The sequence below is a fragment of the Triticum aestivum genome, chromosome 3B (assembly GCF_018294505.1).
Source record: "Triticum aestivum cultivar Chinese Spring chromosome 3B, IWGSC CS RefSeq v2.1, whole genome shotgun sequence".
NCBI lineage: Eukaryota > Viridiplantae > Streptophyta > Magnoliopsida > Poales > Poaceae > Triticum > Triticum aestivum.
The window spans coordinates 355,699,558-355,771,646 of record NC_057801.1 but is presented as its reverse complement, the minus strand read 5'-3'; the positions used below and the strand labels follow the sequence as shown (position 1 = coordinate 355,771,646).

General features: G+C 46.7%; 2 protein-coding genes and 1 long non-coding RNA gene across 3 annotated transcripts; 2 read left to right on the top strand and 1 right to left on the bottom strand.

Annotated features, from left to right (window-relative positions):
* Nucleotides 1-13,322: 13,322 nt before the first annotated feature.
* Nucleotides 13,323-65,099, bottom strand: LOC123069887 (nicotinamide adenine dinucleotide transporter 2, mitochondrial). Its single transcript, XM_044492848.1, has 9 exons — nucleotides 64,460-65,099; nucleotides 64,262-64,363; nucleotides 53,617-53,723; nucleotides 45,636-45,684; nucleotides 38,210-38,322; nucleotides 14,681-14,775; nucleotides 14,514-14,602; nucleotides 14,341-14,435; nucleotides 13,323-13,717 (listed from the first exon to the last, which is right to left on the bottom strand). Exons 1-9 carry the CDS (start codon nucleotides 64,545-64,547, stop codon nucleotides 13,496-13,498), a joined length of 960 nt encoding a protein of 319 aa, XP_044348783.1. The 5' UTR covers nucleotides 64,548-65,099; the 3' UTR covers nucleotides 13,323-13,495.
* Nucleotides 39,968-41,478, top strand: LOC123069888 (uncharacterized). Its single transcript, XR_006433165.1, has 3 exons — nucleotides 39,968-40,099; nucleotides 40,984-41,073; nucleotides 41,344-41,478. It is a non-coding gene; the product is annotated as an uncharacterized lncRNA (long non-coding RNA).
* On the top strand, nucleotides 56,322-58,285 carry LOC123069886 (uncharacterized). Its single transcript, XM_044492847.1, has 2 exons — nucleotides 56,322-57,649; nucleotides 57,975-58,285. The coding sequence occupies exons 1-2, from the start codon at nucleotides 56,569-56,571 to the stop codon at nucleotides 58,016-58,018; spliced, it is 1,125 nt and encodes a 374-aa protein (XP_044348782.1). The 5' UTR covers nucleotides 56,322-56,568; the 3' UTR covers nucleotides 58,019-58,285.
* Nucleotides 65,100-72,089: the final 6,990 nt, after the last annotated feature.

The following is a 72,089-nucleotide window of genomic DNA, read 5'->3' as shown; positions in this document are numbered from 1 at the left end:
CTCATCACACGCCTCTCCTGATGGATTCAGAAGAAGCTGCTCATTTGATAAATAAGTCTATTTTTTCTTTCAATTTCACGGTTTCAGAAAGAAGGCTTTTTTGATTTAGTGGTTGTTGAGTGGGTTAAGGAAGATAAAGGACGCACCCATGTCAAAAAATGGTAGAATAAGATCCGCCACCTGAGACAATTCCTAAAAGGTTGGGCTAAACATGTGTTTGATGTTATATAAGCAAGAGAAAGAAAGGCTCGTCACTCTAATTGACGCCTTAGACGTGAAGGCTAAGAGCGTTCCTCTGCTGCTAAGAGAGAGGCGGGTGATCTTCTTGCTAAGCTTATGCGGGAGGAGGAGGCCAAATGGCTTCAACGTGCCAAGGTGCGAGATGTCCTAGAAGGGGAAAACAACACCAAATACCAACTGAAGACCTATATTACTAATTCTTATAAGCTTATTTTTAGTTCACCTGTCTCTGATTATGTCAAGCTTGACGAGGATGTCAAGCTTGAAGGCTATCGACAGAGGAGAATGCCATCTTAACCGCCCCTTTTACTAACAAAGAAGTGTGGGATGCTATCTCACACATGGAACACAATAAGGCCTCGAGGCCAGATGAGTTCCCAACGGAGTTCTATCAACGGTTCTGGCCGGTCACAAAAGGCGACTTTATGCCTATGTTTGTTGAATTATATAATGAGAATTTAGCTTTGTATAAGTTCAGTTTTGGTATTGTTACCCTTCTTCCTAAGAAGGCAGATGCTATTAATATTCAATAGATTTGTCCAATTTGTCTTATAAATGTAAGTTTCAAAATATTCAAGAAAGTGGCAACTAATCGTGCTACGGTGATCGCTCACAAAGTGGCGAGACCAACCCCTGGAGGGGGTTGTTGCCTTGCATGAAACAATTCACGAGTTACACTCGAAGAAACTTGATGGAGTTGTCTTCAAAGTGGATTTTGAAAAATCCTATGACAAAGTTAAATGGTCATTCTTGCAACAATGTATGCGCATGAAAGGCTTCTCGAGAAAATGGTGCCAATGGATTGACACAATTTGTGAAAGGAGCAAGCGTGGGTGTCAACATAAATAATGACACTAGTCACTATTTCCAAACACGAAAGGGTTTGCAATAGGGAGACCCTATGTCGCCTATTCTTTTCAACATTCTGGCAGATCTTCTACCGGTTCTCATTAGCCGAGCCAAGGAAGCGGGTCATGTTGCGGGCTTGATACCTCATCTTGTGGACGGTGGTGTATAGGTACTTCCGTATGACAATGACGCTGTCATCTTCATGGAACATGACATTGAAACGGCCAAAAATATGAAACTTATTCTTTCTTTATTCGAGCAATTATCTGGTCTTAAAATTAACTTCCACAAAAGTGAACCCTTCTGCTTTGGAAAAGCCAAAGAAGAAGAGGATTAGTACAAACAACTGTTTGGTTGTGAGTCAGGCTCTTTTCCCTTTAGATACCTTGGTATCCCAGCATTTCCATAAACTTCTTAGTAAGGAATGGAAAGGTACTGAGGATCGCTTTGAGAAAAAGTTGAGTTGTTGTATTGGTAAGCTTATGTCTTATGGGGCAAGGCTCACCCTAATCAAAGTTGTTCTCACAAGCTTGTCTATGTTCATGTTACCTTTCTTTGAAATACCTAAAGGGGTAAGAAAAAAATTGGATTACTACATATCCAGGTTTTTCTGGCAGTCTGATGAACATAAGCGTAAATACCACCTGACAAGGTGGGATGTGGTTTGTCGCCCTAAAGACCAAGGAGGTCTAGGGGTGGAAGACCTTGAGATTAAAAATAAGTTTCTGTTGAGCAAATGGCTTTACAAGATACTTACCAAGGACGGGTTTGGCAAGAATTACTTAGGAATAAGTACCTTCATTCAAAACCCCTATGTAAGGTTCATGAAAAACCCCTCTATAAGATTCATGCAAAACAAACAAACTCGCATTTCTGGAAAGGACTCATGGGAGTTAAAAATGATTTTTTTTCGGAGGGATGTTCACTACAGGAAATGGCCTAACTACTAGGTTCTGGGAAGATACATCGCTAGGGGACAAGCCACTAGCCATGCAAAGACCCTCATCTTTATCATATTGCGCAACAGAAAGATGTCTCTATTGCCTCTGTGATGGGCCACATAGCGTTGAATGTTGCCTTCAAAAGACCACTGATTGGGGACAGATGGACAGACTAGTTAAACCTTGTTAAAAGGTTGGTGACGGTCAACTTTTCACACGAATCAGACACATTCTGTTGGAAGTTGGACTGCTTACGATGCCTTCACAGTCAAATCCATGTCTACAGACCTCATCAATGATGGGCAACCTTTTCACCTCAAATATATATGGAAAATTAAAGTCCCATTTTGTGGGAGTCGACTTTGACAATCCGACTACGATTGTGCGAAGACGTCGCGCCTTAGCAATTACTGAACCAACTTCCGAGGGGTTATTGAACACGCAGGAGCACGATCAACCTGACCACGAGGTCCTGCGAGCAAATGAAGAACAAGCAAGAAACTGATATTGCAATCTGGATATTGCGAATATAAGATGAAAGATTTATTGATCAAGATGGGGTTTTGTGACGTCTTAGTCTGGTCGTTGAACACAAACGAAGTACGCGAAGTTGCAGCTATGGCGAACTTTTAATCTAAACAAAACCCAAAGTCTAAACGACGCCCTAAGGGCTGTATATATGGAGGAGTAGGGGGGAATTTCGTGACCCCTTGTAGGAGGGGTCCGAATCCAACCCTAACTTTGTTTCCCCACACAAACGGACTCTAAAAACAGCCTATACTTATGTATTTCAAAATTACATGGGCCTGGCCCAATAATAAGGTGACGCAGCACCTATAATAGCCTATGGGCGAAATTTGTGAAGTGGCATCTTGTATATTTCGTCCAAGCCTTCATGCACTCATTACAGTGGCTTCAAAGTCCTGAAATCATCACTTGAAACTCCGTTCTTGTTTCCCTTGCGCATGCCATCATCTCCATGCTTGTTCTTGCTCCAATGTTCATCCTTCTCCAAGCTAGGCCCTTCATTTGTAAGCAAAACAAATGTATCCAATTTAGGCAGCATCATATTCTCATGAACATTAGAATCATTATCAAGAAAACAAAAGTACCTGGTAATTTAATTGGCATGCGCGAGCTCTAGTAATTGGTCTAGTATGTATAGTAGCAGGGGTTGTGGGTGTAACAATGGTATTGATGTCCTCATCATCCTCTCCTTCTTGAAATGAAGTCGTCCTCGACGGGAGCTCATCTTCCTCACCCAAATAAGGCTTCAAATCTGCAATGTTAAAAGTGGGACTAACCCCAAAATCTGTAGGCAGCTCAAGTTTGTATGCATTATCATTTATTTTCTCTAACACCTTAAAAGGACCATCAACACGTGGCATTAGCTTTGATTTTCGCAAATCAGGAAATCTATCCTTACGCAAATGTAACCAAACAAGATCTCCAGGTGCAAACACAATATGTTTTCTACCCTTATCTCCAGCAATTTTATATTTAACATTCATACGCTCAATGTTTTCCTTAGTTAACTCATGCATTTTTCAGATCAAATCAGCACGTTGTTTAGCATCAAAATAACCTTCTCCGAAGATGGAAGAGGCAACAAATCAATAGGTGCACAAGGTAGGAAACCATACACAATTTCAAAAGGGCACATCTTAGTAGTAGAATGCAACGAACGATTATAAGCAAATTCAATATGAGGCAAGCATTCCTCCCACATTTTCTTATTATTCTTCAAAACAGCCCTAAGCATAGTAGACGATGTTCTATTGACTACTTCAGTTTCTCCATCAGTTTGGGGGTGACAAGTAGTATTAAAAAGAAGTTTTGTCCCCAACTTAGCCCATAAACATCTCCAAGAGTGTCTAAGAAATTTAGTATCACGATCTGAAACAATAGTATTTGGCACACCATGCAAGCGAATAATTTCATGAAAGAACAAATCAGCAACATTAACATCATCATCGCTTTTATGACATGGTATAAAGTGTGCAATTTTCGAGAATCTATCCACGACAACAAATATGCTATCCCTCCCCTTCTTTGTTCGAGGTAAACCTAAAACAAAGTCCACAGATATATCCTCCCAAGGAACACTAGGTACAGGCAAAGGCATATATAAACCATGAGGATTGAGTCGTGATTTAGCTTTTTGACATGTAGTGCAGCGAGCAACAAAGCGCTCAACATCCCGCCTCATCTTTGGCCAAAAGAAATGTGTAGCAAGTACGTCCTCCGTCTTCTTCACGCCAAAGTGTCCCATTAATCCTCCTCCATGCGCCTCCTGCAACAACAAAAGACGAGTGGAGCTAGCTGGAATGCATAGCTTGTTAGCACGGAACACAAATCCATCATTATATGACAAACTTGTTCCATGTTCTTCCTTCTTTACAATTCTGCAATACATCTTTAAAATCAGCATCATGCACATATTGATCTTTGATGGTCTTCAAACCAAATATTTTGAAATCAAGTTGTGAACGTATAGTATAGCGACGAGATAATGCATCAGCAATAACATTTTCTTTACCCTTCTTGTGTTTAATGACATAAGGGAAAGTCTCAATGAATTCAACCCATTTAGCATGTCTACGATTCAGATTAGCTTGACTTTTAATATATTTCAAAGATTCATGATCAGAATGTATAACAAATTCTTTGGGTCATAAATAATGTTGCCATGTTTCTAAAGTCCGAACAAGAGCATATAATTCTTTATCATAAGTAGAATAATTCAGACTAGGCCCACTCAATTTTTCAGAAAAGTATGCAACAGGTTTGCCATCTTGTAATAACACACCTCATAATCCAATTCCACTAGCATCACATTCAAGCTCAAAAGTCTTATTAAAATCAAGAAGTTGGAGTAAAGGAGCATGTGACAACTTATCTTTCAATACCGTGAAGGCTTCGTCCTGTGCAGTACCCCAAACAAAAGACGCATCCTTCTTTGTAAGCTCATTGAGAGGTGCAGCAATGGTGCTGAAATCTCTCACAAAACGCCGATAGAATTTAGCGAGGCCAAGAAAACTCCTCACTTGTGTGACCGTTTTGGGCTGCGGCCAACTCTCAATAGCTTCAATCTTAGCTTTATCAACTTCAATTCCATGTGGAGTAACAACATAGCCAAGAAAAGATACTTAGTCGGTTCAAAAAGTGCACTTACCAAGGTTACGAAACAAACGTGCATCACGTAGAGCAATAAAACAACACGTAGATGTTCCAAATGTTCTTCCAAAGATTTGCTATAAATCAGTATATCATCAAAATAGACTACCACAAATCGTCCAAGTAAGCACGTAAAACCTCGCTCATTAATCTCATCAAAGTACTAGGTGCATTAGTTAACCCAAAAGGCATGACTAACCACTCATATAAACCAAACTTAGTTTTAAATGTTGTTTTCCATTCATCTCCCAATTTCATACGAATTTGATGTATCCACTACGCAAATCAACTTTGGAAAATACTGTAGAGCCACTCAATTCATCAAGCATATCATCTAGCCTAGGAATAGGATGACGATAACGAATAGTAATATTATTAATGCCTCTACAATCAACACACATACGCGATGTACCATCCTTTTTTGGCACTAGTATAATAGGAATAGCACAAGGACTAAGAGATACGCGTATATAACCTTTGTCGAGCAGCTCATGTACTTCACGCATAATCTCCTTCGTCTCCTTTGGATTGCTACGGTATGGTGCACGGTTGGGTAGTGATGCACCGGGAATTAAGTCAATTTGATGCTCAATCCCTCGAATAGGTGGTAATCCCGGTGGCACGTCTTGTGGAAAGATGTCAGCAAACTCTTACAAAATGTTAGTGACAGCAGGAGGCAAAGAGGAAGGCACGTCCTCGAATGAAAATAATGCCTCTTTGCACACAAAAGCATAGCAAACAGATTTGCTGAAATCTAGCTCATCAATATCAGATTTGGTGGCAAGTAAACATGCACTTTTCAATTTAATTTCAGAAGCAACACTAGATGGTTTATTATTAGGCTTCATTTGTTGCTCAAATTCTTTTGCCACAATCTGATTTTCACTCTTTTTTTCTTCTGTTTTGCTTTATTAGCTCTATTAATATCATCTTTCAAAATGGAATCAGGAGACATAGGAAGCAAAGCAATAAGTTTATCCTTATGAACAAGAGTATACTGATTGTTTCTACCATGGTGTACACTTTTTTTATCAAATTGCCATGGTCTACCAAGTTATAAGAAACATGATTGCATAGGTACCACATCACAATCAACATAATCACCATATGTAGAGATACTAAAATGCACACGAACAATACGTGTTACCTTAACCTTACCGATGTTGTTGAACCATTGGATCTAATAAGGATATGGATGCGGTCTTGTGGTGAGAGATAGCTTCTCCACCATCTCAATGCTAGCCAAGTTGTTGCAACTCCCACCATCAATGATGACGCGGACAGAACGTTTCCTTCAAAACTCCCTTTGTATGGAACAAATTATGCCTCTCATTTTGCTCCACTTGTGTCACCTGCACACTCAAAACACGTTGAGCAACTAAACATTCATACATGTCAGCATCTTCAACAGCCATGTATTGTGTCTCATGATCAGAATCATATCCACTGTGTTCTTCACTTGTAATAAGAGCCAAAGTCTCCTCATCATAGTCACTAGCGGACTCATACCCACCATCCTCAGTAGCAATCATCACACGCTTAGATGGGCATTCTCTCGCATAATGACCTCCACCCTTGCAACGACGACAAATAAAATCATGTGTTTGCCATGTTGATGCCATGGATGAAGAAGAGCTCTTTGCGGGACCGGAAAGTGTACTCCTGGCAGATGGTGGTGGTGGTGCCTGTTTTCTTGTATCTCGGTTGGAATTGGCGGCTAAAGTCAGTGGTACTGTACTAGGACGTGTGAGAGTAGAGGATGTACGTGGTGTCCATGATGAAGATCGACCTGCAGAAAAATTAGTTCGCGCCAATGCATGTCGATCCTGCACTTCACGATCAGCTTTACAAGAAAGATGGAATAAACGAGTGATATTATTATACTCCTTATACTCTAGAATGGTTTGAATCTCTTTATTTAATGCACCCATAAAACATGCAAGCTTATCCTCAACAATACCACATCTAATCATGTCAGTTTGTAATTCCTTCTACAAAAATTTTTCCTTGTCTTGAACACTGCAACTTTGAAGCAATTCACGTTGATAATATAGTGGAACCCAACAAGTGCGCATAGTAGTTTTCAAAGCAGCCCGGGTAGCTGGAATAGGATATAATTTACAATGTTCAGACCACCAAACAGAAGCAAAGCTAGTGAATTCACAAACAGCAGCAGCAACACGTCTCTCCTCAGGATATTGTAAGCATGTGAAACGTTGTTTGGTTTCTAACTCCCAAGTACGATATACATCAGGAATGTATCTACCCTCAAACGGTGGAATATTCAATTTCAGTTTAGGAATATGGTCATAATCTCGTACCTGAGGTGGTGCTGCAGCCCTACTGTTGCGATTATATGGCTGAGGTCGACCTGCTTGTGGTGGTACTGGTGGTTGCACGTAGTTCAAATTTTGATCAACCTCATCCTCGTAAGTGTCCTCCACCTTTGCAGTAGTAGTAGGAGCTACAGAAGCATCAACGGCAATAGCAGCGGTACCGGAATTTTGTCCTGGCTCAAGGGGAACGCGCAGTGCTCGCCCCACTTGATTTGGAAGTCGTCGTCGTTGTCGTTGTCGTTGTTGTTGTTGTTGCTGTTGTTGTAGAGCTGCGACAGGTGCAGTCGGCGATGGTTGTGGAAGACGCACGAGCAATTCATTAAACTTGTTATCGAGCTTTGTTTCGAACGTCTTCTCAATGCCATCGATCTTCTCCATGGCCTCTTCAAATTTGTTTAGCATATCTCGCACCTGTCCACTCATCATTTGCTGAAATTTATCATGTAGCTGTTTGTTCGTCATGTTGTCCTAATCAGTCTCATCGGCTTGTGATCCTGCCATGGTTAGAAACAATAGAAACACACAAGAATATGATCCTACAGACTACTAGGAAGTGGTGGTGGTGGTGGTGTCACAAATCCGTCAAGCAAATCACAAATTCTTACCAGTTCTTACCCAGCAGCAGGTGGTGATCGGCAAGCGTTGTAGTCAAAACTCTGAAAACTTGGATAGAGCGATTACCAGGGGGAGTCAAACGCACGACATAGATGTATGTGGAGCTGGGAATGCTTAGCAAAAAGGGTCAGCAATAATCAATTCAGAGATGCAAAGTTGAATAAACGTTGAACGACGGTACTGTGCTGGTCCTAGGTTAGACCGTGCTAGAGACGCGAGCCTAGAACACTAACAAAATCACGGCGCTGCACGTAAACAAGGGAGGAGCACTCTCTGGAAAAAATTCTCTTTTTTTTGACTTTCTTTTCGCACTTTTTTTCCTTTGCTCCGCAACAATTTTTTTCAAAAAAGTCTACAAATGGTCTAAAAACTGCCTAGCCAGAATTTTCCAGACTTAGTTTTTTTAAACTAGAACTATTTTTCTTCTGCGAGTGGCGCAGAAGTTGGGAAGTCCTACTCTGTCATGACTTGTAGTATGGGGTGATCTGGAAATCTAAAATAGAGTAACAAATACTGGACTCGGACTAGGACTGGTGGCGAAGATGAATCTGGTGGAACTCGGACTGCTAGCCGCGATGAATCTAGTGGAACTCGGATTGGCGGAGTGATGGCGGCGGATATGTGATGGCGTATATGAACTCAGATTGGCGGCGAATATGTGCTGGTGGTATATGGCAGCGGCGATGATGATGATGCGGTGGTGATATATGGCAGTGGCGATGATGATGATGCAGTGGTGATATATGGCAGGGGCGATGATGATGAAACGTTGGTGATATATGGCAGCAGCGATGTGACATCCTATGAATAGAACTCGAAACTCTAAAGGACTAGACGCTAAGACCAGCAACTCGACACGATGATGCAACCGCAAATTCAACAAAACAAAACTCTAAAAAGAATATGCAAAGGCTCAGATTGGTTCGGATATGAGGAACTAACCCTAATTTTTTTTGGATTTTTTTCGTGGATTGTAGGTATGAAGAACAGACTCGATCTAAACTACGAAAAACTGTAAAATCTCACCGAGCAACCTGGAAATCTGATACCACTTGATAGAGGCGAAGGTGTCCCGATGTTTCGATGAGATAGCTATCGTTTTTTGTGGGAGTCGACTTTGACGATTCGACTACGATCGTGCGAAGACATCGCGCCTTAGCAATCACTAAATCAACTTCCGAGGGGTTATTGACCACGCTGGAGCACAATCAACCTGACCACGAGGGTCTATTTCCTGCGAGCAAATGAAGAACAAGCAAGAAACTGAGATTGCAATCTGGATATTGCGAATATAAGATGAAAGCTTTATTGATCAAGATGGGGTTCTGTGACGTCTTGGTTTGGTCATTGAAGTACGCGAAGTTGCAGCTATGGCGAACTTTTAATCTAAACAAAACCGAAAGTCTAAACGATGCCCTAAGGGTTGTATATATGGAGGAGTAGGGGGAATTTCGTGACCCCTTGTAGGAGGGGTCCGAATCCAACCCTAACTTTGTTTTCCCACACATACGGACTCTAAAAACAGCCTATACTTATGTATTTTGAAATTATATGGGCTTGGCCCAATAATAAGGTGACGCAGCACCTATAATAGCCTCTGGATGAAATTTATGAAATGGAATCTTGTATATTTCGTCCAAGCCTTCATGCACTCATTACGGTGGCTTCAAAGTCCTGAAATCATCACTTGAAACTCCTTTCTTGTTTTCCTTGCACATGCCATCATCTCCATGCTTGTTCTTGCTCCAATGTTCATCCTTCTCTAAGCTAGGCCCTTCATATGTGAGCAAAACAAATGTATTCAATTTAGGCAGCATCATATTCTCATGAACATTAGAATCATTACCAAGAAATGAAAGTACCTGGTAATTTAATTGGCGTGCGCGAGCTCTAGTGATTAGTCTAGCATGTATAGTAGCAGGGATTGTGGGTGTAACAATGGTATTGATGTCCTCATCATATTCCTTCAATGCTCACTTGCCAAGCTACTATGGCGAACAGTCCATATAGCTTTCAATCTACCTCCACCCACGAGTAGTACGAATATGTTTGAAAACTGGTTAGTGAGGGTGCACCCCGAGTTGAAGTCTCACATGTGTGTGGGAATTTGTGTTTTACTTTGGGTCATTTGGAACACTACTAATGATTGTATTTTTAACAGAACGAAAGTTTTGAACTTTTTGTAGGTTATGTTCAAGGCTACAAGCTGGATCCATACATGGTCATTACTACACAAGGAGGAGGATCGGGCGCCCATGGTCTTTGGGTGCAACCGATGAAAGATGGTCTATCGAGATTTATTCAGCTGATTTGGTTGGCAGACTACTAGTAGGATTTGGGATGCATGAGGCTCATTTCCCTATGATATTCTATTTTACAAAATTTGCCTTGGGGGCTGGGACAATTTATTGGTTGAACTTTATTATGGTCGGATGATTAACTTTGATATAATAAATAAAAGGATGTGTGCATCACTAGATTTAGAGGCCAAGGGATGTCCCCTCTTTTCGAACAAAATACGCAAACAAGACTGCCAGAAAAGCAGACAAACAAGACCGGCTAGAAAAGCACATATCAAACACCCACGCGGCAGGCAAGGCTGGCCATGCAGCGCTCACCCCCGAGTCGTGCGCACAAGCATATGCAGCGCATGCGTACGAGGCAACCCAGCGGCCAAATTTAGTGTTTTGACCCTTTTTAAAAGGTTAAGCCAGATATGACCTTGTTTTAGAAAAAATCAAGATCTAACCATTTTCCTACCGCCGGGGTCGCTCGCGGTAGGGTATAACTGCCTACCGCCGAGGCCCCTTGTAGGATTGACGGCAGAGGTGGACAGTCGTTGGTTGTTGCTGACGTGGTTAGAGTGTACCTACCGCCAGAGAAGGTTACGATAGGCTGAAGTACCCAACCACCAATGTATCTGGCGGTAGGCTTCAAACATCCTCCCCCCCCCTCCTCAAACACCGAGCTCCAAACAGTCCTGTTCCTGAAACTGGGGTTTATTTTGCAGTAGAGCGCCTGGCGGTAGCCTGTAGTACTCTACCGCCAACTACCTCGACGGTAGGTGTCGAAGAGGGGAAATCTGTGTTGTTCCTGAGAGTGGGTTACATTTTACGGTAGGGTATGCAACCCTACCGCCAGAAACCCTGGGGATAGGTATCTGTCCCCTTTCAATTTCAATTCCTTTCCTGCTCCTCTATTCTTCAGGGCGGTAGGGGAGGATGATGAGTGCTGGCTTGGTGGGTGGGCCCCGCCAGTTGGCTTATAACTGTTCAAAACCTAACTCCTGGCACGCTGGCGATAGGGTATAATAGCCTACCGCCAGGGGCCTCGGCGGTGGGGTTGACAACACGGGTGACAAGTCCTTTACTTAAGCTGACGTGGATAAGTGGCCTACCACCAAGGACCTCAGCGGTAGACAGTTATACCCTACCGCCATCGATCCCAACAATAAGGATAGAGACCAGATCCTGAAAAAAATTCGAACCAGGGTCAAATCCAGCTTAACAGGTCAAAACACTAAATTTGGCCCAACCCAGCAGGGGCGACGAATGCTGGCCGTCCAGACAAGCACGCACATAAAACCAACTAGCTAATCTAGAAAATCATAAAACCAACTGGCAAGCACGCAAATCAAACCGACTGGCGTACCAAGCACTGCCAGTTGGCCCTCTCCAAACAGCCATCTGTCCCATGCCGAATCAGCCACACATGCCTGTCTAGAACGATGCTGACAGCCAGCATGCTCCATGCGTGAACTGGTGTCGCGGGCGAAACGCACGCCCTGCCTGTCGCAACCGGACAGCCGACACGGGGCGTAAAGCCAGCCAACAGGCAGGTCCAATCACGCCATCACAGAGCAAGCAGGCGCAAGTCAACCTGGCAATCCGACCCATGGGTCCGTCTACCCATGGGCACCCGACCCGAATGGGTAGGGTATGGGTTGTCGACTTCGCCCATGGGTCTTACCCATGGGTAACCCTATTAGTCATGGGTAGGGTATGGGTTTAAGTTTATGCCCATGGGTCACCTGATGGGTCACCCGACTAGTAGTAATAATTAAACATTTATTCTTCATTATATCTGAAGTATTTTAATCTATATAAGCTAACATGCAGTGTGTCACTTGCACCAATCATTAAAAAAGAACGAGGGACAACTCTGGTCCATGCGAGCATAACTATCTAGGCCTTCTCCTTCTCATTATGGCCCAATCCTGACTACAGCGTGGGCTTGGCCCATGCAAAATCGCCAGGTGCATTGCACAGCGCCGCGCAGATGCATTTTGCACTCAAGCGTGCGTAACGTAGCAAAAGTGGTGCAATCCTTTAGTACCACCTCGCCTACTGGAACACAAGCGAAGGGGAGCTCCGCCTGTAAAGTAGAGACTTGTAAAGTAGAGACTGTTGGTTCATCACTGGGTACTGCGTGCGCCCCGCCCCACCTGCACGTCAGCCAAATAAAATATTTTATAAATAAATCTAAACCTTGTCAGACCCGATGGGTGCCCAATAGGGTCGGGTTACCCGATGGGTCCGGGTGTGGGTCTATGTACAGACCCATGGGTAGGGTCGTGGGTGTAGCATTGACCCGATTGTTTAATGGGCATGGGTCTGGTAGAGGTCAACCCGACCATACCCGACCCGATTGCCAGGTTGAGGCGCAAGGAGGGCTCCTCAAAAGCACAACCGAACCTGCTCCATGATGGTGTCCGCCCGCGATCCACCTGTGATAGACCGTCGAGGCAGGTCGCCCTGGTGCGCGTCGTCCAGGCAAATCGGACGGCTCGGAGAGGCCTCGCCCCCACCGCACCAGCATCCTTTATATAGGAGTAATTGTCATTGTTGAAACTAAGGGTGTGACACTTCCAAAGAGAAAAGTGATAACATTATGATCAGCTACAATAGCTGGCCATATAGGAGTAATCGTCATTGTTGAACTAAGGGTGTGACACTTCCAAAGAAAAAAGTGATAACATATGATCAGCTACAATAGCTGGCCAAGTATTCTTCTAAAAGCTTAAATCAACGTGAATGGACAATTAGCATGCCAACGTTCTTGATGCGCAAAAAAAGTATAGCATGCCAACTTTCTGTAGACAGCGATTTGCTCCTAACAACTATGCAGAATGAATTTAAAACAATAGGGTTTCTCCCTCACGGCAAAACACAAACCACTGGATCTGTCTACTTCTTATACCAAAATCTGTCGTCAACAGTTATCTTTTCTTCAATAATGGACAAATGGCAATGCGACCACGATAACTAACCATTACAGCCAGAAGTTACGATTCAGCATTGCAAGCACGTTGAGGATTTGTTGGTTTCCATCTTTCAATTAGGAGGACAGGAGCTGGTGCATGAGTCGATTGATCATCTCATAACTAGTAAAAGTAATGACAGCGTTTGGTGTTGTTCGCAACAAATTTGTAGCACAACCTCGGTAGAATCCAGCAATCCCCTCCTTCTGTAACACTTGCTTTATACAGTCCGTTACACCTATATACCGTATAGCACCATGGGGAACACGGCCTTGTTCTTGCAACTTAGATCGTACAACCTGCGTGTAAAACAATGACTGAAAATTAAAATAATAGCAAGGGCCTTTTGATGTGCCAACAGAAGGCGATTATTCCTTGTTAAATTAAACACATCTCTCTGTTTCTTTCTCTAATTTAACTCCTAAAGGAGATCAGATATATCATACTCCATCCATGTCAGGGTCTATTTTGTTTCATTAAGGCATGTTATTGGTGTCACTAGATATGTTGTCCAAAGAATCCTGATTGTGACTTTGTAGACGTAAACCACATATTAATGGACTAATTATTGGTCAAATCCTCGTCTGGCCAAAAATACGACTTACATTTTGTAATGGATGAAATATTTCTTTAGACTCTCATTTCATAAGCTTATGTATTTCATTTGAAAATAGACTCCTCATTTGGAGTAGTAGGCAGTAACAACTGCTCCATTCAGTTATCCCAGTGAGAAGTAAAAAGACTTTGTGAATTGTTGCACTCCATGATTTGCTATTCCGTAATGGGGACACAAACAGATCTGGCAGAAGTTACAAACTACACTGCTTGTACTACCATAGAAGGAGAAGCATGTATGCAGCAAATGATAAAGCATTTGGATGATGAAAGTATACTATCGAATAGAGAGGATCGATAAACATACCTCATGAGGGTATGTTATCAGCGAGGCTGCTATTTTGGATCCTGAAGAACAAATTGCTACTTGACCAGGGCCAAGCTTGTCAACTGTAGTATTGTCTAGAAAACACATACACTTTTCAGTCAATCCCTTGCCCAGATTCGTCTCACTTTTCATTGTAGAAGATATCTCATTACCTCTTTTGGCAATGTACAGCTTCGCCTTCTCGTATACTGGGAACTGGATGGCTACATGAGTAACCCCAGCTAAAGAAGGAAGAAGACCACTGTTGTCATGGAAGAAACAATCAAGGACACAGCAAAAAGTAAAAACGGTTGAGCTTTATAGTCAGAATGCAGCCTACCTGTACAATCCACGGAGACCTTCTTCTGCTGCAATCCTACGTAACGCAGATAAGATGCTCGTGTAAGGCACCACGCCAGGTCTCATCCCTTGTGTCTTCAGGAGAAAACAGAGAAATATAGTTGTTGAATATCATTCAATGTGCCACACAAATGCAAGATTGTGCCCCAAAATTAAGCAACAACAAAAATTCATGTATACTCATAAATGATCAGGTCCAAAGATATTGTGACTAAGTTTAAGTTGTTAACGATAAACATTCAATTAAATCAGAGAGAAGTCCATGTTACAACCCTGAATTGTGTCACCAAAGTCTAAAGATACAACCCGCTTGATCAGAGGCCTGACCGACCCCTCCCTCCCCTCCCCGACCCCGCGCCCGCGCCGCCTCCCCGGGGGCAGGGCTGGCGGCGGGTGCCCTTCGGCCGGCGGTGGCCCGGCGGCCTGGTGGTGGCTGGCGGCGGCCCGGCGCGGTGGTGGCGCCGTCCTTTGGCGGCGGGGCGGCTTGGTGGCGCTGGTTGGCCGGCGGCGCGCCTGGCCCAGATCTGGGCCCTCGGGGCTCCATCTGGGTCCTTGCGGGCCGGCCCCCAGGCGTGTCCTCGTTGCCTGCGGCGTGGTGAGGAGGAGCAGCAACTCGGACTTGGGGCGGCGGCTCCGACGACGTGCCGGCAGCAGCGCGAAGGCGGGAGCTTTACGAGCCCACGAGGGCTCGGCCGGGCCTGGTGTGCTCCTGCTATTGCGTCCGGACGGCTACCGTCGCTGACAGTGGAGGTGGGGCCCTCCCGCGTGCCGACGGGCTGTTGCCCTAGTCCCGGCTTTGATTCCTTGCCGTGCTGTCCTCACTTCGCGGTGCCGTGGTGAGACGGCATGGGGGCCTCGTGACCGCGTTGGCGCACGGTGGTGGTTGGTTTGGTGGCAGGCTCCGGGGCGCCCGAGGTGCGGGTTGGGATCGGGGGAAACCCCTGTCGGCATGGCCGACACCGGCGCGGTGGCGCCTGTGGGTGCCTCCTGACCTTTCGGGAGGGCGTCGAGGCTACCCTTCCTCTCGCCTCGTCGTGTACCGGGGGAAACCCTTGGCAGCAGCGTCGTCATCGTCGCGATCCTTCTTGGAGGTATTGATAGGTGTCGGCGCTTTGGAGTCTTGGAGTCTAGTGGAAGAGCCTGGTGGGCGCTGCGATCGCGAGGCTTCTTCGCTTTTGTTGATCCGCCGTTGTCGGCATTTGTTTCTTTTGCTTTTCTCTGTCGTTTCTTTTTGGGCGTGTCTGTGCTGCTTCCGCCCCAGCACCTTTCCTGTATGGTTCGGTTGGTTGCTTTGTATACAAAGCGGGGGGAAACCCTTTTTCGGTAAAGATACAACCCCGAACTTCAAAAACGTCTACTTTACAACCTTAAACTTTCAAAACCGTTCAAAAAACAACCCTAAACCAGTTTCACACAGTTTTGACTGGTTTTGACAATTGACTGCCTAGTCATCCCAGCCAGTTTTGACCATTGACTGGTTCCCATGATATTCAATCAGGGAAAGTGATGCGGAGCATCCTACGGTCATCCCCATGGACACTACTTCGACTACTCAAGCTCCAAGTGGACCCATGACAAGAGCTCGAGCACGTGCTATTCAATCCGAGGTTAACTCTCTCCTTGTTGAACTTCCCTTTGAACCACTTGAGACATGGCTACTACCTCAAACGGAGATGCTTTGTGTGATTAGGTACCAAGAAAGCAACCAAGGAGAAGCTACGATGCAAGATGAACATCAAGAGCATGGAGAAGGATTTTCCCAGAGCAGAGATAGAGGTACTACCGGTCAACTACCGGTCCACCGGTACTACCGGTCAACTACCGGTCAACCTTCTGTAATCAAGCCGGTACAAGGCCGGTATCGCCCCGGTTTATACCGGTAACTGCCACAAGACCGGTACTACCGCCCCAACAACCGGTACTACCGCTAATCCCTTCCGAGAACACCTCCAGGAAGCAGCATCTGAGCTCCTAGCGGTACAACCGCCCCCAAGACCGGTACTACCGGCCTGCCTGCGCGCAGTGTGAGGGATTTCACCCCATATACCTCCCACTTACCCCTTGGACTATATATACTTGTCTCCTAGCTTCGTATTAGGGTTAGCATTGGTTTAGCTCATTTGAGATAGAGCATTGCTCATCCGTACCGGATCTACTCCTCGTGAGGGACCGCACCTCTTCGGAGAAGATCCATCCGGATTCAAGGCCTCCATCCGGAGAAGACAATCAAGACCTCCTCACGGAGAAGAACGGTTACTCTTGTATCGTCCCTTGTTGACTTTGGATCTCGTGTTACTTTGTGCCTCGATGATCTAGCACTTGTGTGATCATGTTCGTGTCGGTTGAATGTTTCTCTTGTTTTCCCCCGTGATTTCCCTCGTGTTCTTCCGCGCGTTCTTCGTGTTCCTCGTAGGGATCCTCTCCAAACGTGAAAGATCGGCCCCCAGGGTTCCGCCCTACATCATCTTGGTATCATGAGCCACGTTGATCACGTTTTTGGAGCCCCTACCCTGTGTTTTCTAGCTTGATTTTGTTGTTTTCGTCCTAAATCCGAAAATCCCCACCAAAAATAGCCCCAAAATCTTTTGTGGTTTGTTAAGTGTGTTGAAGTTTTGTTGGATTTGATCCATGGATTTCGTGTGTAGCAGGTAGATCTAGCTTCCCCACAAGTTTCCCCACCTTCCATCCTCTAAATACATCCAATTTTGTCCCCGAAATCATCCATTTCCGCCACAAAATCGCCCGATCCAGTTTTCCCGACCCCAGCGGTACTTCCGCCCTCCAAAACCGGTAGTTCCGCTGAGCTGCAGGACCGGTACTACCGCCCCCCAAAGCGGTACTACCGCCCTTCCCAGGTTCAGCCTCGGCTGATTCACCGTTTTGCCCATAACTTCCACATCCGGAGTCCGATTTTCGCGTTCTTTAGCTCGTTGAGAAGCTATTGACATCCCCCATCCACCTAGATAGGTTCCAACATCAATAGACACCGTCAAATTTTCCTAACTTTGGCATCTTGGCCTAGGGCTTTCACCACATCATCCGCTATACCACCACCACTTTCCGCTACCACCATTTGCTTTTGGTCTTTGAGAATTTGAGTTGTGGTTCCCGTGTCCTATTGTGTTTCGGCTATATAGGTACGGTTCGATGTCAACATCACCACCGCTCATCTCCATCGACTACTCATCATCGCCAAGGACGGTAACTTCGATGACATCTTTGTCATACCTTGCAATTGCATTGATACCCACATGGCCTTACATTTGCTTAGCTTACCCATCGAGACTAGCCATTGAGTATTGCCGGCAACGTGACTTGTGCACATTAGTGATCATACTCTATAGCATACATACCATACCATCGTGGTGCATATCTTGGCATCAACTTTTGTGTCACAAAGTTGTCATAGCATACACAATTGCTATCTTGGTTCGTGAAGTTTTGCATGAGAAAAGAGCTCAAAAGTGAAAGAGCCACCCAAGCTTTTAAGCAAAGAGGGAAAGATAAGCAAAGAGCTTATAAGCAAGAACCATAGCATCATACTACATTAAGATTGTCATATCTGATCATCTTGGATCATAGCACCGAAATACCATACATATAGCATACTTGGGATAGAGGTCGTTGCATTTTTGCCTAGTAGGTTGTGCACAAGTTCCGTATCCGCCTATTGTGCAATCGTGCTGGCGTCTCTCTTGTATTGTGCAACAAGAGCATTTTCGTGGATTCCACATTTTGGCTCATTTTTGGTTTGCACAATCCCACTTATCTATTTGCGTGTGTGTTTCCGTGTACCACTATTTGCTTGGTCTACTTGTTGCATTTGCAAATTTGTGAATCTTTTCCAACATTATTGAAGCTCACTTACAATTGCATCAAATTTTGTGCCACCATCCTAACCAAGCTCCACCATAAGCTTTTACTTGTGTAGGTGTGAGAACCGACAAGAATTGGTACCAATAGTGCTATTTCATTGTCCGCATTTGAGTGAACTTGATTCATCGTCAACATCGGTCAAGGTACAATTGGTATAAGTTCTTCTCCTTCTACCACTCACATTTTTGCTTGGAATGATGGATAGGCCAAGTACTTCAACCAACCCACTCTTCATCGAGCAAGACGACGACATGTCATCATTCGTCACCAAGAGCCACCTATTTCGTGCACAACGAGCGTTGCATCAAGAGCAACAAGCAATGACCGACCGCATCGACAACCTCGCCACCGACTTGCGACTCTACAAAGGACTACTTCGACAACAAGCTCAACGCGCACAAGCAAGAGAACGATGCAAGGATGGACGAGATCCGCGCCTTGTTGGTGAACCGCCGTTCTTCAACTTCTTCCTACTCGAGACGGAGTCACTCAAGTCGACATTCCGACGACACCTTCTCCGGCACAAGTACCCCGACATCGAACACTCTTCGTCGTGCCGCGCGTCAAGACCGTCGTGCATCTCGCAATCCTCTACACGACAAGCATTCACAAGAGCAAGTCGACGAGCAAGTACTTCGTCCTCAACCACACCAAGTTGCTTTTGCTCAAGCTCAAGAACGACAACGTCAACGCCGCCAAGAGGAAGAACGAGCGCGTCTACATCAAGAGGAACAAGACGCCGAGGCTCAACGTCTTCAACAACAACAACGTGAAGCACAAGCTCTTGAGGCGCAACGTGCCCTTCAAGAATCAAGTCGAGCAATCGCCAACTGCAACCGAGATCGGCGCAATCAAGAGGAAGCACTTCGAGAAGAAATCCAAGAGCGGAACTACCAACCACGAGTGCAACGTCAAGTTCCTCAAGCTCCTCCACAAGCTCGACAAGTTCCACCTCAACCTCAAGTCCAACAAGAGCAAGTTGATCATGGACCTCCTCCACGCCAAGAGCAACATGATGACTACCCTCCATGTCAAGGGCGTCATCATCACCATCGCCAACAACAGATGCCCAAGTTCAATGGAAGCAATGATCCCGAAGAGTACCTATCATGGGCATTGAAGGTCGACAAAATCTTTCGTTTGCACAACTATGAGGAAGAGAAGAAGATCGCTATGGCATCACTTGAGTTCCAAGACTATGTGCTCATATGGTGGGAACAAGTCCTTGAGCGCTGAGAAGCAAGAGGTGAACCACCTATCACCACTTGGGCTCAAATGAAGGATGCATGCGAGCACGTTTTGTGCCCACCTACTACAACCGCGATCTCTTCAAGAAACTCCAACTTCTCAAGCAAGGAACAAAGAGTGGTGAACAATACTACAAGGAAATGGAGATAGCCATGATTCGAGCAAATGTCACGGAAGATGATGAGCAAACAATGGCACGTTTCTTGAATGGACTCAATCATCCCATCAAGAAGATTGCCGACTTCCAACCCTACTCCAACCTCATTGAGCTAGTGCATCAAGCTACCAAGGCGGAACGTCAAGTGCAAGATGACTTCAAGTACGCCAAGTACTCATCCAAGAACTACGGCTTCTCCAACAACCAAGCTTCAACAACTCCTCCAACCTCTACATCAACCAAGCCTTCTCCAAGCAACGACGACAAGTCAAGTTACAAGAAAACTTCGACTAGCTCAAGTCGTCTTCCTCCTACTACAAGCAACTTAAGCCGCGCGCTTCATCATCTACTCCGACCGATGAGACCGTCAAGACAAGCTCCTTCAAGTGTTTCACTTGCAGCGGCCGAGGCCACAAGTCCTACGAATGCACAAACAAGTGCACCATGATCCTCAATGATGATGGAACCTACGACTCCATGAGTGACGAGGAGATGGGAGCCCTTGAGCAAGTGGCCATGCACCGGCGCGTGAACGAGGATGAAGATGATCAAGTCTTTTGTGATGAGGATTCGAGCCCCGCTCTCATTGTCTTCAAAGTCTTGACTCTTCAACATCAACAAGAAGAAGACCAACGATGCCACATCTTCCACACTAAGGCCGGCATCAATGGAAGGTCCGTCAAGGTCATCATCGATAGAGATAGTTGCCACAACTTGGCAAATGAAGAACTATGCTCCAAGCTTAAATTGGTGTGAAGCACCCGCACCCATACAAAGTCCAATGGCTAAGTGACTCCGGCACTATACGAGTTGATCATACGGTCCAAGTCTCCTTCAAAATTGGTGCATATGAGGACACTTTGGAGTGTGATGTCGTCTCGATGTCCATTTGCCACCTCCTTCTTGGTAGGCCTTGGCAATTCGACTGGGGTGTCATCCACAACGGGCGTACCAGTCACTATAGCTTCAAGATGAAAGGAAAGGAGTATGTGCTACGACCTATGTCTCCTAGTCAAGTGATCGACAAGCAAGCCACCCATCGTGAAGAGAAGAGTGAGAAAGTGATCCACCAAAAAGTGAGTGAGAGCCACAAGCCAAACTTGAGCGCCTCTTCGCCTAGAGAGAAAAACCTAGTCCTATTTGCCACCAAAAGTGAGATGAGAGAAGTGTGTGAGAACCCATCAAGTGTTATGCACTTTATCCTTGTGTGCAAGGATGGGGACCCAAAAACTAACACCTCTCATGATCTATCTCTAGTGTTTCAAACTCTTTTGCAGGAATTCCAAGATGTTTTCCCTGATGAGCTACCTACAGGTCTACCTCCTCTACGAGGCATTGAGCGTCGAATCGACCTCATCCCCGGAGCGCCCCTACCAAACAAAGCTCCATACCGTGTCAACCCCGAAGAAACTAAGGAGATCCAACGGCAAGTACAACAACTAATCGACAACGTCATGTACGTGAAAGCTTAAGCCCTTGTGCCGTTCCCATTATACTTGTGCCCAAGCAAGATGGTAGTTTTCGCATGTGCTCCGATTGTAGACCCATAAATGCAATTACCGTTCGCTATAGGCATCCCATTCCTCGCTTAGATGATATGCTTGATGAACTTAGCGGTGCCACAATTTTCTCAAAAATTGATTTTAAAAGTGGCTATTATCAAATCAGCATAAAAGAAGGTGATGAATGGAAAACTGCTTTTAAAACCAAATTTGGCTTGTACGAGTGGTTGGTTATGCCTATGGGTTTATCGGAAGCTCCCAGAACTTTCATGGATCTTATGCATTTTGTGCTTCGCTCTTATATTGGAGTGTTTGTTGTGGTTTACTTTGATGACATTTTTGTTTTTAGCAAATCCATGAAAGAGCATCTAAAGCATGTTAGGGCTGTTTTGCAAACGCTTCGCAAGGAACGTCTTTTTGCCAACATGAAAAGTGCACGTTTGGTGTTGACAAGCTAGTTTTCTTGGGTTTCGTTGTCTCTTCCAAGGGTGTCCATGTTGATGAATCTAAAATTGAAGCAATTAAAACTTGGCCCCAACCCACCAATTTGCACTGAAAAACACTGAGATCTGCATCAACTGCTCCCTTCCAGGTCATTTTGCTCCTCGCTGCCCTACTATTCGTTGTGAGAGATGCAACAAATTAGGTCATATGGCTCAGTTATGCCAGGTTTTGAGACCTTGGGAATGCATTCCATTCATGTGTGGTTTCCAGTCCCCTGGGCAAGAGTTCTTCTATATTCCTGATTTGTGTGCTGCTAAACAGAACGTTGAAAAAACTAACAACGTGGTCATCACTATAGTTGAGGGGGAGGCTACTGTGAAGGATATTGAGCAGGAATTCAATGCCATCTTCGCTAAGAAACCTGGCAAAAAGAAATGGCGCTGCACTGCACGTTCTATTGGCCCTGGTAGGTATGTGATGCGATTCCCTAATGCCAGTGAAGTTGAGAGAGCATGCTGTTATGGGAAACGCTTGCCTTTAAAAGAAGGGGCCATTGTTGTTTGTATTACTCCTTGGACTGCTTCAATTGGAGCAAAAGGTATCATGGAAAAAGCCTGGGTTAGGGTTCGCAACATCCCTATTGAGAAAAGATGCATGGAACATATTGCATATGCTGGAGCTCTGGTTGGGGTCACGTTGGAAGTGGATGAGTCCACTATTCATAAACCTGAATATGCTAGAATCCTTCTTGGGTGTAGAGAAATTGAGAAAATTCCACCCTCAGCGGAGGGTATGCTGGGGGAGCAAATATATGATTTTTTCTTTGAGGTTGAGAAAGCTGTGACTATGGGTGCTGAGAAAGGCCAATCCTCTACTGCTGTTGACAATAGTTCATCCCAATCTTTCCCCAAGAAAGCTAGGATGGACTCATATCCTGCTTCTTCTGTGGGTCAGGGGGATACGAGTGCTTCTGTGGGTGGAAACTTCTCCTCCCAGAATTATGATAAGGGTATGCAGAGGCTGCCTGCGGTAGCTGAAAGTGAAGAAGAGGAGGAAAGCGAGGAGGATAACAATACAGAACTGCTGATTGAAACTATGGCAAGAGAACATGCAGATGAAAAACTATCTATCTGTGGTTCTCAGTCTGGCGATCTGGAGGTGGATGAATTGATTACATCTCCTGGTAATGAGATCAATATGCATAAAGGTGCTTGGGGGATAATTACTCCTGTTCCACCCTCACCTCTGTTTGCTTATCATGATGTGAATGCTTATGGAAACACATTTCCTCCCCTATCAGACTATGTGGTGTGGCCATCCCTGCCTCATATCATGCCTCTAGAGGAAGGGTCTGTGGAAGGAGGAGAGAACTGTAGCACTTATACAGTTGAGTATCCATCTGGGTCACCGATTCATGACAGCATGACTTGTGAGGAGGAGGCTACGCGCAGGCAGAAACAGAAGTTGGAGAATGTGGGTGACGTGGCTGCCAACAGAATGAGGAAGCGCAACTTGGAAGGTACGACCATGCCCAATTCTAAAAATCAGTTCTCTGCTTTGTCTGATACTGCTATTATATTGCGTGCGTCCTTGATGGGAGTGCAAATCCCTGATGATGATTTTGATACTATTGACATCTTGCGGGAATTAGAGATTTCTAGAAATATGTTACAAAAAAAGAATTTAAATTCTAATCCCCAGAATATTACCATCAATGATGGTTTAGGAAACGATGTGCCTTTATCCTTAGATTGGGACGACGATAATAGAGAGGTAGAAGAACCTTTTACCCTGGTTCAGTCTAAAAAAAGGAAGAAGAAATATCCATACAAGAAAATGGTTGTGGCATTTTCTCCTAATAAGCCCAGCAGACCCATGACTAGAAGTCAGCAAAAAAAGGATGTGGGTAGGGCTGCCATGGATCCTGGCAGACCTACCAGAGTGAGGGATAAACCTGATCGATATAAATGAAAGGGGTTTTTTGGAACTGTAGGAGTGTGGATAAAAAAGGTATGTCCACCTGTATTGTTGACATGATTAATGGCAACAATCTTGACTTCATTGGGCTGCAAGAGACTATGAAAGAATCCTATGACTCTGCCTTTTTTAGAAAGATTGACCCCTGTGATAGGTTTCGATGGGAATGGGCACCTTCGAGGGGGAAATCCGGAGGTATCCTCTGTGGTATCAAGAAGGGTAGCTTTGATATCATTACTATTGTGTGTGGTAAATTCATACTGCAGTTGAACTTGTTCGATAAGAACAAAAACTGTCATTGGGCCTTGATGACTGTGTATGGCGCTGCGCATGATGAGCAGAAGCCTGAATTCATTGCTGAACTTTCAGCTATGTGCCATAGGGTCAGTATGCCATATTTGGTCGGTGGTGATTTTAATATCATTCGACATAGTGGAGAGAAAAACAAAAAGACGCCCCTGTCCCATTTTTCGGATGTGTTCAACTCTGTTATTCACTTACTTGGGTTGAGGGAGATTCATATGGCTGGTGGTCGTTACACTTGGTCCAACAAGCAAGATAACCCTACTTTGGAAAAACTTGATAGGGTCCTTATGTCCCATGATTGGGAAGATTTATACCCTCTTGCTAATGTGCATAAACTGGTAAAGGACAAGTCTGACCACAATCCTTTGGCGTTGGATGGTGGGAGAGCCCCATCCAGAGCACCAGGCAATAGGTGCTTTAGGTTTGATAATGCATGGCTTAAGAACCCAGATTTCCTCCCTTTGGTTACTGAAATCTGGTCTAGGCCGGTTTACACTGTAAACCCTATTGACATCTTAAACATTAAACTGAAAAGGATTAAGAAATTTTTCAAAGGTTGGGGATCCAATCTGTTTGGGCAAAATAGGATCAGAAAAAATATTATCAAGCTCGAGCTTCAGGAGCTCGAGAGATTGGAGGAAGATGAGGGGTTGTGCGGGGATGCATATAAGAGGAAGTTGGATATTTTAGTGGAGCTCAACAATATGTATGTTGAGGAAGAACTCCATTGGCATCAGATGTCTAATGAAAGGTGGCTTTTGAAAGGAGACAATAACACTGACTTTTTTCATAAAGTGGCTAATGGTCGTCGTAGGAAAAATGTCATGGTTTCATTGGAATGTGGGTCCGCTGTTGTGGAAGGGACTAAAAACCTACTTGCACATGCTACTGAGTATTACAGAGACCTATTTGGACCGGCTCCTGGTAATATCTGCCAGATAGATGCAACTTTATGGTCCCAGGATGAGCTGATTTCCTTGGAGGAGAACGAAGATTTGACTCGACCTTTTTCTTTGGAGGAGATTAAGCATGCTCTATTTGAGATGAGGTCTAACCGTGCCCCCGGACCTGATGACATCCCTGTTGAATTCTACCAGCATTGCTGGGATGTTGTAGCTCAGGATCTGTTCTGCTTATTTGAGTGGTTTCATGCTGACAAGTTAGATGTGCAAAGACTTAACTATGGTATCATTACCTTGCTACCTAAGTCAAGCAATGCAAGTAGAATCCAACAGTATAGGCCCATTTGTCTGCTGCGCTGCCCATATAAGCTGATCACCAAAACCATGGATATTAGGGCTAGCAGATATGCTCATAAATTGTTTAGTATCCAGCAGAATGCTTTCATTAAAGGGAGGCATATTGTGGATGGTATTCTATCTTTACATGAGATTATGCACTATACTCATGTCAAAAAACAAGTTGGAATAGTTCTCAAGCTTGATTTTGAGAAGGCTTATGACAAAGTAAACTAGGATTTTTTGCTTGATTGTCATGAAAAGCGCGGGTTTAATCCCAAGTGGTGTGGATGGATTTCTCAGATCCTAAAAAATGGCACGGTAAGTGTCAAGATAAATGATGAGGTGGGGCCTTATATTCAAAGTGCTAAGGGGGTGAGACAGGGGGATCCTCACTCCCCCTTCTTGTTCAATTTAGCAGCAGAATGCCTGACTAAAATGGTGCTGGCAGCTCAGAAGAATGGCCTGATCAAAGGTTTAGCTGCTGAGCTAGTTGAGGATGGGGTGGGCATCTTGCAATATGCTGATGATACGGTGCTGTGCTTTGAACATGATGTTGACAAGGCTGTCAACATCAAACTCTTGTTGTATTTATTTGAGCTTATGTCAGGTCTTAAGATCAACTTTGAAAAAAGCGAAATTTTCAGTATTGGGGGTGATAATGACACAGACTTAATCTATGCGAACATGTTTGGATGCCAGGTGGGGGCTCTGCCTATGAAATATCTGGGAGTCCCTGTTACATATTCTACTCTCAGGAATATTGATCTGGACTTCCTTGATGGTAAAATGATCAAAAAGCTCGATGCCTGGGTTGCTTACGCGGCATCATCTGGGGGCAGACTGACCTTACTGGGGTCCAGTTTGGATGGGATCCCATCTTTTCTCATGTCGATGTTTCTTTTTAATAAAACTTTTATTGAGAAGATGGATAAACATCGCAGGCGGTTCTTTTGGAGGAGAAAGAATAAGAAACATGGTTATCATATGGTTAAATGTTCAAGAGTTTGCAGATCTAAGAAGATTGGGGGCTTAGGTATTAAAGATCTGCATAAGCAAAATATTGCCCTGCTCGTTAAGTGGTGGTGGAAACTGGAAACGAGTGATGGTTTATGGCAACGCATTGTGCGAGCTAGATACTTCAAGAACAAAACAGTAGCTAACATCCGGAGTCGCTTCTCGGACTCCCCCTGCTGGAAAGCCATTATGAAAGTCAAAGATTCATATATGGCTGGTAGAAAAGTTAACATTGAGAGTGGGAACCTTACTAGGGTCTGGTATGACCCGTGGATCGATAACATTGTGTTGAAAGATCATTTCCCTGACTTGTTCAGCATCTGCCAAGATCAGGATTGCACTGTTGCATCCTGGGCTGCGAATAACTATGAAATTGGCTTCAGACGCAGATTAGTAGGGGCGCTGGGTGATCAATGGGCTTGGATGATCGTGGAAGCTAAAAAGCTGACATTGAATGAATCCCCAGATAAGATTTCTTGGTCCCTTGGTGGCAAAGGAAAATTCACCACTAAATCCTTGTACGAGTGGCTGGAGAGAAACCTGTCAGGTCCTAATTATAAAATGGTGTGGAAAGCACCTATCCCGCTAAAGATCAAGATTTTCCTTTGGCAACTATTTCAAAATGCCATCCTTACTCGTGATAACATGCGTGCCAGAAAATGGCCTGGAAATCCCAGTTGCTCCTTCTGTACTAATGTTGAAACGGCAAACCATTTGTTTTTCTCGTGCTCGCTCGCTCGCTCAGTTTGGGGGACGCTGGGTATGACAGCAGGAGCATCTTGCTGCCCTCGATCCCTTTGGCAAAGCTTTGCCTGGCTTTATAAATTCTTTCCGGGTGGGAAGCATTTATATATGATGATTATTGTTGCGATATGTTGGGGGATTTGGATTCTCCGTAATAAAGTTACGTTTGATAAGCATGTCGTTCGATCCCCTCTAGAGGCTGTTTTCACGGCATGCTCTTTTATGATGTATTGGGCAGGTTTGCTGAAGGAAGAGGACAGGGTGAAGCTCCAGGCAGGTGTGAAGAGATTGGCACATGCTGCTGCGGCACTGACGGACAGATCCTTCCCTCGAGACAGGCTGCTCTTGAGAGACAGAGATGGTTTGCAGATTGGCTAGATGCGATCAGCGTCTGCGCGGCTTCTACTCTCGCTTCCCACTGGGGTCTGATGCCCGCTGGTGATCTGTATTGCGACTGTTTCGCCTAGTCATCGGAGTCTGATGGTTGTTTTGGTACTTTGTATTTCTGAGCAGATGGCTGGTAAGTGTCATCAGGTTTTCGTCCCATGGCTGGTGGTCCGTTCCAGGATCATCACGCGGTGGGTTTCCTGGTGATGCGCCAACTCGCTCCCCCCTTTTCAGTCTCATTTCACGCAAAAGTAGGTTTATATCTGTTTTGAGTTCGGCGATGAACTTGGATAAAGACTGATGTATTTCCGTTGATTGCAAAATTAATGGAAAGGGGTTGTGAGCCCGGTTGGAAAAAAAAACCCCACCAATTTGCAACAAGTGCGTAGCTTTCTTGGCCTTGCAGGTTTTTATCATCGCTTTGTGAAAGATTTTAGCACTATTGCCGCTTTTTTGCATGCCTTGAGTAAGAAGAATGCTCCTTTTGTTTGGGGATCTTTGCAATCCACCGCTTTTGATGAGCTCAAGTCTTTGCTTACTCATGCTCCGATTCTTGCTTTACCCAACTTTGACAAAACTTTTGAGGTTCATTGCGATGCAAGTGGTACCGAAATTGGCGGAGTTTTGATGCAAGAAAAACGAGCTATTGCATATTTTAGTGAAAAACTCTCCGGTGCTCAACTTAACTATCCCATCTATGACAAAGAATTGTATGCTTTAGTGCGTGTGATACATGTTTGGGAACATTATCTTAGACCTCATGAGTTTGTCATACATACAGATCATGAAACGCTTAAGTACTTAAAAGGTCAACTAAGTTGAACAAGCGTCATGCCAAATGGAGTGAATTTATTGAATCTTTCCCCTATGTGATCAAGTACATTAAGGGTAAGGAAAATGTAGTTGCGGATGCACTTTCACGCATATGCACGCTTGTCACTAAACTTGAGTTGAATGTTATTGGCTTTGAGCACATAAAAGACTTGTATGCTAATGATCCATCTTTTGCTACTCCTTATGCTAAATGTTTGACGCATACATCTTGGAAACAATATTACATCAAGGATGGTTATCTTATGAGAGCTAACAAACTATGCATTCCCGAGTCTTATCTTCGTTTGCTCCTTTTGCAAGAGGCTCATGGAGGCGGACTCATGGGACATTTTGGACGCGACAAGACATTCGCCACGCTCTCCAAGAACTACTTTTGGCCCAAGATGTTCCGTGACGTCTCACGCTTCTCCAACCGATGCTCTACATGTCGCAACGCTAAGTCCAAAGCTCAATCACATGGTCTTTACATGCCTCTTCCTATTTCTTATCAACCTTGGGAAGACATTAGCATGGATTTTGTACTTGGTTTGCCTAGAACTCGAAATGGAAAGGAGTCCATGTTTGTTGTGTTGGACCGATTTTCTAGGATGGCACATTTCATTCCTTGCAACAAGATAGACGATGCTTCACACATTGCAAATCTCTTTTGTAGGGAAATCTTGCGCCTCCATGGAGTACCAAAGACAATTGTCTCCGACCGCGACGTCAAGTTCTTGAGTTACTTTTGGAAGACGCTATGTGCCAAGCTCGGAATCAAGCTCTTGTTCTCATCCGCTTACCATCCTCAAACCGACGGCCAAACGAAGGTGACGAACCGTACACTCTCTACTCTACTTCGCGTGTTGATCAAGAAGAACATCAAGGAGTGGGAGGCGTGTCTACCCATCGCCGAGTACGCCTACAACCATGCAAGACATTCGGCTACCGGCAAGTCTCCTTTCGAGGTCGTCTACGGCTTCAACCCGTTGTCCCCATTGGACATTCTTCCTCTACCACTACAAGAGCGCACCAACATGGACGCGACTGCACGAGCAAGCTACCTCAAGAAGATGCACGAAGATACAAGGCACACCATCGAGCGCCAAGTACAACGACTCGCGACCAAGCTCAACGTCAACAAGCAACCCATGATCTTCAACATTGGCGATCTCGTGTGGCTACACCTTCGTAAGGACCACTTCCCCAACGAACACAAGTCCAAACTTCTACCTCGAGCCGATGGACCATTCAAGGTGCTAGCACGCTACAACAACAATGCCTACAAGATCGACATCCCACGCGACAAGTACTCCGTGAGCGACATCTTCAACGTCAACGATCTCTCCCGGTACCATGGTGATGAGGATTTCGATCCGAAGTCGGATCTTTCCCAAGGGAGGGGAGATGATGCGGAGCATCCTACGGTCATCCCCATGGACACTACTTCGACTACTCAAGCTCCAAGTGGACCCATGACAAGAGCTCGAGCACGTGCTATTCAATCCGAGGTTAACTCTCTCCTTGTTGAACTTCCCTTTGAACCACTAGAGACATGGCTACTACCTCAAACGGAGATGCTTTGTGTGATTAGGTACCAAGAAAGCAACCAAGGAGAAGCTACGATGCAAGATGAACATCAAGAGCATGGAGAAGGATTTTTCCAGCGCAGAGATAGAGGTACTACCGGTCAACTACCGGTCCACCGGTACTACCGGTCCACTACCGGTCAACTACCGGTCAACCTTCTGTAATCAAACCGGTACAAGGCCGGTATCGCCCCGGTTTATACCGGTAACTGCCACAAGACCGGTACTACCGCCCCAACAACCGGTACTACCGCTAATCCCCTCCGAGAACACCTCCAGGAAGCAGCACCTGAGCTCCTAGCGGTACAACCGCCCCCAAGACCGGTACTACCGGCCTGCCTGCGCGCAGTGTGAGGGATTTCACCCCATGTACCTCCCACTTACCCCTTGGACTATATATACTTGTCTCCTAGCTTCTTCGTATTAGGGTTAGCATTGGTTTAGCTCATTTGAGATAGAGCATTGCTCATCCGTACCGGATCTACTCCTCGTGAGGGACCGCACCTCTTCGGAGAAGATCCATCCGGATTCAAGGCCTCCATCCGGAGAAGACAATCAAGACCTCCTCACGGAGAAGAACGGTTACCCTTGTATCGTCCCTTGTTAACTTTGGATCTCGTGTTACTTTGTGCCTCGATGATCTAGCACTTGTGTGATCATATTCGTGTCGGTTGAGTGTTTCTCTTGTCTTCCCCCGTGATTTCCCTCGTGTTCTTCGGCGCGTTCTTCGTGTTCCTCGTAGGGATCCTCTCCAAACGTGAAAGATCGGCCCCTAGGGTTCCGCCCTACATCAGAAAGTTTTCAAACATTTTGCCAAACAGATAAATAATTATAAGAAAAATGCATATTCAGGACCTTTTGGGCTAAAAAATGGCAACAAAAAAAAGTTTCCAGACCACGCCCAGACCTCGGGAGCATCATGGATCCGTCAAGAAACCAGTGCTCAAGGTCGACCGACTTGGTCCACTAAACTAGGAAGTCGGACAGGGCCTGTGACTTTATCACCTTGCAAGACTGGTAAGTGATCTTGAAGGGAAGGAGCTCGATGCGCCAATTGGCGACCAGGCCCATGGCGTTTCTATTGTTGATGATGTCGGCCAGGGGTGTGTGGCTGACCATAGTGATCGGGTGAGCCTGGAGGTAGTGTAGCAGCTTCCGAGCCGCCATGAGCACCCCATTGGTGATCTTTTCATAGTAGATCTAATGAGACTCCGATGGGGACAACACCTCACTGACGTAATACATCAGGTGTTGGACCTTCTAAGCTCGGCCTTCCTCCTCGCATTAAACCACGAGCACCACACTTACAATCTATGTAATAGCACAGATATATAAAAGCATGGATTCGTGAGTTCTTGGAGCGGCCAAAATTGGTTGCTTCACAGCAGCCGCTTGAGGTTGTCCAGTGCCGACTGGGCCTCATCTATCCTGACGAATTAGTCCGAATTCTGAAGGAGACCATACAGCAGCAAGGCCTTTTCGCCGAGCTAGGAAATGAAGCGGCTTAGGGTTGCAACCTGCCAACTTCTAGACGTCCCTCAGCTTCTTGGGTTTGCCGAGCTTGGAGATCGCCGCCATTTGGTCAGGGTTTGGGCTCGATGTCGCACTGGGAGACGATGAAGCCGAGAGGCTTGCCCCAAGGAACCTCGAACGGGCATTTGTCCGGGGTTAGCTTCATCCGGAATTGGCGCAGTTTAGCAAACGTCTTCGCGAGGTCGGACAGGTGGCTGTCCTACAAACCTTGACTTGACCACCACGTCGTTGACATAGGCCTCGACGTTGACGTTGATCTACTCGTCGAGGCACTTCTGCATGGTGCACTGGTATGTTGCGCCAACGTTCTTGAGTCCGAAGGGCATCATGATGTAGCAGAAGGGCCCAAAAGGCATGATGAAGGAGGTCCTCTCCTGGTCAAATTCTTTCATCCGGATCTAGTGATATCCCGAGTAGGTATCCCGAAAGCATAGACACTCACACCCCACAATGGAATCGATCACCTGGTCAATGCAGGGGAGCAGAAACGAATCCTTGTGGCATGCCTTGTTGGGGTCGGTGTAGTCAGACGCACATGCGCCACGTGTAGTTTTTCTTCCGGACGAGGATTGGGTTTGCCAGCCAGTCCAAGTGGGAAACTTCTCGAATGAAACCGGCTGCCAAGAGCCAGGCTAGCTCTTCTCCAATAGCTTTACACCTTTCTGGTGCGAATCAACGCGGGGCTTGCTTCACGGGTCGGGCGCTCTTCAAGACGTGCAATGAGTGCTTGACATTTTTTGCCGATACACTAGGCATGTCAGCAGGCTGCCATGCAAAGATGTCTCGGTTCTCACGGAGAAAATTGATGAGAGCACTTTCCTATGTGTTGCTCAGGTCGACGTTGATCTCAACGGTCAGCTTGACCTTCTGGGTGTCCTGGCCTAGCTGGAAAGCAGAGGTCACTTGACCTTCTTGCTCGGCGAGAGGGCCTCAAGATCCGCCGTCTTCTGGATTTTGGCGAGCTCGGCTTCGGCTAGGTCGACATTGGCCACCATGCACTCATGTGCGCACTTGAAGTTGCCGCTGACCATAATTACCCGGTTGGAGCCCGACACCTTCAGCTTTAAGTACACGTAACATGGGATTGCCATGAATTTCGTGTGCGTTGGTCGGCCGAGGAGGGCATGATAGGCAAGATTGCCATGAATTTCGCGTGCGTTCATCGGCCGAGGAGGGCATGATAGGCGCTCCTGAAAGGGATGACCTCAAAAGATAGTGTCACGGCTCGAAAGTTTGAGAGTGACAAAAACAACTTCCAAGGAGATCCATCCCAATGGCTAGGCACACTTCCCTGGCACGATGTCGTGGAAATGGATGGAGGTCGGCCGCAGGCATGAGATATGCCCATCTTTTCCAGCGTCTCGATGTAGAATATGTTGATGTCGTCTTCCATCAGGACCTTGGACAGCTGGCAACCCCCATGACCAAGTCGAGCACCAAGGTGAATCTCCCTAGGTGAGGAATATGTAGTCCGGAAGGTTGGACTGGTCAAACAGAATCGCACGGTAGGACCAGTCGAGGTATTGGGGGACGTCAGGCACTAGCACATTGCCTTGCACTGTGTGATCTTTTAGACCCGCTAGGATTCGAGGCCGCAAAAGACCCCATCACCTTCTTTATGTCCAGGGGGAAGACCTTCTCGGGATGACTGCCACCCTTGGGGGCACTGTTCTCGAGGTCGTCGTTGCTTGTTGGGTTTTTCGGCGACCAACTGGTCGTTGAAGTTGATTGTCGGCTTGTGTGTGTCGTCTGGTAGCCCAGGTAGGTGTGGTAGCTGCAAGGCCATCCATTATCTCATCATAGGTTTTTCTTGGGGTTTTCCCCTTCAGATTCCACATGCGCCACTACTTGTTTCCAGGGCCGCTTCCTTACATCGTGGTGTTGTACTCCGCCGCGGCGACAAGGTCAGAGTCCGACTCGACATTCTTGCGCTTGCGCTTCTGGTTCTGCCTGGAGCGATCACGGTAGCCCCTTGACTTGGAGGACTCGGGCTTGTCCTGGCAGGTCCAGTTTCTCCTGCCGGCTCACACGGACTCTTCGTCGGCCACGAAGTTGTTGGCGATTTCCATGAGCTCGCACATACACTTCCAGGCCCCGAATTTGAAGGCCTGAATAGCCTGCTCATTGGAAACATCGTCCAGAGAGTTTCTCTTATTGAGCCACCACGAGATGAACCAGCGGATCGTATCCTAAGGCTCTTGAATGCAATAAGTGAGGTCATAGGCACTGCATGACATCTGGTAGGTGCCTTCAAAATTTGTCATGAACGCATCCTAGAAAACCTGGCACTCGTAGATAGAATTGGCTACAGACATAGCAAAGTGCATTCAGTTCGTCTCCTCTGGCTTGGTTGACGACTGTGAGGTAGTCGGCCAGCCAGTTGTCCGACTTGGAGTCGCTCATATATTTGTCGGTGTCCCGCACCTGGAATTTTGGCGAGAAAGGGTGCTTGAGGACATCTTTGATAAAGTATGCCAGGTTGATGAATGCCGCCCAACTTAAGGACCTCTGGGTCCCACCGGTACCGTGGTGCTCTGCCAGCGCGAAGGGCTTGGATGGTATCCCACGCATCGGCCGACTTATGAGTCGGTCTTGAACCATGAGGGTCAGATGGAATGGTGACGAGCGGCCTAACGAGCTTGAGCTGCAGGTCGGATGCAATTGGGAGCGAAGAATTGGCGTTTGTGCGCAGCTCAGAGCTGATCGCTAGTCGGTTGCGCGTCTGGGTTGACATGTCGTGCTGCACCACTGCTGCCTTGATCATGGCCCTGGCGGTGTTGAACCACTCAGCCGTCGGTTGATCTGACCTAAGGTTGATGTTGTCGTGCAGATCCACACGACCGCCATGGGGTTCCGGAGAAGGGTGAGATAAACCATTGCGTCATCGAGCTACCAGTCCAGGATGGAAGCGCGGGATGGAATTTAGCTGAGAGTGCACACGAAGCAATTACCCAAGTTCAGGCCCTTACGGTGGAGGTAATGCCCTACACTCCTGCTAGATTGATTGAGGTTTGGAGTACAATGATCACATAGGTGTATTGAGACTAGATTAGATGTCTATCCCTAGGCCTCACTTATATAGGGGACAAGGCCTAGGTTTACATGAGCCCATGTTGTGGAGATACCCCGTGATCTCCGAGATAGCCACGCTTGATCCCCAAGTAGATAGCCATGCCCTGAGGAGCCCGCCAGCCAGAAAGCTGGCATGGGCCGCATCATGGCCTGATCGGCAAATATCCGGCCTGGCGGGTCGACTTCCGGCCCGCTGGTGTAACCCGGTACATGGCAATGTCATTCTTGCTCCCCTTTTTTTCTGGGCTTGCTCGACATATCTTTCACAACGATGCTAACTGGGGTACATAGTCATTCTTCGAGCAGCTTCGAGCATTGGCCATCGCCTGATATGGTTGATCAATAGCACTCCACTCCCCGCATGCACCATGCCACTATTGCCACACCGCTGATAATCTCGCCTCCGGCTGTGTGTGTGTCATTGGAGATCGTTTGACTATGGATGGCTCGCCACACATGGTCCTTCTCAGCTCTGGGTTATCTCAGCAATAGAGGAGGAGAATCACACGGTGGCACCCCTTAAAGTGCCTTTTCTCACCTCTTTGACTGCTTGCCTTGTCGTTGTTAGACTGTTACCATTACCGGAGAGAACCAAACAAAATGAGCAATAGTCTCAATAGAGACACAACACGCTGGAACCTCATTACATTATCATTTGTGTTAACAGCGCCCTAACCAAACACTTCCTTAGTTTCAATAATAAGCATCCAAGTAATACAACTGATCTTTGCTAGATTGGTCAACATCCTAAGTTGTGTGTGTATTGTACATTGTGTTCTCTTCTGGTTTGGTAGAAGAAAATATCAGGTTTTACAACTTAAATTTGGGATCACCATATGTATGCCCCTGGATTCATGTGAAGACGATGCCAACATGCGACACCCCAATGGATAGCATCATCCCTTACAAGGTTGAGACTAACCTTGCTAAATATCTTGTGTCTGGGGCTAGGATTTAGTTGAATTAGTTGTTAGACAATTATGCACCTTGATCAACATTAATACAAGCACCATTTATGCTAACGCTGTGTTTGGATGTCTGTATTGGGCTGTCGAATTGGATTTGGTATTGGGTTGCTCTCAATACATGTGTTCGGATGTACTCTGAAACATCACACCGAAACTGTAACGAATACACAGGCATTACAGCTCGCAGGCAAACTATCATCCCAGCGATTCGGAGCCCTCTCGCTCCGATTTCGGTCGAATTGGCTCTTCTGCAAAACATACCGGTTAAGGATGATATGTTTCGTCCCACGACCACGAACAGAGAAAAGGGGAGGAAACGAGGACAGAAGAGAACACAGCGAGGCAGTCGACGGCGGCGCCCAGCTAGATCAACCATGGCAATGCAGGTATCTTCGACAGGCCGTCCCTTCCCTTCCTCCTCCGCCGCCGTCCCGTCCTCGTCCCTTCCCTTCCTCCTCCGCCGCCGTCCCGTCCTCTCCTTGCCACAGTTCGATCCTGTCCTCCCTGGCCCTGGCCCCACGCCACCAGGTCCCATCTGAGCTCAAGCCCGTTGTTGCATCCCCTCCAGAACCTCCAAGGGGGGAGGTGATGCACTGGTTCATTGATATTCAAGGAGCCACTGAATACTGCTGAGATCGATGTGGTTCATGCGCTGTTGGGCTCCTTCCGGCTATCCAGCTCCGCACCTCCTGTGAAGCGCACGCCGGCTGCCCGGAAGACCAGGGGCCAGCTGCCAGGAGGACCAAGGGCCGGCTGCCCGCATGGCGTAGCGTGTTGTCGGGGAACCAGCCCTCTTCTGTATCTCAAGAAGCTCTAGCTCGACAGGAACAAGCCCTGTTCTGTATCTCTGTTCTTCAGGTTCAGTTGTTGTTCTTTCGTCAGTACTATGTTTCCGTCAAAGTCTGCGTGCATATGTTTCGCCTTTATGGAACACTTCCAAGTGTGTTTGCCATATAGTTAATGGATAATTGCAACCACGTGATTTTCAATTGAAATGTCATAGGGCTAAACAATCCAGCGCGCCGCAAGGTTGAACCTGAACCTATCTATTGTTTTGTCAAATTTGGAACTATGTCATGTTTAACTTGAAGCTATCTGAACTATTGTGTTGTTAAATTTGGTAAAAGAAATCCTATGTAATCATCCAATTATAGTCACACATTGTAAACAAAATTGTTTTGATGCACATACATATGTTGCTATGCAATTCCATAGTTTGCCATCCAAACATGATTCCGTACTGAAACCTCGATATGATTCCGTGAGCCAATTCAGTTAACACCCAAACAACCGAATTCGTATTCATGTCCATTACAGTTTCATGGCTGAACTGGAAATGAAACCAATTGATGGAGGCCTCCAATACAGACATCCAAACACCAACAACAAAGCCTTTAGTCCCAAACAAGTTGGGGTAGGCTAGAGGTGAAACCCATAAGATCTTGCGACCAACTCATGGCTCTGGCACATGGATAGCAAGCTTCCACGCACCCCTGTCCATAGTTAGTTCTTTGGTGATACTCTAATCCTTCAGGTCTCTCTTAACGGACTCCTCCCATGTCAAATTCAGTGTACCCCGACCTCTCTTGACATTCTCCGCACACTTTAGCCGTCTGCTATGCACTGGAACTTCTGGAGGCCTGCGTTGAATATGCCCAAACCATCTCAGACGATGTTGGACAAGCTTCTCTTCAATTGATGCTACCCCAACTCTATCTCGTATATCATCATTCCGGACTCAATCCTTCCTCATGTGGCCACACATCCATCTCAACATACGCATCTCCGCGTCACCTAACTGTTGAACATGTCGCCTTTTGGTCGGCCAACACTCAGCGCCATACAGCATTGCGGGTCGAACCGTCGTCCTGTAGAACTTGCCTTTTAGCTTTTGTGGCACTCTCTTATCACAGAGAAGGCCAGAAGCTTGGCGCCACTTCATCCATCCGGCTTCGATTCGACTGTTCACACCCAAACACAGCGTAAAAAAACCCTAATGCAAGCCAAGGTATAAAATCAGTCTTGCATGATCTTAATGATATCATACTCCATCCTTTTGGGTTTACAAGGCCCCTCACAAAGAAAACCCATACCAAGACAGTCATTAACATTTCAATCTTTTTTATTAACCACGTCCTAAAATGCTCGCTATAATCTCCCACCTAATTTCCCCCCTTTAACTCTGCCCATGCACGGCCAATAGGACAAAGGAATTGTTTTGCATATGATGATTTACATCTGATCTGTGTACGGCAACGTGATCCTATGCTTGTTTTTCAAGTAGCGATGTGATCCCTTGGTGATTGGCTACCGTCGGACAAAGATCTGATGAGAAATCATCGGACATGTAGCACTACTCATAGCACAGTTAGTGCTCGTATTAAACTCTGCACATCAACCAATGAGTAAATGGTCTAGCGAGTAATGTGGGGACAGGATGGCAAGGGTAATGGAATTTGCATTAGCAACATATCTGATTTTGGTAAGAGGCCTTCTAAACCCAAAAGGTGGGAGTATATAAGATACAAGTTTGGAAGCAATTTGCAACACCATAAATCTACAGAATCGATATGTGCCTCTGTTACAAAAATAAACTGGGCCTTCTGAAATAAAGACAAGCATAACAATGTAGTATACATACTTGTAGTCTAGTCTTCACAACCCATAATGGATTAGTTGCAACAGCTGTTGCAATCCCTGCAGAGGAAGCAGCTAAAATATTTTCCTGTATGGACAATTCGCCATTTTTATCATCTGCAGAATGAACAAGAATAGTCAGGAGGTGACACCCGAGTATGTTCGTTGTTCTATTATCTGCATCAACAAAAATAGAACATGGCTAATGTTTAATATTTAACATGGTATGCTGTCAACAATCAGTACAAATTAAATTCTTGTTTAACAAATCCACTACTGTGGGTTAAAAAAACCACCGTTAATTTATCATAACAAAAATACATCTGCAGACAAAAACAACACCACGTGGGTAATATTTATGCCAAATTTTCTCCTCGGCAATGTGATGTTACGTTACACTCTGAAAAACACAATTTGCCAAGTACCATTACAAAAATACCAGAATTCGCTAGAAAACAGTCACTAAATTAACTCCACATGTTGGGAGGAGAAATAGCACCTATGAAATGCCTAATTTGCCCCTGGCTTGAATGAATCAAATTGTCTCAACCGACTGAATACGCATGTTCAAATGTTGTTAAATTGCTTCAGCTAGCTAGGTGATAGCTGTAGTGATATATGTGTGCTTGAGCTTGATTGCTAGTGATATGTGTGCTAATATCAGCTTGTGCTTTTTCTAAGTAAATTGTTAAGAAAAAAATGGTGAATAGATGAGTTAAAACTGCTAAGTGTGGTGCATGGTGCAAGTGAAAACAAGGTAAAAACCATTTTGGCTCTTGTAGCAGAGGATAATAAATAGGTCTCCATAACCGAATGGTTAAATAAACACATTTTGCATGCAAAAGGCACTGAATCAGGAAGACATTACGAATTTCATGCAAGGACAAGGAACCAAATACTTTAAAATTATCAAGGCCACTAGTAGCAAAAACCAGTAAGTACAACTTGGCACCTGGTAGTGACAATCTTTAATGTTGCTAACCAGGATTAAGATATACATTTGACCTGATAATTTATCAGCTCAGTAAAAAAGATGGAACATCTTTCTTGCAGATTGAATGTATATCAGGTGTTCAATCTAAAAGTCCAAGTGGGAAGAAAGAGAGAAAGGCGAATCCTAATACAGTACAACTGTGTACAGATAAAATTTTCTTCCATTCCACAGTACAAAATCAATTCAACTTCAACTCTCAGTATCTTCCTTTCATCTGCATGGGCATCGCCCAAACTACTCCCTCGTTTGGAGATGTCCTATATGAATGTCAAAGAATCCCTATTTCATGTGAAATTCAATCGCTGTTAGGTCTGATGAAGTTAGGTGCATTTAAGATTGGTGCAATAACATGGTGTTGTCCTGTGGAACATGTTGCTGTGAAGAATGTTTGCTATGATTAGTCATGTTCTGCTATTTTATTGTATGGCTCTGAGGTTAGGTGCATTTAAGATTGGTGCAATAACATGGTGTTGTCCTGTGGAACATGTTGCTGTGAAGAATGTTTGCTATGATTAGTCATGTTCTGCTATTTTATTGTATGGCTCTGAGGTTACCTGTAGTTAATACAACAAGGAGCAATGTTTTTAAGGCGCTAAGGCCGCAGCATCGGGAGGGAGGGGACTGAAGCGGGGGGGGAGAGGAGGGGAAGAAGATAGACAGACAGGGAGCAGCAACCGGAGAGGAAGCTGGCGGATCTGGTCGCCGGCGGCCGCCTAGAGAGGAGAGCAGAGGAGGGCGGGGAAAAGTTAGACGAGGGGAAAGAAGAGAGGACGGAATCCATCCATACCTTGTTGCTGGCGGTGCAGATCGAAGCCGTTGGTGGAGGTTCTTCAAACCCCAGTCACCGACATCCATGAGAGAGGAGAAAGCCCTTTCTCCGCAAGCGTTTGGTGTGGACTGGTCAGATTCTCTCTTTCTCCCCTCCTTCGCAACTTGTGCGTGTGATTTCACCTCTGTTTCCCTGTCCCCTCCCCTCCCCCCTTCAGTTTCCCGCGCGAGCTCCATGTTTCCACTCGAGAGCTATTTCCCGTTGCCTGCTCTGACTATGGTGTCTAATTTCGCCCAAGGCGGCGCCTTGCACGTCTAAGCGACGCCTCAAGCTCCAAAGCGGACACCTCTGTGGCTGTCAAAGGCAAGCTCGATGCCTTGAGATTGGAGGGCGCCCTGACGCCTTAGGGACGCCTTGAAAACAATGACAAGGAGTTAGATTGTTGTGCTATAATGGAACCATATCCACCTCCAGTTGATGCAATCATCATTTATGGGTTCTCACTCTTGGCTTTTATCCAACAATTTGAATGCCCAAGCCCCACCAGGATCCACACCAGCCCAGCTAGGTACGACAGGCCCTAGAGGAAAGGATCGCGGAAGGTGCCCCCGAGTGGAGCCAAGAGAATGACGAGGCGCCCGGAGCTGACAGGGATCTAGTTCTGAGGACCAGAGGGCCCCGAAAGTCAACCTTTAGTCAAGGGCCCAGCAAATGGACATGAAGCCCTTTCCGTGGCTAGTTTGCCGGTACTGACGGAATTCGAAATCCCAAGTCAGGCTAGCATATGACACGAAGCCCTTTCCATGGTCAGTTTCCTGGTACTGACGGAATTCGTAGATGAATACAAGGTCTCCAAATCCCTAAATACATCTATCCTTACATTTGTAATCACTTGCATAGCATTTTGAGTTCATTGCGGTTCGCTTCCAACTTCTACAACATCTTGAACTCCAAACTGCTTGAGTCGTGCCACTAACCCCTTCTGAGCTCCACTAAGTCGTGCCTTTGTGTGTAGGTGTGAGGTTGGACAAGATTCATTACCAAGTGCACTCATTTCACATTGTCAGCTGTGAGATCGCTTGATCCTTCACCAACATCAAAAGAGGTAAATTTGGTATTGTTCTTTTCCGTCTCTACTTACACCTTGCTGAGTGTCATTACGGATAGGGACGGTACATCTCGCCCAGTCTACGGCAACCAAGAGGATGCAAACAACTATGTCACCAAGACGCACCACTTCAGCTTAAAACAAGCTATGAATGATGTGAATGCCATCTTGCATGAGCGCATCAACAACCTTGCCACCGACTTCCGTGCAGAGATGCGCGAATTCGAAGCTCGCAACAAGGACTACCTTGACGCCACGATGAAAGAGGTAAATTTGGTATTGTTCTTTTCCATCTCTACTTACACCTTGCTGAGTGTCATTACGGATAGGGACGGTACATCTCGCCCGGTCTACGGCAACCAAGAGGATGCAAACAACTATGTCACCAAGACGCACCACTTCAGCTTAAAACAAGCTATGAATGATGTGAATGCCATCTTGCATGAGCGCATCAACAACCTCGCCACCGACTTCCGTGCAGAGATGCGCGAATTCGAAGCTCGCAACAAGGACTACCTCACGCCACGATGAAAGGGCAAATGGAGAGCATCCAGGTCATGTTCAACAACCACAAGTCTTCATGATATTCGCCTTCTTCAAGACGGCGATCAAGTACCATGCTTTGAGATACCTTCCAGCGCTATTCACACCGGGCTCGACGACATCCCACCATGAAGACCAAGCGCCACCTCCTCATAGGGGCAATGGACTTCGAAACCCCATACTCGACTATGAACGTCGTGAACAAGAAGCTCATGAAAAACGCGTCTAAGAGGATTGGGCACCACAACTTCGCCAAGAAGAATATCAACATCGTCAACATGAAGTGTCGCCTACAAGAAGAGTGCATAGTGCATCGCCAATAAGAGGCTCATCGTGTGGAGGAAGCAAACCAAGCTCTCCATGATGTCAACACTTTGAAAAACTTCCTCTCTCTCTCTCAGTCAAAAACAAAGAACAGAGGAGACACAAGAGTTTTTGTGTAGCGTAGTTAATGCTGCGTTTCTCCCTTTTATTCTTGCAGGATGCATGCTCTCCTACTGGACCGCGCCATCCCACGATCGACAGCATGCCGCACAGGACTATACTTGCACTCATGATCAGACATACCGCGCCCTCGATGTAGTCACTCAAGTAGGAGTTACTGCCATTGCAGGGCTTTCGGTTGAAGCCAGATTCGCAGTCGTGGCAGCATTTTCCCTTGCCATGGAAGCGTTTTTGTTGTCCGCTCCCCCATGCACCATGTACTCCACGGTGAAGCTGCCGGACCAAAGGTCGGTCGCTTGTCCAACTTTTGATCTCAGGGTAGCGTGATGAGGGCAAGGCAGCATGCCCTGGTAAGTCCTTGAAATGGTCGAATCTGGACTTCGCCGAGGCTCCAGGATGATGGGCCAAAGAGCCGAAAGCTTGAGGGCCCCTTGAGCTCTTGGTATTGGAACCAATCGAGCCCGCGCCATGGAGATCACTGCGTGCGAGGCGGCGGCTTCCTCGAGCTAGACCCGGATCTAATGCAACTTCTCATGTCCTGGGACTCCTTCCAGGATCTCAATTGCGTTGGCCGCTATCGTAACCATGACGAGGTTCCAAACCGGAGAGGAAGACGAGGACTCCTCTTCTTCGGGAGACCGAACTAGTTGTTGACATGAAGAGTGTGGTCACGTGGCTCTTGGAGGCGTTTGAGGCGTCGGGCGGCGAACTTGTCCTTCTGGCGCTTGAGTTCCTACTGCTCGACGGAGAAGTGGAGGCGCATTCCTCGAGTTGTGCGCCCGCAAGGTTTTGCTCCGTTATGAGGGTTGACAGACAGCGTCGAGGATCAGGCCCATCATGAAGACTTCTCACGCCAGCCCATGGTCAGCCCAGGGCCTTCTTTGGCACAGATTCTTAAGGGGCAAGCAAGGCGGCCGAGTGGAGACCACAGAGCACGACCCAAGGACCCCGGTGACGAAGTCCACGCCCTCGAAGCTAAAGGCCTGCCCCTTACGGAAAGGGGTGGGAAGGATCCATGCATCTGCCTTCTTTGAGACGAAGTAGAGGATGCCAAGGGTAAGATCTTGGTTCGTCATGGAACTGCAGATCATGGTTGCGGAGGCCATCTCGATCTGGTAAGTTAGATTTGCGTGCTTCGCCCCTACTTGGTGCGCCGAATATCGGTATTTAGTACAGGCAACACCGTCAAGGGACGACGTTTTGTTCAATAGGGAAGCTTACGGCGGATCGAGATGGTGAGGCACAGGGTGAAGGATTTACCCAGGTTCAGGCCCTCCGGGAGGAATTAAGACCCTACTCCTGCCTCCGGTGTTTGCATTGATGTGGTGCACACCATGGATCGAGAAGGTCGCCGAGGAGATCTATATCTCTTGGGTTACAAGTCTCTTGGCCTGGCGGCGGACAGGTAAAAGAAAGAGATGGGTGGGAAAATGACTTGCCTTGCTATATATACTTGGTCAAATAAGGGTTACATGGCTAGAGTCAGACCAGTCTCGGGCTAGCTCTCTTGGGTTGCGCCGAACGTCTGTTCTGTTTCCTTCTCCTCCGAAGCTTACCGAGTCAGTGAGGTCTCGGCCGTCGACTTCCTAACACCTATGGCCAACGTCTCCATTCCCAGGATCCTTGTCACCCCTCTACTGATCAAGGCGCCTAAACGGCGACGAGCCTTGCGTCCAGCGAGTGCCCCACCCTACAACCTCCATACTAAACATTGGCTACAGCACCTACATATTGCGAGACCGATGACTTGGACTGAAGGGGCGCCACAACTTTATATCATCGGTACGGTGATGATAAGAGGACGGCATAAAAACTATGCACTATTGTTGGGCCTGAGCAAATTAAAAGCAGCATGAGCAACATGGCGTTGGTCAAAACTCACTCTCAACTCATCACCAACCACAAAGACAAGAACTATCAAACAAAGGACCCAAAAAAATGAAATGGTACCTAGCTTTATCAAGGGGAATGCACAAACACTTTGGAGAATAACTGTACGAAACATTCTACGGCATCAATAACCTGATGCGAATATGCTCACTTGCAAGCAAGATCTAGAACCAACATCCCAGAAGGTGCATTTTATGAGGAGGTCCACAACCCTTCGACAAAAGGAATTCTAAAAATCAATTTGCTTACAACTAAGCAAGAAGATTGGTGCTCAAAAAATATGAAAATACTTGGAGGAAGTAAAGCCAAAAGAGGAAGGTGAAGAACTCATAAAGGACATTCAAGAAGGCCTCTATGGGTCACACTTGGTGCCAAGGCATGCCACCATTCTATTGGCAGACAACCCTGTCAGGCACCCAGGAATTTGTCAAGAGATGTCTACATGCCAATGGATGGCATGAGATGCAAACAAAACAGCTCATGAGCTACAACCGATTCCACCAACTTGGCCCATCACAAGATGTGAAATGGATCTAACCGGACGACCGAGCATAGCCCCCGGAGAGGCGAAATACGTAGTTGTGCCTCTAGTTAAGAAAGCAATAGTCGTTGTCCAGAAATTTGTGTCGAAGTTCATCATTTGCGGATCTGAAGTCCCAAGCGACATCATAGTAGACAATGCTAGACAACTTGACTGCAGGTCATTCGAAACATTTGTGAGAACCCAGGCATCAAGCTATGCTCTGCATTAATGGGCAATCCAATAGCAAATGGCATTGTGGAAAGGGCAAAAATAACCATTTTGACAGGACTGAAAACATGTTTCAATGATTTAGAGAAGGGACGATGAGTAGAAGAGCTACAAAAGTTACTACAATCCACCAGGACTATGGAGACTTGACCAATACGCTTCACCCCATTCAAACTGTTATTGGGAGAAGAGGCTATCACACCAGAAGAGTTGAAGCTCAAATCAATACGCACTGCCAACATCCTAGACAACGACGAGCACAAAGTCACAGTGGAGAACGTGGAGCACACTGGGCGACCTTGTGCTCAAGAAGAAACGCACAAAGTCACAATAGAGAACAAGCACAGTGGGCGACCTGGTGCTCAAGAAGAAACTCAATCCAGAAGAAGGAAAGTTAAGCTTCAAATGGGGAAGGGCATATGGGGTCTCAGGGGTAACAAGGCCAACCACATTCAAGCTACATGAAATAAATTGCCATGCCCATTACAGTTAATCACATAACGCTGAAATATATTCTTGTAAAGAAGCATCGGACTCTAGAAATAAATACGCCTTCACTCAAAAAGCCACGAATTAAATATGAAAGATAGTATGACCTTACTCTTATAAAAAAACACATTTTTCCTAGCTGAAGCGTTTTGATGGTATCACAAAAGGAGATTTCATGAACAAACAGATATCAGATTTTCATCGACATTGCCAATTAAACATGGTTTAGTGCTACAAATAAAAAAACAAAAGCATATCAAGATGGTGATGTTCATTTGAATGCTTCAATAACTGAAAATAAAATTGTAGATGTACAAAATAAACATAATGCCAGTATAACACTCAATCACAACTATCCACCTACAAAAATGACAGTTTTGTCCACTACTAGTAACATGTTACACACATAATAAGACCGATGCGTAAAGTACGGTTGGATAACCTTGAGATCGAAGAAGACCCCTCACGTAATTATAAACTGAAAATGTAACCTGCAGAAAAGCAAAAAAGACATTGAAGGTTGATGAAAGTATAGCAAAAAAGTGAACTACGGACAAAAGATTGTGCGAGTTTTCCATCTCGCAGATTCATGATTACTCGACCATTCAAGCTTTGAATTGAGGTATATAGTAATCATTAATAAGGTATATTAGAAATAATAAGGTATGGTGGTATTATCTATATGGTATATGAAGAGCGGGAGTACATACTCCCAGGAGTACATATACTAATTTTCTGTACTCCTAGGAGTATGTACTTACACGTTCAATATACCTCATAATCAAATGTTTTATACCTCTTTTTCATTCTCAATATACCTTATTAATTATTCTAAGTACCTTGATACAAATTTTATAAACAAAATATCATCTAGGCCCATAGTTTGCGTAATATACCATTTGTACGTACAAAAAAGCAGTTTGTGCATATAAAAAATATACATGCACCCAAATGAAAAAAAAATCACAAAACTAACTTTGAGGTATCTAGTAATCATTAATAAAGAATATTAAAAATAATAATAAGGTATAGTGGTATCATCTGTGTGGTATATGAAGAGCGGGAGTACATACTCCCAGGAGAATATAATCATTTTCCTATATATCCTACATATATATACTCCCAGGAGTATATAATCATATGGAGAAAACCCCTCATACAACTGGGATATTACACCGTTGGCGCAGTGACAGGAACACCAAAATCGTCAAACAATCACCCTAGCCAAGTCACCTTTGTTGTCGAAAGAGCCATAGCTCGCAACTCAACCGCTCTATATGAATGGGAAACTATAGTTTGTTTCCTCGTCTTCCAGAAAAACACAATAAGCAAAAGGGGGGAAAACAATTCGAAGGATTACGGCCCCAGGTAGCATCCAAATAGGCCAAAATTTGTAACGAACTGGAACATGGAATGAATAGACAGCGACAGATTGAAGACATTATAGAACAGAAAGGAGGTGACAGTAGTGAACCGACTAGGAGCAGAGACGAACTGACTTAAAATGTGAACATGATAGGAGAAAACTGGGCCAGTGGCAGCTATATAGACAAGACTCCTAACAAGATGATAACGCATCAGATCAGATAGAGGCTCGTCATTAGAAGCTCAGAGGTGGACTCTAAGATCCATAAAAGTCAACAGTGCTCTCACCAGGAAGAGCAGGACGAGCAAAAAGATCCTCAATACTTATTAGTGGAGAAAAAGAGGCCATCTGAGGTGAAGAAACCTATATCCCAAGGAAGTAAGAGGACCAAGATTAGAAAATGTGCTCTAAGACGAGCCTTCACAAAGATAATGTACTCGGGGTCATCACCAGTGATGATCATGTCATCGGTATAGAGAAGAGTTCAACCACGAGACAAATAGTGGACAAAGAGCACAGGACCGTGATCATCACTGGCCAGAAAATAATAGCATTGACCAGTGAGGCCAAGCACTCAAACCAGGCACAAGGCGCTTGCTTAAAGCCATTTAGAGAGGGACAAAGATGGCATACCATGCCGTCAATAACAGAGTGCCCAAGTGGTGGCCGCGTGTGGATCTGCTCACGGAACTCACCACTGAGAAGGCATTCTTGACATCAAGCGGAGAGACACACCAATGGTGAACATAAGTTCTGGCAAGAAGGGTGTGAACAGTGGTCATGTGGGCCACATGAGCAAATATCTTGTCTTAGCCATGATCATGCTCCTGCTCAAAGCCACCAGCCACAAGATGAGCCTTGTAGCGCTCAAGAGAACCATCGAGATAAGATGCAGGACGATATCCATGTCCAGAAGCTATGTGCGAGGCTCTCCACCAACGTGTATGGAACATGGTTGGACTCCTGTGCCGAGCTGTTGCTTCTTATCCTCCAGGCATCCTGGCCTGCGAATAATGCTAAGGAAAAAACAATGCAATTATATGAAGTACTAACCTGATCATTGTGTGCAGATGGTACTGCTAGGGACTCGCACATGTGGCTAACCTGAAAGGAGACCTGTCGGACTTGAAGGCCAAGTTGCTTGTCTAGGAGAAGGACAATGTTCTATTGACCTCACGATCCTAACTCCTAGAACGCCACCTGGCCTCCCCATGGAGGGGCAGAGGACGACTTGCACCGCGTCGAAACAGGAGTTGTGCTATCTGAAGGAACACCTTGGCGCGGTGGAGGCAGCCCCATCGCGGGAGAGGTCCTTGGCGTTGCCATGCCAAGAGCGAGTCTGTGGCCAGTCTTCAACTTTTGTGATCGCTTCTTGTCTCGTGTGGTCCTACAGATGAAGCCCCTTAGGGATCTTGATAACCTCGATGAACTACAACAAGTTGAAGACTCCCTTGTTGCCTCGATGCGTCAGGCAATGGGTGCAAGAAGTGAGATCAGCGAGCGAGAGAGCAGTCACTGAAATCTTGGCCCGTGTCTCAACAGCTTCCATACGATTCATTGACTACACGTGTGGGTTCCGAAGCGTGGCCACTTCCCTGTGTGGCGACTCGATCCCTAACAGCCGGCGAGGATGTTCCAACCCCTAGTGGTTCATGCTCGTAGGGTCTTTCCCTGTAATAATGGATGTACAACCCAAAAATTTATGTAACTAAAGAAAAATCATACCAACCTCCCCTTCCATGGATTGTTCTTCTCCATAGCATTTAATCTTTAGTTAATTTTCAACTCCTTCCTAGCCCTCGAGCTGCTTAGCCCAAGGGCAGTGTCTTGGGTCAGGTGGTCTAGCCTCATTATTCTGGAATGTGCGAGCAGATTGCGATTTCCTAGTCATCTTTGAGGTCATCCCAAGGCTCTTACCCCGCTTACTATACAGGTTACCACATGGCGTCTCTGCCCCTCTATCCGAATCCCATGCAATGCCAAGGCCGGAGAACCAGTAGTGTTTTGAATGGGGCTTATTGTGGCCTGCCCCAAGAGATCAGGGTGCTCAAGTTGGCCCTAAGGCGGAAAGAGGTGTGGGTTTGCTAGGAGGTACAAATATCTTGGGTAGGCAATTTAAGTGCCATGTCTAACCTTAATTAATGGTTAGGTTGTCCCTCGAATCTGCCTCTGTCTCATTCCTATTAGAAAATAGTCTAACATGAGGAGCGAAGGGTTAGTCATGAACATTCTCGACCGAAGTGTTGTCGCAAGCATAATTTATTTATTTTTTCGAGAAAACGCAGAAGATTTGTGTTTCATTGCATTGAAAAGGAAAGGGGTTTTAGTTACATCCTCCAAGGAGGCAATCATACAGTGCGAGGGTGTTGCAATTAGTGTACATCCCAGGTCTGGGGAATGAGAGCACGCAGGCCCAACGCGCCGGCTCTGGCCCAAAGGGTCGCCTCCTCCTTGATCTTAGCCAGTAGCGCAGCTATTGAAGGGCTAGCTCTGTCGAAGACGCAGTCGTTCCGATGCTTCCAAAGCATCCAGGGAATGAGTAGTGTCGCAGAGGCGAGGCCCTTGCGCATCAGCTTGGGCGTGTGTTGCCGCACGGATAGCCATCAGGTGTTGGTTGAAGGCTCGCCATCAGGCGGGTTGCAGGGAACCCTTAGCCAGCTCAGGATTTCGTACCATACCTGCCGAGAGAACGGGCAGGCCAGGAGGAGATGCTGGATGGTCTCCGGCGCTTGGTCGCAGAGTGGGCAGCGCGCGGGGTGCTGCAAGCCGCGACGGGCGAGGCGGTCGGTGGTCCAGCACCGGTCTAAGTGGGTGAGCCAATGGAAGAAGCGTACCCGGGGCGGCGCCCAACATTTCCAAGTGAGCTTCCAGGCATCACATGGGGTGGATCCGTGGAACGTGGCAATGTAGGCGGACTGCGCGGTGTAGGTGCCCTTGGAGCTCCACTTCCAGAGTAGATGATCCGGCTCGGCGGAGAGCGTCGTGTGCTCGATCATGTGCCAGAGTTGCAGGTACTCGCCGATCTCCTGAATCCCAACTGTGCCCTGTATGTCGTGCGCCCAACTGTTGGCCTGAAGGCCATCCACCACCGTCCGCAGCTTGCGGCGTCTTTTGGGGATGCAAGAATATAGCGCCGGCGCGATCTCGCGGACGGAGCGTCCGTCGATCCAACAATCCTCCCAAAAACAAGGCGAGATGGCCGTTGCCGATCTGCATGGTGATCGAGGCAAAGAAAGAGCGCGCTCGTCGACGGAGAACTGCAGGTCAAGACCACTCCAAGCCAAGGCGCTGTCGGTGCGGCTTAGCCACAGCCAACGTGTGCGGAGAGCGAGGCCTGTGCGCTCAAGGTCGTGGACACCAAGTCCCCCAAGCGAGATCGGCCGTGCGACGCGCCGCCAATTGACATGGCAGTTGCCGCCATTGGCTTCGGCATGTCCGGCCCAGAGCAATCCCCTTTGTATCTTCTCAAGCGCCTTGATGATCCGCTTCGGGAGTGCAAGCACCAGCAGCTGGTTGATGGGGATGGCGCTTAGCACAGCCTTGACGAACGCGAGGCGGCCAGCTTTGTTCATGAGGCGCGCCTTCCAGGTAGGCAGCATGCCAGCAGTTTTGTCGACCACAGGTTGAAGTAGGGCAGCGGAGGGACGCTTGACCGTGAGCGGGATGCCAAGATATGTGATAGGCAGGTCCACGATGGGGCAGCCAAGTGCGTCAATGATGGGTGCCACGTCGTCGCCGTCGCAGCAGATGAGGGTGGCCGAGCTCTTCAGGAAGTTCATCTGGAGGCCCGACGTGCGCCCAAAGAGCTGCAGGACTCCTTTCACAGCCATGGTGTCGCCCTGGGTGGGGTGGGAGAATAGGATCGCACCGTCCGCATATAGCGAGACGGCAGGGATCGGGCGCCGCGGGTTAAGCTGCTGCAAGATGCCCGTCTCGGTGGCTCGGTGAAGGAGACGGCTAAGCGTGTCGACCGCGAGGACGAATAGCTGGGGCGAGAGGGGATCACCCTGTCGAAACCCGCAACGGTGCCAAATGGTCGGGCCGGGCTTGCCGTTCAGGAGCACCTTGGTGCTGGCCGACGAAAGGAGGATGGCCAACCAGTCCAGGAAGCAGCTGTCGAATCCATACTGGCGCAGGACCTCAAAGAGGAATGGCCAGCTAATCGAGTCGAAGGCACGTGCCAAGTCGAGCTTCAACAGCAAGCGGGGGGCCTTGAGCTGATGGAGGAGGCGCGCGGACTGCCAGACGAGGACGAAGTTGTCATGCGACGAGCGTCCAGGGATGAACGCGTTCTCGTTCGCGCTGACGAGGGCATTAAGCTTGGGCACGAGTCGCAGCGAGAGGACCTTCGCGAAGATCTTGGCGACGAGGTGGATGAGGCTTATCGGCCTGTAGTCTCCAAGGCAGCGAGCATCCGCGCGCTTGGGCAGCAGCGTGAGGAGCGCCTGGTTAAGGCAGCTAAAACCTCGGCCCCGGAGCGCGTAGAGCTGCTGGAACACGTCGATGAGGTCCTGCTTGACGATGGGCCAACGTGCGCGCAAGAAGTCAGCGGTGAAGCCGTCGGGACGGGTGCTTGGTTTATTCGGTCAGCCAAGTTAGTTTAATTATGGATTGTTAAGCTGGTTGATTGACAAATATTTGGAATTGGTGTAAGCTCAAAAACCATTCTCTAGTATGACTAGCATCTTGCACAGAATATTTTAGTTCTGCAAGCTAGTTCGTAGCTTCTTCCTAATAGCCCTAGAGTTTAAATCGTCTTTGTCATTTTGTTCAAAAAAATGGTCAGCTCTCCTCCACGAAAGCGAGGAGTTTATGGTGCAACACGGATCAATTGTGTGTGGCAACAAGTACTCTGCGACGCAGAACTCTCCTCCATGTGGACGCCCGCAATATCTCAGTTAAGACATACCCATCTACGCATGAGGCACCTTATCATGGTTTCTCCTCTAAAGTAAAGGTGTCCTTATGCTGACATGAATGGTGTTGCAAGTACTAGGTCGAGAGGTGCATTCCATTGGAGTTGTGTCGATCGATTATCAGATCGTATCAGATCGCACCCTGGGCCGCATGTTCAGGGGCTCAACACTCTATGAGTCCAAGAGGCGGTACAAGGTCGCTAAAACACAACTGTTGACCATCATTTCCACCCCTAGCAAGCGAGACTGACGAGGGCATAAGCTTGCCATAAGCATGCCAAAGGTGTTCTTGCTTTTATTACCTCTACCTCGAGGCATTCAGATCTTCCCCTTGGTGGGGGCTGGAGAGCGGCGGCGGTGGATGTAGGCTTGTCCTTCCCCTTGTATGGAGGGTTGGGCATGTTGTTAAAAGCAACTACGACTAAGGTTGACTTTGTCGGCGTTCTGGGAACCAGGGTACCCAGACTTGCCTGCCTGCGGCCCATGGCGTGGCTCCATCGACGGCCTGGTACGGCCCATCTACAACATCACCAAGACAAGAGGGCCAAGCCTCGCGAGGGGAACAACGCCAAGACCTCCTGAGGGAGCGGCCTCCCAAGGCTGCCCCTGAGGAGCGGAGATTCCTATGCAGGTGCCCAACCTCATGAGGTTGCGGTGACGCAAGCCATGACGACCAAGGCCAGGCGGGCGCCAACGGGCGCAGAGAAGACAGTTCCCTCTTTGGTGCTAAGGAGGCAAGCCCAGGCATAGGTCCCGAGGAATCAGGCAAAGGTTTCCCTTCCAGTGCAACGAGACCAAGACCACCAGGACGGATGTCATCGCCGAGCCCACAGCGGCGTCACGACCAGAAGGTTTGCAGGAGAAGACCACCTTTTGTCAGGATAAGGTGTACTACTTGTCCCCTTTCAAAGTGGCCACTGTGGGATCCCTTCCCGCCTACGTTTTGAGGGAAGAGGACCAAGGCCACTATAAGTATAGGTTAGCCGCCACCGAGATCGGGATCCAGATCCACCGAGCCCCTCGACTCACTCCCTCACAAGAGCAGACCTCGCGAAGTTGTTCATCCCTTTTACTTGTCCATCCTCAGCCCCTCATGAGGCAAATCCACCCCAAAGCAGGAGTAGGGTCTTACACCGCAAGGTGGCCCGAATCTGGGTAAATTACCCTGTTCATCTACTTCCTTGTCCATCGAGCTAGGCCGTGGTACGACGGGTCGGTTGGCTGGAGAGGCTGAGTTCTTCGCACACGCCCCAGTGTTCAAACCTTTCTTGGGTCCGCGGAGCCCATTTGGCGCGCCAGGTAGGGGCATTTCGGAGCCCTCCTTTCATCTTTGCTCCGCTTCCGCTCCGTCGCTCCCATGGCAGAGGTTCTCCGAGCTTGCGCTGAGCGTTGGGCCGCTCGTCCCGCCCAGGCGGCGCCCTCCGGCCGCGGAGCTCATCACTCCATGCTCCCCGCGGCCAGCGCGGCCGCGGAGCTAGGCCATGGGGCGACGGGTCGATTGGCTAGAGAGGTTGAGTTCTTCGCACACACCCCAGTGTTCGAACCTTTCTTGGCTCCGCAGAGCCCTGAATCCGACGGACTTGGAGTTGTTGCTTCCCAAGGACTTATTTTTGCCGGACACATGGTCATTGTGGTGCGACCTCAACCTGGATGAGCCTGAGGGCTCGTTTAAGAGAAGTTTCATGGCATCTTTAGCATCATGGCTTCCCATGCCCACATGACGGCTTTCACGGAGCGTGCCTGAGCCTTTGCTAGGTTGCCAGCGCAAGCAGTGGAAAATAACCCTCAATTGAAGGCTTGAATGGTCGAGTAATCATGAATCTATGAGATGGTGTTGCGACTCCAAACAATGTTGGATTAAATCCCGGAGTGGCTTGTCGTCTCCCGATCGAATGCATTGTAGATTGTGCTTGGTATTGGATTGGCCGTGTGGCCCTAGAAGTTGGACACAAACTTATGACATAGGTCTTCCCAGGAGTGAATCGATGACATCAAAATCAGCACTGGATGGCTCCATAATTCATTTGCTGTTTGGAATCATACTCAGGCAACAAAACACAACAGGATTACTTAGGTACAAACAACTTACAATGAAGCCCAACATTTGTGTACCATTAGATACAAGATTAATGACTACTTACAGCCCAAGTTGGATATAGTGCTACTATTGTTGGAGAAAGGCCACGATACAACCCAGGAAGGCCTTCAGTTTTGAGTATGTGTTGCAATCCTGAAAGAATTATCCTACCTAATAAACAAAGGAACATTACTTAGCAAACGAAATAAAAAAAGTATCATGGTAAAAATGTTGATCATAAGATCAAATGAAGATAGCATGGTGGATGTTACGATTTGGAATGCATGCACATGACATCGGTGCTTTCTGAATATCCAACATTTATCTACCAAGATTCTATAGTGATAATGGAGATATAGCAAGTAGTGTAAATGTTGTGACATTCTATCAAACAAACCATCATATTTATACACACAAAAGGTTGTATTGTGCAGTTCATAATTCATACAAAAACAACCCCTCTTCAAGTACAAATTTTGCATAAGGAGAAGGCAATTTGGAACACCGAAAATGACTTTATTCTCGAAGGAGTCTTGCAAAGTCTCTATAGAAGGAGGAAATTCAAGAAAGCAATGAACTTGCTAGTTCATAGAGCAAAAAGGAAAGCATACACAGGATTACAAGCTCAGGTTGAACCATTGAAGCTTTCATCTAACTTTTTCTACAGCAGTAGAGGGCTTAGGCCTTGTATTAGTTTTTTGTTTTCCTTTTCTGCCCTTCTGTACAGTTATTCTCTCATAAAATACAAAAATACACACATTATCTGCAAGTACGAAACATCTAGTAATAGGTTTTCCACCAGGTTTTCCGGTACCTCACTTGATCTTAATCAAACGGCATTAGAGAGCACCTTACTCCCAAATCACATGATGTAGGCCCCATTTGGATCCTCTCCAGCTTCCCGAAATAGCCAACTTCTCGAGAATCCAGCCAGCGCCAGCTTCCGATGGGAGCAGCGATCCATTCAGCAGCAGAGAGCAGCTCCTCTCCATCAGCAAAAAACAGAGAGGTAGGGGAAGGGGCAGCTCACCTTGAGCTAGGGTTAAGGGCAAGGATGGCTTCAGCGCATGGTGTCGGGGTGCTGGAGCTGCTAGGGGTGTGGCGTCCTGCTGCCAGAGATGTTGAGGTTGAAGCGTCATGGTGTCGGCGTCGTGGGGTTGAGGCGTCCCGTTGCCGATGAGGTGGAAGCAACGGAGATGCGAGGGGCAGCAACGAAAGACTGCCAGCGGCGCGGCGGCCAGCCGACTAGCGATGGGGTGGCGACGGGGTTGGCGACTGCTAGGGTTAGTGCCAGAAAGGAGAGGAGAGGCGCGGGGTATGACTGCGTGTGTGCGGTCGCTCTGTATCGCTCGGGAGGGCTTCTTCGGATCGAAACGGCACGCATGCACCACTTTGGAATGGCATTCTCGCATAAATTGGATCAACTTCTTCTTCCACTCTTTTAGGAGTTGGGCTTCCGCTGCTCCAAAGAAAATACACTCGTCGGGGACGGGCTCCATGAAGCTGGCTTCTAGGAGCTGACGCGTTCAGGGTGGCTTCTTCCAGAAGCCAGTGATGCTTGGAGAAGATCCATGAGTAGAGTGCATATTATATAAAATGGAGAAGGGCAACCATGAGGGTAGCAGAGGTGAGTCAAAGTTGGGACCACGGTGTGTACGCTGCCAATCTATGCTAATCATCTATGCTTGTAATCATAGAAGGTTAACCATTTCCCTCTACCGAACACAACATCTCATTAGACCAGTTGGTTGGAGCTGCACTAGCAAGCAGTGGGGCGCGATGTCGATATGCTATTGTGCACGTTGTTGAGCTATGTTCGAAATAAGTTCCAGCAAAGTCTTAGTGTTCTTTTGGCGATTATCATCGCTTGTATCTCCAAAACTAAAAGAAAACAAAGTTCGTAAAATGTTATATTGCACAACTATCTAAATTGGACAAAACCATGCACCTTCGATCTCACTTTTTCTTTGTTGCAGTACCCTTGGGCGGTTGCACCTAGTGGCATGGTTCAAGAAAGCGTTTTTAAGCGACGCTAAAGCGCTCAAGTGCTGAGCGAGAGTTAATAGTGTTGAGCGAGAGTTAATTGCTCAGAACCACCACACTATGGCTAGGGTAACAGGTAACCACCAATTCTGACAAAATTCAATAAAAACAACCACTTCAGAGGCCGATGAGTAACAAATAACACTGATTCATGGATTAGCTCGGACAAACAGCAAAACTGATTGGCAGGACCCACCCGTCGACTGACACGCATGCTTATGTGTACACTTTTACCCACCTTTCCCCTTTTTCTCCTCTCTCTCCCTCTCCCAAATCATCCATGCCATGCCGCGATGGAGCTCGGTCTGTGCAGCCGGAGGGGACACACGCGCCGAGGGGACACCACCAGGGAGTAGAAGCCACCACCGCGAAGCCAAATGCCCGAGCCATGGAGCGACGACGAGACTTCCGCCATGAGAAAGCCCTCCGCCGCCTCCACTAACCACGGTCTCTCCCCAACTCCATTTCCCCCGCATGTGCATCCCCTTTTTCCTGCCCACGCAACTCCTTTTGTGTTGATGGAGGACAAGGGGGTCATGGTCAGCAAGGCGTTGTCGAGAGGGCGCAAGGTGTGGTTGAGGACTTGTTGGGCTGTGTCTTATCTGTATTTCAGTGTGTGTGTGTGTGTGCGCTTATGGCCCATGTGGCCCATGTAACCCTGCAGCCTATATATGTGCTGCCCCCTTGTACAGGAAACCCTAACTCCAATAGAATACAATACCAGGCCATCTTTCTATCCCAGCCGCCACCCCTCTCTCCCCTGATTCTACATGGTGTCAAAGCTTGGGTTCCCAATCCCAGCAGTGGTGATGGTGGTTGGCTGGTTGTGCTTGCTGGCAATTGTCTGAGAGGAGAAGGCTTGTGTGGAAGGAGAGGTGGAATCCCAGATCTGAGGGGAGGAGGTAGTAGAGAGGTGAAAGTGGGGAGCAGTGGTTGCTGGAGGTTGCTAGTGGTGTGATTCAAGATTGGAAAGATGGGGGACAACCAGGGGTTGGTAAAGGCGTTGGAGAAGCTAGCTGAGCTCATCACTGTCAAGGCAGAGGGTGTGGCTTCCCCAGGTGCGCTTGTTCCTCAGCCTGAGGTGATACAGAAAATAGAACTGATGCCAAATGAAATCAAGATGGAAGGGGTCACAAACTACCTAAGCTGGTCCAGAAGGGCATTGCTAATATTGAGGACAAAGGGGCTGGAAGGCTATGTCAGAGGGGAAGTAGATGAACCGGCGAACAGGGCAAGTGAAGAGTGGAAGAAGTGGAGTGTCATTGACTCTCTGGTGGTGGCATGGCTGCTGAACTCCTTGACCCCATCCATTGCAGCAGCCGTGGAGACTCTTCCCCATGCAGCAGAGGTATGGAAAACCCTGGAAACATTGTACTCCGGGAAAGGGAACATAATGCTTATGGCGCAGATTGAGGATAGAGTAAATGAGCTAAAACAAGGGGATAAGTCGGTGATGGAGTATGTAGCAGAATTGCAGCATTTGTGGGCTGACTTAGACCACTATGATCCACTGGAGTTACCACATTCAGAATGTATAGTTGCTACTAAGAAGTGGGTAGAGCGTAGGAGAGTGATGAAATTCTTGAAGGGACTTAGCTCAGAATTTGAAGGAAGGCGTGCTGGGTTGTTTCATCAGCCAAAGCTCCCCTCGCTTGAGGAGGCAGTTGCAGCAATGGCACAGGAGGAGGTCAGGTTGAAGTTGACCAGGACTGGAGAAGCGAATGCATCTCGCTCAGCATTTACTGTGTCTGAATGGAAGGAGACAAGAGAGTGCTTCAACTGTGGAGAGAAAGGTCACATAAGCATCAATTGCACAGCACAACGCAGAGAAATACGTGGTAGGGGAAGAGGTTACAGCCGAGGTGGATACCGGGGAGTTAGAGGCAGAGGTAACTCGAGGGGTTCGAATTATTCCAGTGGCTTCAAAGCAAACTTGGCTAACTTGGCAACGCAAGAAGAAGGGACGTCAACAACCTCTCAAGGGGAGTCGAAGAGTAGAAGCCAGGAGGACAACACCTTCGGGAACTTTGCCCACTTTGTCTACACAGGGGAAGGTAACTTTGCAAATGCATCTATATCCACACATGATTTCCTTCCAGATTGGATATTAGATTCTGGAGCATCCAAGCATGTTGCGGGTACCTAACTGAGTTTGAATCATATACTCAGTACCCAATTACACATTGTGAAACAATACAAACTGCTGATGGCACCTCACAACCGATTAAAGGAGTTGGATCAGTTCAATGTACACCCACTATTAAATTATCTGATGTATTACATGTTCCAGCTTTTCCTGTGAACTTGCTTTCTCTAAGTGCTTTGATTGATCAGATAGATTGCCGAATAACTCTTGATAAGAAAATATGTTTGATTCAGGAGAGGATGACTGGAAGGAAACTTGGGACAGGAACCAGGCGTAGTGGATTGTGGTATATGGATCGTGATGTGTCTAGGTCTGGTGCTAGTCCTGTTTTGGCTGTACTAGTTGGAGTAAGTGAGACAATGGCGATGATCCATCACTGTCGCATGGGGCATATGGCTTTTGATAAGATGAGTAAGATGTTTCCTGATGTAATGCGTGGAGTAGACAAGAGTAAGCTTGTGTGTGATGCATGTGAATATGCAAAGCACACAAGAATCTCATATTTGAGTAAGGGGCTAAGGAGTATATCCCCGTTTATGCTGATTCACTCTGATGTGTGGACATGTCTTGTTGTTTCCGTTAGTGGAATGAAATATTTTGTGACATTTATAGACTGCCACACTCGCATGACTTGGGTGTACCTCATGCGACATAAAGATGAGGTATTCCAATGTTTTCAGGAGTTTTATGCCTATGTGCGAAACCAATTCAATGTGCAGGTGCAGGTGATCAGATCTGACAATGGAACTGAATATGTAAACAAGCAATTTGGAGGTTTCCTGTCAGCACATGGCATAATGCACCAAACATCATGTCCAGATACCCCTGCTCAGAATGGTGTTGCAGAAAGGAAAAACCGACACATTTTAGAAGTGGCTCGATCACTTATGTTCACCATGAATGTGCCAAAATTCTTGTGGAGTGAAGCTGTCATGACTGCAACGTTCCTGATCAACCGGATGCCTTCAAAAATGCTTGGTATGAAGTCCCCATGTGAGATGCTATTTGGGGAGAACAAATTCTCAGTTCCTCCGAAGTTATTTGGGTGCACCTGCTTCGTTAGAGATCACAGACCAGCAGTGAGAAAGCTGGATCCACGAGCTGTAAAATGCATATTTGTTGGATATCCTGCAGGGCAGCGAGGCTATAAGCGTTGGAGTCCTGCTGAAAGGCGCACATTTCTAAGTATGGATGTCACCTTTCGAGAATCTGAGCCTTTCTATGGTGAGAAGACAGATCTCAGCACTTTATTCGAAGAACTTGACCGCTCACAATCTATGCAGGGTGGTCAAGAGGGGGAGTGCAACTTGAGTGGTGAGTGCAGCACCAATGGCGACAAGGAGCAGCCAATACCAACCCCGAAAATAATGGGATCCTTCATTCCAGTTGTAGTTGATGGGGCTGAACAGCAGAGGTGGCAGAGACCAAATGAGGAAAGGAATCCTCAGGTGTATACAAGAAGGAAGAGAGGTGTGGAGGAACAAGTGCATGAGGAGCAGTCAAAAGAAACTATGGAACAGGAGGAGCAGTCAAAAGAAACTCAAGCGACAGGAAGCTCATCTGAAGTGGAGTCATATGAAAATTCAAGTACTGAAGAAGCATCACCTAACCTGCCAATTGCTCTCAAGAAGGAAGTAGCAAGGAAAACTTTGAGCAAGGGCAATCTTGAGCATGACATCAGTAATTATGTCACCTATGAAGCCCTATCACCTTCATTTAGAGCATTTGTCGCATCACTTCAAGCCGTGATTGTTCCTAAAGACTGGAAAGAAGCAAGACAAGATCCAAAGTGGTGTGAAGCCATGAGGGAAGAGTTGGAGGCCCTGAGAAAGAACAAAACATGGGAGCTAGCAAATCTTCCATATGGGAAGAAGGCAGTCAGTTGTAAGTGGATCTTCACAGTGAAGCAGAATCCTGAGGGTAAGGTTGAGCGTTACAAGGCAAGACTGGTAGCCAGAGGGTACAGCCAAACGTATGGTATTGACTATGACGAAACATTCACCCCAGTTGCAAAGATGAATACAGTGAGGATTCTAATCTCATGTGCAGCTAACTTTGGATGGCCACTACACCAACTTGATGTAAAAAATGCCTTTTTACATGGAGATCTACAAGAGGAAGTCTACATGGAAATTCCTCCTGGACTTTCTACACCTGGGACTGTTGGGAAGGTTTGTAGATTGAGAAAATCTCTCTATGGTTTGAAGCAATCGCCAAGGGCTTGGTTTGACCGGTTCAGGCAAGCAGTTTGCAGTATGGAGTATAAACAATGCAATGGAGATCACACTGTTTTCTATAAACATTCCAAGCAACAGATTACTATTCTTGCAGTATATGTGGATGACATCATAATAACGGGAGACAATGAAGAGGAGATTGGAAGACTAAAGAAATGCCTAGGCAAAGCATTTGAAGTTAAGGATCTTGGTCAGCTAAAATATTTCCTGGGTATCGAAGTTGCAAGATCAAAGAGGGGAATAGCCCTGTCTCAGCGGAAGTATACCTTAGAGCTCCTAAGTGATATGGGAATGCTTGGATGTAGAGCAGCCCCAACTCCCATTGAACAAAATCACAAATTGACAGCACAGATGGGTGAACAAGTTAACAAAGCAAAATATCAACAATTGGTTGGCAAACTTCTGTACTTGTGTCACACTAGACCAGATATTACATATGCAGTAAGTGTAGTAAGTAGATATATGCATGACCCCAGAAGTGGACACCTTGATGCAGTCTATAGAATCATGAGGTATCTAAAGGGCAGCCCTGGTATGGGACTCTGGTTCAAGAGTAATGGCCATTTGAATGTTGACGGTTATAGCGATGCTGATTGGGCTAGCTGTCTTGATGATAGACGATCAACCTCTGGCTATTGTGTGTTTGTTGGTGGAAATTTGGTATCATGGAGAAGCAAAAAACAACCGGTGGTGTCAAAATCAACTGCAGAAGCTGAGTATAGGGCAATGTCTCAAGGGCTGAGTGAGATGTTATGGGTAAGAGGCCTTCTGCTTGAGCTGAAAGTGCTCAGACAAGATCCTCTTAATGTGTGGTGTGACAACAAATCTGCAATCAGCATTGCTAATAATCCAGTGCAACATGACAGAACAAAACATGTGGAGATAGACAGATTCTTTATCAAAGAGAAACTGGATGCAGGAATCATCAAGATAACTCATGTGAGCTCTGGACAACAAGTCGCCGATTGTTTGACAAAAGGTTTGGGAACCAGGGAGAACAATCTTGCTTGTGACAAGATGGGCATGATAGATATCTATCATCCCTCTTGAGGGGGAGTGTTGGGCTGTGTCTTATCTGTATTTCAGTGTGTGTGTGTGTGTGCGCGCGCTTATGGCCCATGTGGCCCATGTGGCCCATGTAACCCTGCAGCCTATATATGTGCTGCCCCCTTGTACAGGAAACCCTAACTCCAATAGAATACAATACCAGGCCATCTTTCTATCCCAGCCGCCACCCCTCTCTCCCCTGATTCTACAGGACTCAAGTTCACTATCGACAACCACGCGTTGTGTGCCATCACTCCTCCAGCCCACGGGCTTGTAGCACTCATTCCCAAGTTGTGCGACAACCTACGAGAGCCCACTCATGAGAGGTTGTCACCGGCTGGGAGAAGAAGCCCTCTTAATGCCCTCTTAATGTCCGCCGTCGTGTTGGTCCTAGTCATTGTCTTCACTGCGCCGCGGTTCGCTAGGAGCATGGGCAAGTGCAGCTTGACCGCACCAGACCAAGTGTTCATTAAGCTGGTGACTAATGGCTCAGACACAACGATTTCGTCATCGGTGAAGGCGTGAAGCCCCGCTATCCAATTCCTTCTATGCCTAGGTTCCTCCGGTCCCTGCTCATGATGCACGCATTAATTTCAGGCCATAAGCCCTCGACCAACCACACATCGCCACTGTTGCCAGCCATAGCACTGGAGCAACACTGCTGCTATTCCGCTCCATGCAACTATCCAGTCATCTTGTCCGGGTCAACAGCACCACTCCGCATCCTCCGAAACACCCTGGCGAGGGCACCAGCATCGTCTTCCTCATGTCTGGCGAAGCAGCGGGTCGAGGATCTCCGTGATGTCAACAGTCTTCAGCCACTTGGACTTTCGTCCTCTGTCGCCGCATGAGCGAGCCACCTGGACTCCTACATGTTGCCATCGCACAAATCTTTGAGTCGTCCCCTTGATCACGCTCCTCGGTTGCACGTCCTTGCCAGACCGCAGAGAGACGTCCCTTCAACTATGTCTCTGCCAAAGGGAAGCCAGACGAAGGAGGCTACGAGTGTGGGGTAAGGGTGGGCGAGAGGACAGCGGCATGGTCATCAGAGCAAAATGGAGCGACACTTAGGATGATTCAATGACAGATAAAGAGAGATGGCAGAAAGAAAGGGAAAAAGAGGTGGGAGGCTAACAGGTGGGACCCCTGGCCACCTCAACGCACTGTGCATATGGACATGTCACGCAAGCTTGATAGGTGGGCCCAATTGATCAGTTACTATTAGACGCAGCTAATATGTGAATCAGTGTTTTTTACTACTCACCGGCCTCTGAAGTGGTGGTTCTTAGTGATTTTTTACAAAACCGGTGGTTAGCTGTTACCCTACCCACAAATGTGGTGGCTGAGCAATTAACTCCGCTGAGACGGAAAATGCCTCGCTTTGGCCTAAGCGAAACTTTAAGCGGCTGATGAGAAAATACAGTGAGAAATTGATCTTCGGTGAGAAATTGGTCTTCTCCGACGAGGAATCAACAACTATGGATGGGAATAGTCTTCTTCGGCGAGGAATCAAGGATCTACAGAGACCTAAAGGGACAAGAAACACTGGCAAAGGAGAAGCATTAGAGGAGGCGAGGAGTGAAACTGGGAGGTGACCATCACTAATAGGAGTGAATATTAAGTGTTGTTGGCTTCAGTATGACCCTTTTCTATTTATGATGGATGGTCTTTATGGCATGGAGAAAGATAGGCCGTTTGGATGACATGGAGAGGGTTTTTTCTAGTGGGCTTTCATATAGACCAGAGCCCAGATCTGCCATCTGAGAGACGTCTTCTCCCTCAACATGAACTCCTCTCATTCCCTCACCATGGATCTCGAGCTCCTTCTCTCTCGCCACAACTCATCTTCCTTCCCTGCGATGAGACTGGCAAAATCCTGCTCTACCCAAAAAATGCTTATGCGCCCATTTCTCTAAGCGACAGCCTCTTGCTTCACTTACACCTTACGCTTTTTGAACATTGCCTGGTGAAGATGTGAAGGATAGTCAACTTGAATAGGCAAGTTGCTCGTTGTTAGAGGACTGCTGGTTTCGATCATTTTGTTCTCACGAACAACTCTCTACATACTCTCTTTTTTCAACTTCCAAAAGGGGTCTTGCAAAGGCAGGATTATTTCAGATTCTTTTGGCAAGGAGACAATGAAAAGAAAAAGTACAGGCTAACCAAATGGAGTGTGGTTTGTCAACCAAAAGACCAGCTGGATTATTCTAGATTCAAATTCCATTGGCAAGGAGACAGTGAAAAGAAAAGGTCTGCTGACCAAATGGAGTGTGGTTTGTCGGTCGAAAGACGACGAAGGTTTTGGCCTTCAAGTCAATAATGATGCCTTAGTTAGTAAATGGTTGTTCAAGTTACTTACTGGAAGGTGTTTGGCACACACTGCTACGTAATAAGCATCTAGGCCAAAAAGCGATCGCGGGCTTATCGGAAGCCTGGATATTTGCATTTTTGGGCCAGTCTGATGACCGTACATTCTGAGCTAATAAAAACGCTTTTCGTCGGGAAAAAAAGTGATTATATTTCTAATTTCTCCTAAGGCTGCCCGTAATGGGAGTATCATAGTCATAGGTAGTATCATGCATGACAACTAAGCAATTTTGATGAGGTGGCATTGAATTAAATGAAGAAAGAGATGATTGAGTATCATATTATGCTATCGTATCATAATAAATGATGTGCTACTATGTGTCATGCATGACAATTAATGATGCCATCTATGATACTCCCGTCGTCTAGGTGTATAAGCCACCTTACAAAAACCAAAGAATCCCAAAACACTTAGGCGCGGTGCATTAACTTCCATCTCGTTTCTTGACATAAATAAATGAATCAACCAATAAGAGATGTGGGGCGGATATGCTTTTAGTGACTTGAGACTACCAAACACGACATGCAGTGGTCAGTTCACTGCATGCAATGGTATTAATTAGCAAATAGCCATTAAGTTTTTTGTTTTTCCCTTCGCCTTGGTCATGATGCACAACCTAAGATGACTTGTACACCTAGACGGAGGTAGTACTAACCCATGATACTATGCACTACGAATGTAGTATCATACACTAGTATCATATGCATGATATACTATGATATTAATATATGATACTCCCACTATGACCAGACTAATTATGTGAGATGTTGCCTCGGTACCAACAAAATGATTTTTTGTGAGACTTCCAAATAGCAAACAATATCTTCGCAACACTGAACAGTCATCCTCGTCAGGCGAGCAAAATTACCAGGCGGCGCAGTGCCAGGGGAAAGGTTTGAAGGGAGACCGTACACCTGCAGACGCGTCTTGAGCACGTCCAGCGGGCACAGCACCGTCGCCGAGATGGCCCCTGCGCGACCATCAACCCCACAAAAGTACAAAACAAAAAGGATCATCAAACCAGCACCAAGGCAATAAGACCGAGACAAGGAGTGGGAATACTTACCAGCCGAACCGCCGGCGACGGCGTTGCAGACCGCCTCCCGGACTTTCACCCGTGCACCGCTGCGACTGCGGCCCTTGTCCTCTGACATTGTGGCACGGGCGCGTGTCGGGAGCCTGATGAATCGAGAACCGAGAAGGAAGGAGCCGCCTCTTCAGTCCTGTGAGTTGACCTTCGGAATTGGCAGCACGCAGCGGCAGCTAGAACAAAGGCGGGATCCCGGGCTTGCTCTATGGCGGAACAGCCGGACCAGATCGGAGAAGTGACGCGTGTGCGGGCACTCGCTCGCTCGCTCCCCGCTCTTTGAACGCTTGTGGTGTGTGACGGAAAGGAGGACGAGGGCGGCGGCGGAGGGGTAGTGGAGTGGCGGCGCGGTGGAAGGACGACGCCACCGACGGTTTTGCAGCGGGGGTGGGTCGGAGAGAAGGGGAAGGGCCGGATCCGCCGGAGGTTGCGCCGCGCAGGTGGGAAACGTAGTGCGTGCCGTTCCGCGGTCGCCGCAATCCGAGCATCTCCAATGGATGGGGCTTGCCTGCTCCCCTCAATGTGCTCCCATCCGTGCTCCCGTTGCCCCATTTTCCATCCGACGGTTGCACCAATTCTCCTCCCGCATGTCTAATTTTTTTTTAATGAACAGGAAGGCATCTCCCAGGCTCCATTAACAGAAACGAAACCAGAGTCAGATTTACAGCCCCAGCTAAAAGATTCAAACTTATTACATCCATCCGACCAGTACATTCAGAGAAGCTGATGCCTAGTCAGAGGAAAGACAAAGCGAAAAATCAAAATTCAAGGACGAGCTAATTTCCTTTGCTCTATACGATACAGAGACAACAAGACAAATCACATCGCAAGCCCCCACCTGAACTTGAGCGGCGGTGCCAGAGCAGCCTGGGGCGACCAGCAGATCGCGAGGGTGGACTCAGGGCATGTACAATGGTTCTATCTTAAGAGTGCCATATAGGATAAATGATGAGGTGGAGGAGAGAGAAAGCCTAAGATAAGGTTTGTCTTCTCTTATTTAAGAGAAGACAAGAGATGATCTCTTAGCATAATTTGTCTCACCATGTTTTTAGGAACAACTAATTATTGAAGATAAGACTAAAAGATGACCCATTGTAGACATCTTTTCTTGTCATCTCTAATTTACATGCAAAACTTAAGATAAAACTATCTTATCAACCATTGTACATGCCCTCACGGCTATTCATCGTGACTTTGTCGTTGGTGTCTCTCTTCTTGACAAGGGAATGGAAACAGTTTTTGTCCTCTGAAATCCTGAGGTTGTTCCGGCTTGCACCAACATCAAACCCGTTGCTCTTCTGTTTCAGCCACTCAAGATCATCAACGGTTGTAGGAGCAATTTCGCCGGAGCATCCAAGAACACCTTGTGACGCCTCGAGACCGACGATCCAGAAGACTTCCATATTCTTGTGACCTCCGTGTGTTTTTATTTGTGCTTGCTTTATTTATTTTTGCATCGCATCATGTCATCATGCCAGCATGTCATTTAATTTTTAAAACTCATCTAAATAAATTGCATAGATCTTTTGATCTATTTAAATGGAGGGAATTCACATGATGACTTCTCTTTATAACATATCCTCCCAATATTAGGGAGCTATATTAAATATTTCTTTAATTTGGAAATCACCATAACACACTTTCAAATTATCCCAATGCATTTGTTATCTTAATTCTTGGTCTCCAACCTTGCCATATATTCTTTCATCATATTCCGGAGCTCCACCAAAAATCTCAACATTTTTGGACACTTCAAAAACCAAGTCCTAGTTCAAACCCATTTGAATTAAATTCAAATGAGTTTGAATTCAACTTCTCGCCCATGCTCACTTTCTATTTTTCTTGGATCAAGCTCAATTTTGTGAGTCTGGGAAAATTATCTGCCTGCCCAAATTCTATCTCTACCATCCGTTCTTCTTTTTCTTCTTTGACATTTTTCTGTTTTTTGGAAAAAGAAGAAGAAGGAGAGCAGCCTCAGCTCGGCCTTCTCCCAACAGTTGGCCCAAGGCCCAGCTGCAGCCTACCTAATCCAACCCTAGCGCTCGCCTCCTCTCCTCTCGATCCCTCGCTCTCTTCCTCGTTCCCCTCCCTGCGCCGCCACACGCACGAGAACAGCTTCCCTCGCGCCCCTGCACTGAGCTCCTCTCTTGTGCTCCTCCCATGGCGCCCGCGCCCGAGCTTTTTCCTCGACCCTGCCACCTTACCAATAGCAGCAGCGTCGCCCCGTCCAGTTCCTCGTCGATGACCTCCCGTTCCGGATCCGTCTCCCACGACCGCGACTAGTGCTGCGCCTCCACGCCGTCTTCCGCGTCCGGCCTCTCCCTCGCCTCGCTAGTGCCCGTCTCCGGTCACCACGAGCGCCACCACCAGCAGCTTCAGGACGTCCCCGCCGCCAAGTCCCTCGCCGCCTCTCTGTGCTACACCTTGTGCGACCTATTGCCTCGTTCCCACGCCGCTCGTCGCCAAAAGCCAGCAGGAGGAGCCCGGCCCCGCGACATCCTCTGCTGCACCTCCACCGGCCGGCGACCTCACCTGAACCTCGCCGGCGAGCAGCCCGCCAGGACAGGCTCGTCCCGCTCGGAACCAGCCTCCTCCACACGCCAAGTCCCGCGGCCGTCGCCCCTGCATCGCGCCCCTGTTGCTGTTGACGCCAAGTCCAACGACCACCGAGCGTGGAATTCGCCAAGTACACCACCGGCAAGACTACAACACTGAAACAGCAAGGTCGACTATGTTTTGCTGCCTCTCTGGATCGCCAAGTTCCACAAGACACAAGTACCACGACGACCGTTGTTCGCCAAGTACCCTCTCTGGATCGCCAAGTTCGAATACCGATGACATGTACCACAACCGTCGCCTTGGGTTTCATCAAGTCCCTATACGACCAGTGTACAACTATCGTCGCCCCGAAGACTTGGATTCGTCAAGTACCTCTCCGAAACGAACGTGTACGACTACTTCCACTACCGTCGCCACGTGAACAACTACTTCCCACGACGACCCGTGAACGACTACTTCCCCTACACCGCATCGAACTCGATCCGCCCCGAAAATGCACGCTTCGAAGGTATAACCCCGAGACGACCACCCGTGAACGAATGCATGCTTGGTTGTATGAGATGCTCGAGTTTTGCACCGTGATCGAATTGTCCTTGCGATGCCCCTCTTTTGCCATGCCACCGACATGTGGGACACCCGGAATCCGGGATCACCCCACCATCCTTCATGACTCGCTCACGCCCACTTCCTTTTGCACCGGTATCTCCGTGAGCTACCGGAACCGATATGTTGTCGTGGCATCATTTTCAGATTCGTTGCCGTGGCAACCGTTTTGTTCCGCCACGGTGACAAATGCTTCATAACATGCTCTTGTCAACATTTTCATAAAAATTGCATAAACCTTGATTATGTAATCCGCATCATGATAACAACATTTAAAATGTTTCAAAATTGTGTTTGCATTAAATTGCTAAATGACATATGGGGATTTACCGGAATTGTTGTTTCTTGTTTTCGGCCTCATTTAAACTTGCTTAAATTGTTAGTTTAATTATGCTTCACCTCTTGCCATGTTTAACAACATTTAATATTATTGGGTAGCCTAAACGAGAGAGAACTAAATAATTGATGTGGTGTTTCGTCAATATGCAACTCGTTGCATATTGAGCTCCACTTAACTTGTAGTGTTGTTTGTGCATATTGCCATGCCATGCCTCATTAAATCGGACATGCATCATACTTGTTTGTGCATCATGACATGTTTATGCTTATGTGTTTACCATGTTGTTTGCTTCTTTCCGATTTGCTTCTCTCGTTAGCTTCGGTTTTGTTCCGGGGTTGTGAGGATTCGTTCGACTACGTTCGTTTGTCTTCTTCATGGACTCGTTCTTCTTCCTTGCGGGATCTCAGGCAAGATGACCATTACCCTCGATATCACTTCTATCTTTGCTTGCTAGTTGCTTCGTTCTATCGCTATGCTGCGCTACCTATCACTTGTTTACCATGCCTCCCATATTGCCATGTCAGCCTCTAACCTTTTCACCCTTCCTAGCAAACCGTTGCTTGGCTATGTTACCGCTTTGCTCAGCCCCTCTTATAGCGTTATTAGTTGCAGGTGAAGTTGAAGATTTCTCCATGATGGATAGGATTATGTTGGGATATCACAATATCTCTTATTTAATTAATGCATCTATATACTTGGTAAAGGGTGGAAGGCTCAGCCTTATGCCTGGTGTTTTGTTCCACTCTTGCCGCCCTAGTTTCTGTCATACCGATGTTATGTTCCTTGATTTTGCGTTCCTTACATGGTTGGGTGATTTATGGGACCCCCTTGACAGTTCGCTTTGAATAAAACTCCTCCAGCAAGGCCCAACCTTGGTTTTAACATTTGCCACCTAAGCCTTTTTCGCTTGGGTTCTGCAGACTCAAGGGTCATCTTTATTTTAACCCCCCCCCCCCCGGGCCAGTGCTCCTCCGAGTGTTGGTCCGAACTAGAGCCACTTGCAGCGCCACCTCGAGGAAACTTGAGGGCTGGTTTTAGTTGTACGTAGTGTTCATCCGGTGTGCCCTGAGAACGAGATATGTGCAGCTCCTATCGGGATTTGTCGGCACATCGGGTGGCTTTGCTGGTCTTGTTTTACCATTGTTGATATGTCTTGTAAACCGGGATTCCGAGTCTGATCGGGTCTTCCTGGGAGAAGGAATATCCTTCGTTGATCGTGAGAGCTTGTGATGGGCTAAGTTGGGACACCCCTGCAGGGTTTAAACTTTTGAAAGTCGTGCCCGTGGTTATGTGGCAGATGGGAATTTGTTAATGTCTGGTTGTAGAGAACTTGACACTTGACTTAATTAAAATGCATTAACCGCGTGTGTAGCTGTGATGGTCTCTTTTCGGCGGAGTCCAGGAAGTGAACACGGTTTTGGGTTATGTTTGACGTAAGTAGGAGTTTAGGATCACCTCTTGATCATTGCTAGTTTCACGACCGTTCCTTTGCTTCTCTTCTCGCTCTTATTTGCGTATGTTAGCCACCATATCTTGCTTAGTCGCTGCTGCAACCTCACCACTTTACCACTTCCTACCCATAAGCTTAAATAGTCTTGATCTCGTGGGTTTTGAGATTGTTGAGTCCTCGTGACTCACCAGATACTATCACAACAGTTGTAGGTGCCGATGATACCAGTGCAGGTGATGCAACCGAGCTCAGTTGGGAGCTCAACGAAGACCTTGGTCGTTGCTATGTTTCATTTTATGTTGATCAATAGTGGAGCCTAGTTGGGACGATAGGGGATCTAGCAGTTGGGTTATCTTCTTTTCTTTTGGCTTCGTCCGTAGTCAGACTATGTGTGTACTCTGAATGATGTATGATTTATTTGTTCATTGTGTGAAGTGGCGATTGTAAGCCAACTCTTTATCCCATTCTTGTTCATTACATGGGATTGTGTGAAGATGACCCTTCTTGCGACAAAACCACAATGCGGTTATGCCTCTAAGTCGTGCTTCAACACGTGGGAGATATAGCTGCATTGTGGGTGTTACAAGTTGGTAATCAGAGCCATCCCCGACTTAGGAGCCCCCCTGCTTGATCGAATCGCTGGCGTTGTTGAGTTTAGAACAAAAGTGTTTTGAGTCTTAGGATTATATATATTGGAGAGTAGGATTCTTTTTACTCCTCAGTCCCTTCGTCGCTCTGGTGAGGTCTCCTAACGTAGATGTTTTGACTTTCCTCTCCTCAAATTTCACTAAAAAATTAGGATCACACGGGTATCTTGGGATCGTTCCGATATTCTTATGATGAGAACATTGTTCTTGGTGCTTCCTGACATTTAGGGGTTGTGGCAGTGTCCCGGGGAGTTGAGCTCCGAGGTGTTGTCGTCATAATTCTATCGTTGCAGTTCTAGAATACCTGAGTTTTGCCGACATGGAAAATCTCTTTTATGCAGTTGTTGGTGAGATAACCTTGACGCCACCCAGTACTGGGGCGGGAGTTCGGGAGTATTGCCATAACTCGTATAACGGATGCTTTTCGAAGGTTGAGGTACACGATTTCCGAAGGTTTCTTGGTTATGTGTTGACGGATGGATACAACTTGGATGTAGGGATTGTTAGTTTTGGGTGAGATATATATTGCTTCCCCTGTATCCCCAACACCAGATTGCATAACCAGAAAGTTTCGGGAGTTTTATAGGTGGGAATTCAAGTAGCTCTAGTTTTTTTTCAACAGATGCATGATATGAGATTGGGGTTCGACGTCTAGTGGTCCGCCTATCCATGGTCGTTTTTACAGTGGTCTCGTTGTGTCTTAAAGAACCCTTGGCTATGCTGGTTCGCGGACACTTCGTATGTCATGTGCACTGCCTTGTACATGATGGTGTTGTACGATTGAGCCCGTGTGGGCCCCACCACAAAAACTTCGGACGAAATCTCTATCATATGTTTGTTCCGTCTTATTCTGCAAGCCAAATCCTTTGTTTTGTTTTATTTGTGGTATTCGAGTTGCTTCGAGTCAAATGTTGAATCCATACCTTTCATAAACGGTGTTCTCATATTGCTATGTGAATACTAATCCTTCTTGATCATCGAGATTGTCATGTGAATTCTTTCCGACCGGTGTGCTTCTTTTCAAGTGGATCAGATCATTTCAACATCCGCAAGATCAATTCTAAGTTTTTCTCAACGGTATCCATTCCATCTGCCCCAAGTTGCCTTTGTTTTCCCGCCCTCCCACCCTTTTCTTCTTCAAGGACTCATATATTTTAATCATGTATCCATTTATTCATGTGAAGTCACTTCACCCTTTTCAATCAATGTTCTGATCCGGGTGATTCTCAGGAAGATACTAACGGAGCTTCAAGTTTATTATTCTTCGTCTCTTTTCTTCTCCGGTGGATTAATTTCAAGTTTCGGTGTTGATCATATCTCTTCCTTTTGTTTCACATATCTTCCCATGTGAATTTCTTATCCAAGGCTCGTCTTTTCATTCAAGATCCGTTCAAGCTATTTGGAGATTATTATCTCATTCAAGTCACTTAATTCTACCGGTGCAATCTCTATTTCAAGCAATCCTTCAACGATGTTTCTTTCGAGTGGGCCCTAACCCACAGGTCTTTTCCCAGGATCTTACCTGACTCTTCTAATTTTCCCGGAGCTATCCCAAATTCTTTTCGAAGTTTGATGTAAGAATGAATTTTCATCAGTCACATGCCTTCTCCAAGGTCGTTTTCAAATTCTTTTTCATGTTTGGCTCAATTTTTTTCTTTTAATCCTTCCGGAGTGTCTCAACAATTCATGGTGGTGTTTCTCGTCGTCATTCTCGAATTTTCAAGACCGAAGAAGAGTTCCTCTTAAATCCTTACCCGCTTTTCCACAGATGCGTAGTTCAAGCTTTATACCATCCTCTCATAATTCTTTTCGATTGTGAGAATTCTTTTACCCATCCGGAGCATTTCATGAGTTGTTCCCATTTCTTTCCTCCGTAGGCCATCATGTCATAATTATTCATTCCAACTTTCAGCTCTCATTCTCCAAATCTTACCGGTGAATCGTTAAGGTATCCTCTAGTCAGCTCTTGATCTCTGCATTCACTTGTATCTAAATTCTCTCAAGTATCTT

What these genes read in the sequence shown, in the direction of transcription:
- LOC123069886 (XM_044492847.1), top strand. Translation starts at nt 56,569, where the DNA reads ATGGGGGACAACCAGGGGTTGGTAAAGGCGTTGGAGAAGCTAGCTGAG. An exon ending in CTTTGTCTACACAGGGGAAG is followed by an intron (nt 57,650 to 57,974) that starts GTAACTTTGCAA and finishes TGTTTGATTCAG; the next exon opens with GAGAGGATGACTGGAAGGAA.
- LOC123069887 (XM_044492848.1), bottom strand. Translation starts at nt 64,547, where the DNA reads ATGTCAGAGGACAAGGGCCGCAGTCGCAGCGGTGCACGGGTGAAAGTC. An exon ending in CGTCGCCGGCGGTTCGGCTG is followed by an intron (nt 64,364 to 64,459) that starts GTAAGTATTCCC and finishes ATGGTCGCGCAG; the next exon opens with GGGCCATCTCGGCGACGGTG. An exon ending in TGATAACATACCCTCATGAG is followed by an intron (nt 13,718 to 14,340) that starts GTATGTTTATCG and finishes TTTTACACGCAG; the next exon opens with GTTGTACGATCTAAGTTGCA.